Below are 72,089 nucleotides of genomic sequence, written 5' to 3'. Positions count from 1 at the left end.
AGGCCATTAAGATATGGACATGATTAAAATACTTTATATATGTGTATGAAATTTTCACAAAGTGAATAAATTTTTGAAAAGAATTGGGAAATGATGAAAGAACATGTTAGATGAACATAGGATACACGTTGTGGAAATTATGCAGTTAGGGCATTAGAATAGAACAAAGCTAAATATCCAGTGGAAAACTTACTTTTATCTTGAAGCTTTAAATAAGCCTGTTCCACAAATAAATTTTAAGTGAAAGTAGTAATTTGAGTTTTAAGTATCTTTTTGCATTTATTTTATTGTGTGTGTATGTCAGGGAAGGTATTCATGCCATGAAGTGTGGAGGTCAGAGGACAACTTTTAGAAGTTGATTCTCACCTTCTATCATGTAGATTCTAGGAATTCAATTCTCAGGCTTAGCAGGAGTACTTTGTTGTACCATCTTGCTGGCTTCCCAACCTACTTCTTCAACTTTACTGGTGCCTGTACATTGGAAGAATGTACCTGTCCCCTGTTTACTAGTTGATTCATTCATCTGTTGAGACAGATGTCTCACTGTGTAGCCCTGGCTGCTCTGAAACTCACTAAGACCAGGCTGGCCTTTAAATCATAGATATCTGCTTGCTTCTGTTTTCTGAGTGCTGGGTGTAAAAGTGTGTACCACCATGCCCAGCTCTTATTTAATATTAAAGACAGTCTTTCACAAAATACTTCCAAATTAATTGAAACCTAAAATATTCCACATTCACAGGGGATACAGAAACCATTTACGTTTTGCTTTAACAGAGATTTATACAATTTTTATTTCATCTACTAGTTTTTTAAAATCACTTATTTCATACTCTGGGATAAAGTTAAAAATTTTAATTAAACTTACACATCTTTTTTACATGCATAAAATGTATTTTTCTCTATGTTTTGGGGTTCTTTTCTTTCCATACTTTTTTTTTTTGAGAGATGATACAATTCTGTAGCATAAGCTAGCCTGGAACTCACTTTATAGTTCAGGCTGATCTCAAATTCATGGTGATTTTCCTGTCTCAACCACTTGAATGCTGGGATTACTTGCATGAGCTACCACATCTGCTAACAGATACATTTTATAGCTCCACATTTTGCTTTATATTGCCTGTTGTTGTTATTTTGTTTTTCACCAGGATTAGGGTTAGGCCCAGTGAGATGTTTAATCATTGCACATAATTTAAGGAATGGTCTTCAAACTGGTTTATCGAGATAAATGTTATTTTAATACAGTATTATAAAATAAAATTGGTGAAAAAATTCCAGGAGTATCAAAAATTAAAAAAGTGTGTGTGTGTGTGTGTGTGTGTGTGTGTGTGTGTGTGTGTGTGTGTGTGTGTTCATGAGGCTAAAAGAGGGCATTGGATCCCCTGGGGTTTGAGTTACAGGCAGATGTGAGCTACCATGTAGGTGTTGGGAACCAAACTATGATTCTCTAGAAGGGCTGCAAGCATTCTTAACTGCTGAGCCATTTCTCCAGCACCGTATCACACACATTGTAAAGATGGATCTAAACCTGCACTTACCCTAATCCCAGCCATACGTCTCCAGTCTGCAGGGTATTTTTACTATAACAAGTAAAGGTGCAGGGTTCAATGACTCAGCTCGGTGTTTCTAAATAGGCTTATGGCTCTCAGACACGTAGGAATCTTTCCAGGTCATCTGGCCCAGAGCACTGCTCTTGATTCTCAGCAAGAATGCCTGCTGCAGATTTCTCTCTTGGCTCTCCAGAGTTGAGTACTTGCTGATGTTCTAATTTCCTCTCTTATATCTGATTGTCTTGTTCCCAGTGTCTTGCTAGCACCGTTAGCCTGAAAATAGCAGTACCTCAACCCTGTAAATTCGAAGTTTTGCCTTAATTACTTTACTGCCATTGCAGCCTTACGGCTCTCTACTGCCGCCCTCTGGTCCTCAGTTGACACTGCAATGTTTTATAGACTTTTAGGCTTTTAATAGATTTTTCTTGTTTGCTTGTTTGTTTGAGACAAGGTTTTGCTAAGTAACCCTGGTTTTTCTAGAACTTGCTATGTACTACCACTCTAGGCTGACTGTATTTGTTTGAAAACAGGGTCTCATTATGTAGTACATGTTGACTTTGAACACACCCACATGTAGCCCAGGGTGGTCTCTAACTTTCAATTCTCTTCCCACAGATTCGTTAGTATTATATTATAGGCATGAGCCACCACATCTAGCTTCTGGATTCAAATTAATTAAAAAATATATGTGCACCTTATACAACATTCCAGTCACATAGTCATTTCCAGTTTGCTATATCCCTTGTGTTCACCTGACTTCTTGAAAATTTCTTTAATTATGTTTTAATGTCAGTCTTCTAGATGCCAGAAATCTTCATTATTATTTTTCATTGCATTTTAAAATTCCTTAAGATATATATTGATCTATTCTTTTTCTGGAAAAATGCAAAAGCATAGTAATAATAAAATGTATAGATTCATTTCCACCCCAGTATTACTCCGCTCTATTCTCATTCTAGAGAGAGTAATTCATAAGATTCATGTACGTCACTCACATCACAAGTTTCCTATTTTGATTTAAATTAGAAACAAGCTTGTTTTACATCGAAATCCCAGTTCCCTCTCCCTCCCCTCCTCCCCTGGCCCCCACCAACCCCCTATCCCATATTCTTTCTGCTCCCCAGAGAAGATGAGGCCTTCCACGAGGGATCTTCAAAAATCTGTCATAGCATTTGGAGCAGGGCCTAGGCCCTCCCCCATGTGTCTAGGCTGAGAGAGCATCCCTCTATGTGGAGTGGGCTCCCAAAGTCCATTTGTATACTAAGGATAAATGCTGATCCACTGCCAGAGGCCCCATAGATTGCTCAGGCCTCCTAACTATCTCATGTTCAAGGGGTCTGGGTTAGTACTATGCTGTTTTCCCATCTATCACTTGCGGTTCATGAGCTCCCCCTTGTTCAGGTCATCTGTTTCTGTAGGTTTCTCCAGCCTGGTCATGACCTCTTTGCTCATCACTCCTCCCTCTCTGCAACTGGATTCCAGAGTTCAGCTCAGAGTTTAGCTGTGGGTGTCTTCATCTGCTTCCATCAGCTACTGGATGAAGACTCTAGGATGCATACAAGGTAGTCATCAATCTCATTATTGGAGAAGGGCATTTAAGGTAGCCTCTCGACTATTGCTTAGATTGTTAGTTGGGGGGTCATCTTTGTAGATCTCTGGACATTTCCCTGGTGTCATATTTCTCTTTAAACCTATAATGGCTCTTGATATTATGGTATATCTGTTCTTGCTTTCCTCTATTCTTCTATGGACTCAAACTTCCTGCTCCCTCATTTCCTCCTTTCCCCTCCTCTTCTCCCCTTATCCTTCTCCTAGCTCCCTCTCCCCTCCCCCACGCTCCCAATTAGCTCAGGAGATCTTATCCCTTTCCCCTTTTCTGGGGGACCATGTATGTCTCTCTTAGGGTCCTCCTTGTTTCCTAGCTTCTCTGGCAGTGTGGATTGTAGGCTGGTAATATTTGCTCTATGTCTAAAATCCATTTATGAGTGAGTATATACCATGTTTGTCTTTTGTGACTGGGTTACTTCACTCAGAATGGTTTCTTTTAGTTCCATCCATTTGCCTGCAAATTTCAAGATTCCATTGTTATTTTTCTTTACCCATTCTTCAGTTGAGGGGCATCTAGGTTTCTTCCAGTTCCTGGCTATTACAAATAGTGCTGCTATGAATGTAGTTGAACAGATGTCCTTGTTGTATGAATGTTCATCTTTTGGGTATACTCTTAAGAGTGGAATTGCTGGATCTTGTGATAGAATGATTCCCATTTTCCTGAGTAACCGCCATACTGATTTCCAAAGTCTCTGTATGAGTTGGCACTCCCACCAGCAGTGGAAGAGTGTTCCTCTTTCTCTACATCCTCTCCAGCATAAACTGTCTTTGGTGTTTTTTTATTTTAGCCATTGTGACAGGAGTAAGATGGTTATCTCAGAGTTATTTTGATTTGTATTTCCCTGATGGCTAAGCACTTTCTTAAGTGTCTTTCAGCCATTTTAGATTCCTCTATTGAGAATTCTCTATTTAGTTCTGCACCCCACTTTTTAATTGGATTAGTTGGTGTTTTGGTGACTAGCTTCTTGAGTTCTTTGAATATTTTGGAAACCATCCCTCTGTCAGATGTGGGGTTGGTGAAGATCTTTTCCTATGCTGTAGGGAGCTGTTTTGTCTTGTTGACTGTGTCCTTTGCCTTACAGAAGCTTCTCACCTTCAGGAGGCCCCATTAGTTGTCAGGTCTCCGTGTCTGTGCCACTGGTGTTATGTCCAGGAAGTAGTCCCCTGTGCCAATGCATTCAAGGGTACTTTCCACTTTCTCTTCTAAGAGGTTCAGGGTGGCTGGATTTATGTTGAGGTCTTTGATCCATTTGGACTTAAGTTTTGTGTATGCCTAGAGTCCAGTTGTAGAGAGGGAGGAGTGATGAGCAAAGGGGAAACCCACAGAAACAGCTGACCTGAGCAAGTTGGAGCTCACACTGCAGACTGACAGATAAGGAACTTGAATAAGACTGAACCAGGCCCCCTAAACGTGGGTGTCAGTTGTGGGGCTTGGGCAGTCTATGGGGCCTCTGGTAGTGGAACCAGTATTTATCCCTAGTGCATGAACTGGCTTTTAGAGCCCATTCCCAATGGAGGGATACTCGCTCAGCCTAGATACATCTGAGAGGGTCTAGGCCCTGCTCCAAATAATGTCACAGACTTTAATGATCCCCCATGGGAGGCCTCACCATCTCTGGGGAGTGGATGGGTGGGATGGGGAGATGATGGGGGGAATGGAAGGATGGGAACGAGAGGGAACTGGGGCTGGAATGTAAAACAAGACTGTTTCTAATTTAAATAAAAATTAATTTAACAAAGAATTGAAGGTGAAGGAGAAGGCTTGTAGATTCAAAATACCTTTATTCAGATAAATACCAGCCAAGCACAAGCCAGAGCGTGCTCAGAGGCAGCAAGGCAGGGAGGCCAGAGAGAAGGGAAGGGAGAAGGGGCTATCCACGTGTCCACCGTCCCTTAAGAATCCTCCCCGAGTCACCTTTAGACCTCCCCTCATCACGCCCTCACGGACACGTCCCAACACACCTGTCCTGGCTACTAGGAGGCGGGGCTACAGTGTCTCCCTACAAAGAATGAATGTGGAACTGTGAGTGAAATAAACTCTTTCCTCCCCATGTTAATTTTGACCATAGTTTTTCATTACTGCAATAATAACCCTAACTAAGATACATATGGCATTAAGCAAAACTGGAATGGCTTTGTAGAAATTATTAGAAAAGGCCAGAAGGGCCTGGCATGGTGGCAGATGCATTTAGTCCCATAAAAGGCAGGAGGGATCTCTTTGAGTTCCCAAGGACAGCCTGGTCTTCATAGTGAGTTCCAGGACAGCCAGACTTACATAGAGAGACCCTGTCTCAAAAGTACAACAACCAAAAATAAAAAAAGAAGAAAAGACAAAGAAAGGAAAGAAGGAAGAAAGGAAGGAAAAAAGGAAGGAAGGAAGGGAGGGAGGAAGGAAAAAAGTTTAGAGGGGCATGTTCACTTACTCACTTTGGGGGACTGTTTTCTACCATCTAAGACCTCCTGATAGGGAGTGGTCTTGAAGTATAATGATCAGGAGAAAGGCTCAGCCTTCTCACCATCCCATGTAGGCCTCTAGATGACTCAACCCAGTTGCTATCTTTTAATCTAATGACAATTTCCTAAACTATCCAAGGTAAGATGAGCTTTGGAGCTTTTTGAGATAAGGTCAGTCACAGAACATGTGAGATATTGAAATAGTTGCTGTCTAAGCTGTTAAAAATAGGCCAGTGTTAGTTATCCAGAACATAAACAGAAGCAAACTCTTTTTACTTCATTCCGTCATTATTCATAAACTCCTGTACACAAAATGGCTTCCTGCTGCCCTGTTCAGATTCGACAACTTGGGGTATAGAGATCCATCAAAATAGACTTTCACTTTGCTATGTCACAGATGGTCATTGAAGTCTTGACTTTGTAATCCCATGGCTCTCAGGTCAAATTCCTGCTCTTTTGTTTGTTACCAATATAAACCTGGTAAGTAATTTAAGCATTTGAAACTTTAATCTACTAAACTGGTCAAATGGCACTTATTTCCTTCCAAAGCTTGATGTGGGGATAAACATATTCAATACCTCAAAGCTACAAATCCTGTTGTAGAGCACAGACTTCTGAGTAAAACAGCCACTATCTTTGTAAGATCAGCTGTGCCTGCTTACAAGAGTCTGTCATGATAGAGTCAATGGACTGCTGACATTGCTTCATAGAAGGAGGGCATAGGGACTGACACTGGACTCTCAGCTGATGTTCTAGTCATTCCTACTAGCCATTTTGTGTAATTCTAATGTAATTGTGGCTTAGGGGGTCTTAGAAGGTACCAGGGAAGGTGAACAGAAGAAGGCTTCATCTATGCAGCTACAGGGAAACCACCATGCATGCTGTATGAAGACTGCAGTGTGGCAGCTTTGGGGTCATCCACACTAATATAGACAACTGCTATATCTAAGCTCTATAAGAATGCTCTATTGGCTGTGACAGCATTGGGTAACTTAAGATCAAGTGATTTTATAACTTTACCTACATGGCTAAGTATAAAATTGTTTTTAATACCTGGAAACTATCTTTAACTTTTCTGATGTTTTAATTTCTAAGACTTTTACCAATGCTAGTAGAAATTTTTTTCAAACAATAAAACTGAATTTTGAGCATGAAAAAAAAGAATGCTCAATAAACCCTTTGGTTATCTCACATGGACTTTGGAGGAATCATACTTTGGTTTGTTGTTGGGACCTTATAAGGCACCGGTAGACATTATTTATGTCTTCTGAAGGAAAGAATTCTTACAACAAGCACACAGTTGCTTTATTATTTAATCAAATAATCAGGTACTAGCCCACTGACATCCACAAGTTATTCAAAACACTCTCTCCCACTGATTCCCAGTTTTACACCTACAAAAATGCTGGCTGACCAATGTCCTATCTACAACAAGCAGCCTATGGTCTGAAGAATAACCCCTCACTTGGGCTACTGTTCTAAATCTGTTGTACTTCAATCCTTGGTCACTGTCGCTCAGATACTATATGCCATTTGGGAAAGTTCCAAATTATTTCATACAATCTTGGCTGACTCACTGATCATTAGCTCATTCCCCCATGCCAACCCAGACATTTGACAAACATCAGGGAACAGTCCAATTGTAGCTTTGTTCTAAAACAAAGCCAGCTCCCAAAATAAAATCTAAAAGCCTATCTATCCTAAGTCCAAAGAATTCATATACAGTATAAAGTTTCACAGTAGGACTGAGAGTGTGATTCAGTGGGGTTGTGGTGACTGCTTAGCTTGAGTGAGGGATCCACACCCAACATACTATGTGCAAACATACACATGCTTTCTTCTGGACTTTGGCTTCTAAGTAAGGTGAAGTGAAATCATATACATTTACTATTTTATGTTAAATGATGTAAAATAGCAGACAAAATGTTGGAAATAGCAGTTTCAAGATGCAAGACATCAAGAAGTCAGGGGCAGTGATCTTGAAGATAAACAATAAAGTGAATACTACACTATGTATGATTACTATTGAGGGCAAGTTTTGAAAACACTGCATGTGAAGGAGTAACCCAGATAAAGACAGGCAGATTTTCTATGGGTTTATAATCCATGTAAAAGAATGATGTATGGTAGTAAGAGCAAGGACAAGAGATGGAAAAACAAAAGATTGTTATTACATAGATCTTTTACTATATGTAAAATGACATAACAATTGGAGATGTACTTTGATAAGATGACAATGTGACCAATAAGCTCAACTAATTGCTAAAACACAGATAGGGCAAGTAAGTTAGCAAAGGAAGTAAAATGACATCATAAATGGATACTCCAAAATAAGGCAGAACATTGATGAAAACTGTATTTTCTTTTGGGGGTTTGTTTTTTATTTTATTTTTATAAATTTGTATTTAAATTAGAAACAATCTTATTTAAAATACCAATCCCAGTTGCCTCTCCCTTCAATCCTTCCATGTCCCCAACCAAGACCCCCATTCCACTACCCATCCTCTCCCCAAGGAGGGTAAGGCCTCCCATGTGGGATCATCAAAGTCTGTGATATCATTTGGAGCAGGGCCTAGGCCCTCCCCCATGTATCTAGGCTAAAAGAGTCTCCCTCCATAGGGAATGGGCTCCCAAAGTCCATCTGTGCACTAGGGATAAACACTGGTTCCACTACCAGAGGCCCCGTAGACTGACTGCCCAGGCCTCCTAACTGACACCCATGTTCAGAGGACCTGGTTCTGTCCTATGCTGGTTCCCCAGCTGTCAGACTGTGGTCCGTAAGCTCCCACTTGCTCAGGTCAACTGTTTCTATGGGTTTCCCTAGCATGGTCTTGACTCCTTTGCTCATCACTCCTCTCTCTCTACAACTGGATTCCAGGAGTTGGGCTCAGTGCTTCGCTGTGAATCTCTGCTTCTGAAAACTAGAAGTTTTAGCTGAAAATTGCTTCATACAAAAACTGAGTGGCACTTCCCCACAATTCCTCAAAGGAGAAGTAATTTGTACTACTTTGGATTCATAGGGGAAAAGTGAATTCACTGCACAGGGTATGTGGTGGTTTGAATAAGAATGGCCCCATGGGCTCATATATTTGAATGCTTAGTTATTAGGGAGTGGCACTACTTAAGGATTGGGAAGTGTAGCCTTGTTGGGGTATGTGTGACATTGTTGGAGGGAGTGTGTCACTGGGGGTAGACTTTGAGGTTTCAAGAGCCCAAACCATACCCAGTGTCTCTCTCTCTTACTGCTACCCACCAATCCAGATGTAGAACTCTCAGCTTCTACTCCAGTACCGTGTCTGACTGCATGCCAACAGGCTTCTGGCCATAATGATAATGGACTAAATCTCTGAACTCAAGCCAGCCCCAATTAAGTATTTTCCTTTAGTTGCCTTGATCATGGTGTCTCTTTACAGCAGTAGAACACTAAGACAGGGTCCATGCCTTTAGGCATCAGGGCTTAATCCCTTTGGAGAGCTCAGGTGGAAAAAGATGCTTATGCAAAGAAATAAGATACCATCCACCCGCCTCCCAGGGATGCTTCAGGGCTTATCAAGATAATGGCTGTTAAATTCTTAGAAGAAACATTCAATGCAGCATCCTAAGAAAATGCCACCTTTCTGATTTATTATGATTAGATTGAAATTTTATAAAATGTTTATTTTTTCAAAATAAACTGATATCACTTTAAAAATCTGAAGTGCAAATGAAACTTCAGAAATATGTCACATAGAGTCAAACTAACATTTAGGACACATATTCATTCTTTGTCTTTTAATAACACAGTTTCGAAAACAAGCAATATCTAGAAGTTTAAACCTCTATTTTTTCCAAGGTAAGATCTTGCTATGTAGTCAAGAGTGGTCTGCTTTGTGCTATGTATCCCAAGCTGGCCTTAAACTCACAAAAATTCTTCTTCAGCCTCCTGAATGCTGGGATTACAGTCACACGCCATCATACCCAGCTAGAATTTTAAAACTTAACAAATAGCTTTCTCTCTGACATTGGTGAACACATAAGCCTTTGAAGTTGAAAGGGATTTGTAGGTACATACTGAGACCCAAAAACCAGAAATGATTTGATGGGTGTGAGGCAGAACCAAGGATTGCACACATCTGTATAGTTAGATATCGTTGTTTTCCCTGCACCTGTGCTGTCCATCTTGAAAATAAGCTATTGTCACATTTAATAAACTGTCCTTTCCTTTAAGCCATCTTTTCTTAAGAAAACTTGGCTATAATACTGAGGGAACCAGGAACCTGGCTACACATTTTTAGTTAAATCGTGATGTTATTAATTCATTCAATAAACAACTTCTGAGAACCTGGTTCGATATGTTATCAGGCTAAACTGCTCTTAATTTCTTTTCTTTTCTTTTTTTTTTAGAAAATTGGATCTGCAAATCAGGCATAGTCACCATAGTGCTTTTTAACATGCTTTTAATTTAATGTTACACAAAGCCTGTTTATTACATGTGCAAGTCAGTAAACAAAGATGATTGTTGGGCAACAGAAAACTTGCAAGTTAATTGCTGCCTGATGTCCTAAGCATATTCTCCTGGAATTTGAGATGCCCTTGAAATTCTACACAAGCTTTACTGGAAGAGCTGTTTTGAAATAGTTTGAAGTGATCTGGAAACGGTTTTAGACAGCTTGTAGAGTATGACCAACATCTCAAAGCACATCTCTGAATTCTGGCCATATTCAACAGGTGCAAAAGATCAGGCTCAAAAAATTAATGTAATAACAAAGAAAGTAGGGCAGAGCAGAAAGGTGCAATTTAAGGAGTACCTGGAAGGCTTTCTTGCTCAACATCCTCTTTTCTCATCACATCACATCACATGTGTGGAATTCTTACATTATACATTGGAGCCATACAACTGAACAACTGTCACAGTGGAGATTCATTTGGGGAGTTGAATAGCGGTGACCATGGAGGAAGCAATTGCTATGAAACACAGGTGGCTTTATCAGGTGGTCAGTCTAGGTCTTTTCCATCTCTTTAGAGACAAAGGTATGGAGGCTTTTGTCTAAAGCTTATTTCCTTTAAATGCAGTTAACTTTTCTAAAACAAGGTATTGTTTTTTCCAATAGAAGTATGCTTTGTTTAACCTATGGTTCTCATGAAGCTTGTAAAACTTTTGTGCTTTGCAACTCAAAATTGGTCAAATGCAGTTTTGTAGATTTAACTTTATTTGTTTACTTAAACTAACAACTATTTAGCTGTTTTAAACAAGTGAATTTTAATAAAACTATTTTGTTCCTATCCCAGTGGTATATATCCAAAGTCTTAATTTGTCTTCCTTAATCTTTGAATTATATGAACAAATTTTTAAGAGGGAGGAAGAGACCAACATCACTGTCTAGAGGATTATGATTTGACCTGCGGTCTATTATAGAGTTTTTTCTTAATAAAATGTCCTTTTCTATCAGTTGTCATCCAGCTGCAATAGTTTCTAAAAATATTGAGGCATGTATTTCAATAACTCATTAGAAATATATTGAGTTACAGTACAGATATGTTACCTAAAGTAGGCATGAAGATAGGCAGAATGAACCACTTTAAAGAATAGAGCAAACCTAAGAATAGTGATTCCAGGCATACGTAGGACATTGGCTTACAGTATGTTTGGCATATTTTGCCATACTAGTCATTATTATATTTCTGAATCATATTGTCCAACTGGGTAAGACTGTTGGTAACTTTTTGTGCCATCAGCCTGTGTACTACCATCCAGTACTATGGAAGCTAGCCAGGAAAGAGGTCATGTTCTGTAACCTGTGTGTGGTGTTTGATTTTATATACATACATACACACACACACACACACACACACACACACACACACACACACACATACATACATACGCCCATCTAGATGAATATGAAATATTTGTGGTTTGAAGTTGCATTTACCTAATGGCCTGTGATATTGAACATTGTTTCATATGTTTTTTGGCCATTTAGATATCTTTGTCAGAGAATATCTATTTATATCCTTTGTCCATTCTTTTGAGACAGGATCTGTCTATGTAGTACTGCCAGGTATACATAGAACACATACTTACAATCTATTTTTGCATATCTTGGCTGTAATAGGAAGCTCCTGGAGCTTGCTAGGTAGATCAGGTTACCTTGAACTCACAGAAATCTTCCTGCCTCTGTTTTCTGAGTGCTGGGATTAAAGGTGTGTGCTACCACACCCAGCTCCTATGTCCATTTTAAATTGGATTGCACTTTTGAAAAATTATAAGGATATTTTATATTCTACATGCAAATTTATCAGATCTATAAGTTGTTGTCTCATTCTGTGAGTAATCTTTCTATTATCTTTTAAATGACAATATTTATTGTAGCTGGATATGGTAGCACATGCCTATAATCCCACTACTTGGGGGGCAGAAGAGGCAGATCTCTGAGCTCAAGGCCAGTCTGGTCAGCAAAAACAGGACAGCCATGGCGACAGAGAGAAACCCTGTCTCAACCCCCCTCCCAAATATTTATTATATGTGTATGGTGTGTGTGTGTGTGTTTGTGTGTGTGTGTGTGTGTGTGTGTGTGTGTGCGTGTGCGCGCGCATATGTGCATACCTACATGTCGCAACACACATATAGAGTCGGTTCTTCCCTTCCATCTGTATATCTGTTCTGTAAATTGAACTCAGATGGCAAGCACTTTACATGCTCAACCATTTTACCAGCCTTCTATCCCCTATCTTGATAGTGGATGTTGAAATATAAAGGCTTTTCATTTTGATGAAATCCAATGTACATATTTTATTATTTGTTGCTTGTGATTTTGTCAGCATTTCCAAGAAGTTGCCAAATTTAATGTCATAAATATTTCTGACTAGGTTTTCTTTTAAGTATTATTCACTGTTAACTTTTATATTTAGGTTTCTGGTCCATTTTCACTTAATTTCATATATGTTAAAAAGTTAAATGCCATCATCTTTATTTTTTTGGAGACAGTGTCTTGTTATAAAAATCCATAAACTTCCTGGATCCTGGGGCTATAGGTATGTGTCATCATGCCCAGTATTTAACTACATTCTTCTGTTTTAAAATTTGGTTGTTGTTATTTTGTTTGTTTATTTTGAGACAGGGTCTTAGCTGTAATTGGCCAGGAACTTGTTAAGTAAACCAGGTTGGCTTCAAACTCATAGAGATTTCCCCATTTCTGCCTGCTAGTACTGGCAATCTATGTACCACCACACCCAGCCTTCTGACTACATTCTTGCACATACAGATACATGTTCAGGATTTCTGGCCCTATTTGTTGAAAAGACTCCTGTTTCTCCATTGAATGGAGTCATATAAATTTTTCTGGGTAGACATAAAGAAACATGTATTCACTCCAAGCATGGAAGGCATTGGTAAAACAAAGAAAGACATCCATCTAAGTTCAGATCAGTGAAATAATGACTTTGTTGGAATTACTTACCGGAGCATTTTTTACTCATCTAAAAGCTTATACCACTGGGAAGTCGTACTCTAGCACAGATGACTAATGAAAAGCTAAAGCATTGATGAGTCCTAAACCAGTCAATTGTTTACTGATTGTATTGATTACATTGCTATGATAAAATACGATGACCAAAACAACTTACAGAAGGAAGAGTTTATTTTGGTTTATGATTGCAGAAGAGTCTATAATGGCAGGGAGGCATGATGGTAGGCAGCTAGGGCAGGAATCTAAGTGATCACAACTTTACCATCCTCATGCTCAAAGAGTGTGAACTAGAAGAGGGGCAATGTTATAAACTTTCAAAGCCCAATCCCAGATATACTTTCTAAAGCAAGAGTCCATCCCCTAAAGTTCCATAGTCTCCCCAGCAGTGCCACAAACTGGGGACCACATATTCAAATACCTGAGCCCATGAGGGACAGTTCTCATTTAAACCACCACATTTCACTGCCTGGATCCTGTAGTTTTCTGGACATACCATTATGAAGTCTCGGTGGTCTTTAACAGTCTTAACACTATCTAAAAGTTAAAAGTCACTTCTGCAACTCAAAACAATATCTTTATTATGAATCCCTGTGAAATCAAAATCAAGTTACTTCCAACATACAGTGGCAGAGAATGTATGCATTTCCTTTGCAAAGTAAAGGAATGGGGGCATAGTGAGCATTGACAATCTTACTTTTTCCTTTATAATCTTGGAACTTTTATTTGTTTTTCTTGTCTGATTGTTTGGCTCTGATGTCTAATAAAATGGGGCACATAGAGTTAGAGTCCATGATGATGTAACAAAGGCATGATGGTAACAAGAGCTGAGAACTCACACCTAGATCTATCAGCAGGAGGCAGAGGGAAGACAGTGGGAAATGATGTGAGCCTTTTGAAACTGAAATGCTTGCCCCAAGTGACATTCCTCTTCCAACAAGGCCATGCCTCCTAATATTCCCCAAATATCTGGGGGAAAAGTATTCAAACATATGAGCCTTTGGGAGTCATTCTCATTCAAACCACCACAAAAATCTTCATACTTTAACCAAAGTTGTGATTTTAATTTAACATACTCTCAAGAGGCTTAATTTTGCATGCTCAGTTCTCAGTGCTGTTTGGGGGTTGGGGAAGGCTTTAGGAGGTGGGGCCTGACTTGTGGAAATAAGTACTAGAAGCAGGTTCTTGAAAGTCATATTCCTCTTGGTTCCAGCTGTATCTCCTGCTTGCGGTATGCTAGGATGGTTGATCTGCCACGTCTTCCTCACCGTCATGGACTGAAATCTCTCAGAACCCATGAGCCCAAATAAGCCTTTCCTCTCTTACATTGCTCTGTCGTAGGCATGCATTGCATTATAGTAATGAGAAAAGCAATGAACACACAACCAGAGAATATGGTATTAGGTGGAAATTTCCACATGAGTACTTTGTCATATATAACCCATATGCTGTGTTCCTTTCTATTTCTATTTTGTATTATTATGAAAGGATGAATGTTTACTCATATCTTTTTGACATAAATTAGAATGATTATATATTTCTCCTTAATTGTTATATTGCATTGATTCATATATTGAGATATTGCTACATTCCAGGAGTAAAACTCAGTTGGTTATGATGTAAAAATCCCCCAGCACCGCACCCCCCAGCCTGAGACAGGGTTTCCCGGTGTACCCCTGGCTGTCCTAAAACTTTCTCTGTAGATCAGGCTGTCCTCGAACATTGCCTAACTCTGCCTCCTGAGTGCTAGGATTAAAGGCACATGCCACCACCACCCAGCCGGTAGAATACTTTTAATGTTATTGAATTCAGTTTGCTACTGTTTTACTGTCAACTTATTTTCAGTGTTCGAGTTCTAACCCAGGGTCTCACTCTTGTTAGGCAAGTGCTGAGCCACTCAATTTAATTCTAACAGTTTATATTTACATCTAACAAAATATACGCAAAACTGGCAGAATTCACAGCTCTTTCTCCACTTTGTGTCTCGCCACTCATATCCCCACCCTGATATTCTAGTAGCCCTGCCCACTTAGGTCAGTATTTGCATCCCCATCTGACTCTTCCCATAACCATGCCTTTCCAGAGTTCCAGCATTCAGCCCTGCTCGCCATCCCTCGTCCACCACTACAGCCACGCCTTCTTCCTCCAACTGTATCACAGGGTCAGGCTCCAAAGCTCTGCCCACATTACAAACGTCACAACTCAGTTGCACTCTAGAACTCCTGGGTCCACACCTGCACCCACCTGGCCAGGATTCGTGACCTTGGCCCCAACTCTTCCTCAGTGCTCACGCCCACACTGGTATTTCAGTGGCCCAACCACTGAGGTAAGTCCTTATAGTCCTTCCTTATGGCCCAATAGACTCTGTATTGTGCCAGTTCACATCCCTAACTCCTACTAGGTACTCACAGCCCAACTAGGCTCTTCCTCAGTCCCGCCCCATCAGTGCTTAATCTCAAGATTTGCAGCTCTGCCCAGGACCTTTTCCAGACCAGCCACCAACAAGCTTCCAGACTCAAATAGCAGCCACCCACAACATTAAGATTCAAAGCTATGTCCACATTTTCTGTGTCACTACTCCATACTACTACTGTGCCCCACTCCATTTTACTACTTCCTTGCTTTCTCATAGACCTCCCTCTGCCCCTCTAAGCTCCCTTTCCTCCCTCCAGTTCCATCCCAACACTCATTCAGGACCCCTGGTTCCTTTTCTCACTTGTTTCCCTTTCTGCTCACCTACTTACAGACCCTGTTTCTGCCCTGATCTGTCAGAGCTCTTAAAGGCGCAATGAGTTCAACAGTATCTCTTAGCATCAGTCCTGCCTAGTGAATAATTACAGAAATTGAGTGGCTTTGTATCCACGTTTGGTTTTGTCTGTGGGCTTGATTGGCTGCTTAATTGTAGGTTATACATCTTTAATGCAGGTACATGTACGTACATTCATGACTTCATATCTGTAAAAGTTCCTTGAAAAAGTGGTGTTAGAGGTTTGGGGAAAGCATAAGAGTTAATCCTTACAAATGCTTCAGCAGTGTCCCATGGGCACATAAAACATGCCCAACAAACTGTTTTCCATGACATTCTCTAGCCCCTAAGGTCAGTATGGATGCCATTCATCCTGGACCTTAGGGCCTGGCCAGGACATGGGGAGGTAGACGACTCTGCTGCCTGATGGCCACAGGCTTCCACCACCAAGTGATCCTGAGTCTTAAGGTCTTGGGACAACAGCAGAAGTGTGCACAGAAATTTTAGCAATGTACTCCTTCTTACCCATAGGCTGGGAACTCATTGAGATCCCAGACTGTGAAGGGCAACAGGTGTGTGTGTGTGTGTGTGTGTGTGTGTGTGTGTGTGTGTGTGTGTGTGTGTGTTATAAATGTTGAGCTATTATTATTTATATTAATACTACCATGATAAAAGCAACTTATAGGGAAGGAAGTGCGAAGATCATGCTTAAGATCTATGCATACAAATGATTATACATATATATATATGCAACTTGACATAAATGATATGTAATTTATATTACATAATATACATAATACATACAAGTGAGTCATCTCTCTAGTCCTCATTAATTCTTATCTTTTAAACTACATAGTACTGTTTATATGCTCTCTTTTGAAAAACATTTTTGTAGTGTACCTGTTCATATGTGTGTGTTCTAGGGATCAGAACTCAAGTCTTCATGATTGTGTATCAAACATTTTACTGACTGAGCCATCTCCCTAGCTCCTTTTTATCTTTTAAAATTTGTTTCTTTTTATTAGCTTGCAAAATAATGTCTTTCATTATTGCATTTTTGTGTCTCTGTCTTTATGTCTCTCTCTTTCTGTTGTGTGCAGGTGAAACCAGAACTTTATGCATGTTAGACAAGAGTTCTTGACTGAGTTACATCCTCAGCTATCCCTTCAACATATTATTAAAGAAAAAAAGAAAGTTGAAGCAAATGACTAAAATATTAACAAGCAGTTGACTGCGTGCTGTGATTATAGGTAATTATTTTTAGTCATTTTCTGTATGTCTGAAATGTAATTAACTTGCATATTTAACACATATAGAATGTGGTTTCTGAACTAGGTAACACTGTAAAAATGTTAGGCTATTACCATTATTTATATTAATGCTGCTATTATAAAGGCAGCATGTGGCCATGTAGTGAGAAGATCGCATTTAAGTTGGGAAATAGTCAAGATGAAATTGCAGAAGATAATTCTAACATTCTAGATTGCAGCTAGATTTTTTTAAATTTACACATGAATAATGCAGGGGATTGGTTAAAATATACCCAGTCTGGAAAAAAAAAACACTTAATGCTAAATATAATAATGGAGAAAGTTGAAGACCAAATATCAAAACAATTTCCCATCCTCAAAGACTGTCTATACTGTCTGTGCTGTGAAGCCTTTGATCTACCCCCTTCTATCCCACCTGCTTCCCTGTGCTCCTGTAGAATTTAGTCATATATGGTGTTCTCATATTTTTTTCTGATTTGTTCTTCCCACTGAACTGTGGGACAAGGAGGAGAACTCTCTATTTTACCTGCCATATCCCATGTTTCAAATAGCTCCAGATTAAACTTTGTTATTAATTTTTTTCTTTATATGGTTCTGGGGGACCAAAGTTAGGGCTTTGTGCCTGCTAGGTAAACACTCTATCACTGAGTGAATCAATAACCCCTCATTTCTTGAATTACTTTGAAATTATTGTGTCTATATGGGTGCGTTGCCTGCATGTATGTCTCTGCACCCTGTGTGTATTGATGCCCACAGAAGCTGGAAGAGGGGAATACAACTGGGCCAGTACTCTTAACTGCTGAGCAGTATTTTTGCCCCACCAACCCTTCTTTTCTCACCCACCCTTTAAACCTTAAGTCCGGAAAGCCTTTCCTAATGCACCTAATTTGAGTTGAGTCCCTTCTTCTGTATTATGTAGTCCACTGTGCCAGTTTCTGGCACAATGGGTGACATTGTATTACTATCACCCTATGTTTAAATTCCCTGTAGAGCCGGTCAGCCACTTGTGGTCAGGGACTTTGTCCTCCTGTTGTTAAGAAAAGGGACTGGAGCATAGAAGAATCTTAATAACCATAGGTAAGGCATGAAAATGTATCAATTCTGTGATTAAATGTCTTAATTTATATGTATGTAGCAGATGCCAGGACTGGATTAGAACTGAAATGCAGCTGGTGTATGTAGGTGAATTACAATTGCCATTATTACTTTGATTCTTACCAGACAAGCAGCTAAAAGACATAAAGACCTAGCTGAGAGTATATACAGATGGGACACATTGCAAAGGTCATAATTCACATGGGACAGTATCAATTTTGTGATGGTACTTTGTTTATGTTCATTTTTCTCCAACCCATCTGATTACCTATTTAGCAGTAACACATTAGCTGGGCAAATTAAACACTTCTTTTAGTTTTCAAGTATCAAGGTAGTATTTATTAAACACTCACTAGTTTCAAAACAAGAAAGATAGATATTCATATTTAATCCTTCCCCAAATGTATTGCAAGTGCTATTCATACTCTGTTAGAGGTGAAAAAACGAGACTCAGAGGATTGAGGAATTATCCATTCAAGCTCACTTGCTATTTAAACCCAGATGAGTTGTTTAGAAAAACCAGCATTTTAAAGTATCTATTATATTTCATTTCTTTTTTAAGATGTGATGGACAGAGACTAAGATGGCTGCTAGTGATGATTGAATCCAGATGGCTACTCCCCTAGAGGGTGGGGTAATTTAGTGGCTTATTTATAATTAATATGTGGTTCAGATGATAGACTGTAATGTCTTTGGTTAGATTATAAGATATGGCAACGTCTGTCTGTTTAGTCCAGTGCCTACCGTATTGGCTTAAGATACCATGTTGAAGAAACTTGGGAAAGGATCTTACCGAGGCCTATAATCAACTATATAGAAACCAAGGCCCTTGGTTTCACAGACTACAAGGAACTGAATCTTACCAAAAATCATGTGAGTCTGCATATGAATCTTTCCACAGCCAACCTTCAGGAATATAGAACCAAGCTCTGGTAAGCACTTTGATTTTCATCTCATGAGAGACTCAAGTGCTGCAGCACCTAGATCTTTGACCCATAGAAATAGTGATATAAGAAATACATGTTCTTTTAGACTGTGAAATTGTGACAGTTTTTATGCAGCAATAGATAACTACTATAGGCATTAAAGATGTTGCTAAAACTATGTTATAGAAACTCCAAACATGGTGGCTCACACTTTTAATTTAAGTCATTGGGAGTCAGAAGGAAGAGGATAGTGAGGTCAAGGCCAGCCCACTTTATTTTCAAAGCCCCCTTTTAAAACAGAACAAAATAAAACAAAATATTACATAGTTTCCAGTAGTTCTTTGTTCAGGGTCAGAAGCCCATGAGAAACCTTCCATGTAACCCTGTCTGTTGGTGTCCTACAACTAACATTATACAAACTAAGCAGATATATATATATATATATATATATATATATATACTCTCTCACACAGTAACAACAATTAAAGACAAAGAAATGAGAAACCATGAATTTGAGAGACACCAACATGGGTTGTACATGGGAGGGACTGGAGGGAGAAAAGAGCAAGGAAAAAGGACATAATTATACTTAATTTACAAAGATACAAATATTTCAAAAGGTATACAAAACAAGCTAAGCTATACAGCAAATAGTACAAACACAGATGTTTACTATGTCACATACTAGGGCTTTACATATATTAATTCACATGTATCACCTTTCCTATGAGGAATAAATATTTTTCTTAGCCCTATTTTCTTTTCTCACAACATGTGTGTGAGAGATATTTAAAAGCACATGTAATTTGAAGGTGCCATATTTGAAATAGTTTATGAGAAAGAAAAAGTAAAATCAAGGGAGAAGAATTTTGGCAAATGAATGTTGGTTGTGGGGAGCCCAAGTTTGTGTCCAAATAGAGAAAAGAGAACCATATGGTTTGGGGATGTGGCTGAGTGACACAGCGGGTGCCTAGCATGTGTGAATCTACATTAAACACTCAGTGATTTGGGGAGAGAGGGAAGGAAAGAGGAGCATAGTACAAAAGAACACAGAAACTTAAGAAGAGCAAACATAAGTGCAGTGCACACAGATGAAAGGAAGTGATCAGGAGCAGAAATAACATTTCAGATAATAAAACAATGGATAAAATGAAACAAACTTAGTTATTTTGTTGAAAATATTAATAAAATTCGTTAGCTTCTTTCAAAAAAAATAAGAGACTAGGTATCAGAACTTGCCAGTGCTGACAGAAGAGGGCGCCATTAATGTAGGAATCTTGAAGAATAACATTACAAAATGAACAACTATCAGACTTATACAGAAGTATTGCTGAGAGGGAACTGCTGTAGCACCAGTAACTTAAAATAGAAAAGAGGAAAGAACTCAAGTCAATGGTTTGATCACCTCAGAAAACCAAATACTGTCTTTTAACAAAAAGGAGCATAGCAACAAAATGATTCCTAATAGTATTCTCCTATACTCATAGCCCAGTGTCTTGCTTAGCCAGCATTGGAGAAGCTTCTTCCTACAGTAGATGTGAATGAAAACAGAGACCCACAGCTGGACAGGGTGCAGAGTGAGAGACTTTGGAACAACTGGTCCTAAATGGGGTGTGTCTATCAATTTACTCACCACAGGATTCAGGGAACCCTACAGAAAAGGATGCAGAAAGATTGTAGGAGCCAGAGGGGATGGAGGGCACCAAGGAAACCAGGCCTTTTAAACACAGCAGGATCAATGCACATGTGAACTCAGCGACTGAAAGAATGACAGGATCTGCATAGGTAGGTCCTCACCTGTGGTTTGCAGCTCCGAGAAAGGAAATGAACACGTGCCCCCATCCCTAGCCTAGAAGCTCTCTCCAACCAATAATTCACAAATGAAAATTTAGTTTTCTCCAAGGGGAAACAAACCACTGTTAAGGGGAGGGCCCTTGTCCAACGTAGATGACCAATACAAAATGAACTTACTTGTATTTTTTGAGTATTTTTTCTTACTCTATAGGTGTTTTCCTTTTGTATCATTGTTTCTGGTTTTGTGTTTTTAGGGGATTTCTGTGTGTGCCAATGTATGTGTCTCCATGTCTGTCTGTGTTTCTGGTGCTTTTTGTCTTTGGCTCTTTTTCTGTTCATTTGTTTGTTTTGTCCTGTTCGGGTTTATTTGTTTGTATTTACTCCCTTCCTTTTGTCGCGTGCCTGTTTCTTTTCTAACGAGACAGAGCAAGAAAGGATCTAGATTTGGAGAGGTGGGGAGGAGCAGGAAAGAGCTGGGAGAGGGGCGACCTCTCTACATACATAATCACAATGTAGTGTATGAAAGAAAGTCTGCTTGTACTTAAAAAATAAAATTTAAAAAGCAGCCACATGAAGGCACAAAATTTAATTTAATTTCAATAAATCATACCAAAGACCCCCCCCAAACAATGAAGGAACACATTCTTCCATATAACACCAAAGACAATGCTGTTTAGCATTTGCCTACTGAATGAGATGGTTTGCTGAATAATGGAATGAGTCTCATCACAGTCAATACCTTATACAAGCTTGTGAAAGGAATGCTAAAATGCCCCCAACAGTTTAAACCCAAGTTGAAGACCACACCATCATATGATCACATTCCTCAGTTACAGTTATTTACAGTTTCCACAGCCATGCAAAGAACAAAATTGCTGATATAAGCCACAGCGATTTAAGGCTTTGTTATATAATGTAGAACTCAGAACTAATGGATAAATATATCAACTACTTGTAATACTAGTAGCTATAATTTGATTGTGTCACAGGTATTACAATTTGGTTCTTAGCATGTAAACCCTTTCAAAGCAAAATTCACCTCATTTGAGTTTTGATCCAGTAGCTCAACAATCAGGAAGTCCACAGTCTTATTGGCATAGCTGATGTGCAGTATCTTGAAGCCACTATGCTCAAGGCTAAGAGTGGTGTATATTCCATTTTTATATTTTACTGGAATTTCACATGCTCAATTCATGGTTGAAAATCTCTAGATTTTCAGTCTTTCAAACAGTCTGGAAACGCAGTGTACCATACATTTAAGACTTCTGTTTCTCTCTCTATTTTCTTCAGAAATATTTTTTGAGTGTCTACTTAGAAGGGAATTTTTCAGAGGTGGACTATTCTTCATCTGAAACAAGGGGAAGAGAAAGAAGCTGAAACACAAGGTTCATCTGGTAAGTTTCACATTAGTCATTATAAGATGGGTAGTGTGAGAATGTGGCTTTTGTGGCTTCAAAAGTATGAGTCTTCGCGTGGAAACGAATACTTAGCTATCCTACCACAGCTTTCTCAATTGGAAATTTCAAGAAAGTCTGGACTGGGGAGTAGGATTTGCTTACCTATCAGGTGTAATCAAACTTTCAGGCACCCAGGTCATTTTGGGCTTCTTCTAGTTTGTCTTTAGTCTTTTCCAGTTCACCTTTCATTTTTAGGAAAAACAAGTTGATCAATGGGCACACCATTGTTGATCTCAGTTGGGTCACACTTGGCTACTGGATTTGCATGGGGTACTAGATTTGAGAGGTACACTCTTACACCTCCTCTTCTTTGGATTCTAGTCATGCAAGAATGTTTTCCCTATGTACAGACTCCTGCTGTTGCTGTTTTGCTTTTTCTTCAGATTCCTTGAAGCCAGTCACATTACTTGAGTGGACATGATTTCATGATGTTTCCATATTAGAATTAACTTACCTTGTGCTATAACTTTGAACTCTGTTTTCTTAGATAGACCTTTTTTGGGAAGATGGTCTTCATTTGTTATCTTGGACTCTTTCCAGTCCAAGATTGCTTGGGGACTGTCAGTCAAATAGGTGGAGGATACTCCGCCACTGGCCCTCCCTCGTTCCTGCCACAGCAGCCCCAGTATTAGCCTTTACTTGCAGGTCTCATAGCCATACCTAGAGTAACACTGTGGTGATATATTGTCTTTGATATAATAAAGCTTTCCTACAACTCAGGGAAGCAAAGCAGCCAGCCATTAGCTCTTACCTCTACCTCGGACGGAAAGGGTGATCCTGTCTTCCTGAATCCTCAGTGCAGCTAGAGACTAAATTGCCGAAGACTGAATACTGAATGGCCAAATGAGGCCCTGATCTCTTGTCATATATGACTCTCAAGTGCTAGGACTAAAGGCGTAGGCCACAACCACTGCTCAGCCTCTATGGCTAACTAGTGTGGCTGCTGGAATTAAAGGTGTGTGCCACCATTGCCTGGCCTTTATGGCTGTGGTTAACTTCGCATTCTGATCTTCAGGAAAGCTTTATTAGATCATAAACTTTTATCACCACATAATACAATTTTAAGGATGAGTTTTTTTTTAATTTGTTTGTTTTCTGTAATTGGCTCTCTACCCTTATTAGATTTAAAGATTCTGGGAACAGAGGAAGGACTTAGTGCTAAAATGCCAGCTTGCTAGATATGAGACTCTTCACCATCTTGTAACACCATCACCAAAGACCAAACAACAAAACACCAAAAAGATCTGTTTGTAAAAAAAACAAAGATCGCTTCACATGGTGGTGCACACCTGTAATCCTAGTAGTCAGGAAACTGAAGCAGGAAGGACAGAGTTTAGCTAAATGCCAGCAGGGACTACATGGTAAATTCCAGGCCATATAGGTCTACATATGTTCTCTATGTAGATACGGGATCCCACCCAATCTCAAAAGTCAAAAGCCAATTGAAAAGGAAGAAGTTAGTTAATTAGGTAAGAAAATGTTTTTGAACATTTTTGAAAATTTAATGATGATATTGAGGCTGGTTATTTGTTCTCAATGTTCCTGGACAAAATGGTAAAAGGTAACAAAACCTCAGGGGTTTGGATTCTTAGCTGAACTGTCAATAACGACCTAAAAGCTTCTGTATGCCCCAAACAAGAGCCTTATTTCCTATACCCACAAGGATGAGATTACTGAAAATTAAATGTGGAATCTCATCTTGTAACTAGAGAAATTACAGCATAAATTGAACTCGTGTCCTCATAAAGTATCTACTGTTGCCAGGAGGTGGTGGCGTACGCCTTTAATCCCAGCACTCGGGAGGCAGAGGCAGGCGGATCTCTGTGAGTTCAAGGCCAGCCTGGTCTCCAGAGCAAGTTCCAGGACAGCCAGGGCTACACTGAGAAACCATGTCTTGAAAAAAAAGTATCTACCATTAAAATGACTGCACTGCCTGGGGGAAAAAGATCATATGTTTTAATTTGGAATGGGGACATGTGTCACTACTCCAACAAAGTTGAGGACACTGAATCTGCTATCTAAGTACTAACCAGGCTGGACCCTGTTTAGTTTCTGAGATCACATGAGATTAGATAAGGACACTGAGCCTCTAAATTTGGGTAAGCATTTTCCCCCTTTCTTTTTCCTATTTTTGACCAGATGAAGTCACCTCCCTATCCCTACTATTACTGATTCCCATGACTTCTCTACTCCAACCTGAGGGAATTAACCCTGCAGCACAAGAGAAACTATAATGTCCTGCTCTGGGGAAGTTGCTATGGAGGGTAATACTAATTCTCCAGCACAGTGTGTTAATGAAAACTGAGGATGTGTTGCGAAGCCTTATGAAAATGCAGTAGTTAGTAAGGTAATCTCAAAATATACCTTAAAAAGAGAATCTCTGCATCTTGTTCCACCAATTACTTTATGAAGGCTGTCTGATAACAGTTCAGCAATCTGACTACAGGGGAAGGCCAGTTCGGGCACTCTCTCCACTATGGCTAGGAGTCTTAGCTGGAGTCATCCTTGTGGATTCCTGGGAGTTTTCTTAGCACCAGATTTCTCCCTAACCCCACAATGACTCCCTCCATCAGATAGCTCTTTCCTTGCTCTCATTCTCCACCCCTCTCCTAACTTGACCATCCTGTTCCCTCATGTTCTCTTCCCCCTTCCCCTGAAAACCTCCCACCTCAAGTTTATTCAAGAGACCTCATCTAATTCCCCTTCCCAGGGCTATCCATGTGTCCTTCTCAGGGTCCTCCTTGTTACCTAGCTTCTCTGGAGCTGTGGATTGTAGTATGGCCAACTCCAGGAATCCAGTTGAAGAGAGGAAAGAGGGAATACATGAACAAGGGAGATCAAGATCATGATGGAGAAATCGACAGAGACAGCTGCACCAAACTCATGGAAACTCAAAAACTACAGGCTGACAGCCATGGAGCCTCCATGGGACCAAACTAGGCCCTCTGCATGTGGGAGACAATTATTAGCTGGGTCTATCTGAGGGACTCCTGACAACAGGACCAGGACCTATCCCCAGTGCATGAGCTATCTTGTTGGAGCCTACTCCCTATGGTGGGATGCCATGCTCAGCCTTAATGCAGTGGGGAGAGGCTTTGTCCTGCCTCAACTTGATAAGCCAGTCTTTGTCGACTTCCCCACCCCCATGGGAGCCCTTATGCTGTGGGAGGAGTGGATGAGAGGTGGACTGGAGGGGGGAGGCAAGGGGGCTGGGAGAAGGGGTAGGAGGAAGAATTGTGGTTGGAATGCAAAATGAAATTTTAAAAAATCAACTAAAAAAGAGAAACTAACCTTCATTGGTAGACAGTGCTTCTCCTAGAAGACATGAATTATTAAATGAAAATTATGATGCAAGGCATGGGATTTATTCCTATGAGTTATTGGTCAGGGAGGTCCCAAAGGCCTACAAAGCAACACAAGCTACTGCCATTGTCCCTGGTTACCCATCCTACATCCATGGTAATACTTTATAACTAAAGATGCTATACTCTTTAGATGTAGCACCTGAAGAAATCTGTTTTCAACGGACTACGAGACTTTCTACCTGCTGGATAGCTGTCACAGTGCTAGAAGGTGCTATGCAGACTGCTACAGAGAAAAGACATCAGTGGTCTTACTAAGAACCAGACTGCATGCTACTTGCTAAGTAAGAGGTACAAGTATTGTAATCCTGGTCCTAATAGGGCAAACCTGGCTACCAACTATTATGATATAGGGATTTTTGCGGTAGACAAGAATTTCACTTTTTTATGCTTCTTTCCACTGCATCACCAGACCTCTTTGTCTATCACAATTCTTGGTTAAGTCAGTAGACATGAGGCAATACCTAAAATTTTAAGGCAAATATATCTTTGTGCATATTTTTAGATACGTAATGTAGAAATCAGAAGACACAGCTAGAGTTATAGAAGAACAACTACTTCTTAGGTAATGAGCAGTGGTGTGGCAGAGAACTATTGTCATTTTCTAGAAGTCACACTTTGGTATTATATTATGTTTGCATGTATGATAGTGTAGGTATTTGTCATTCTCTAACTGCCAAAGGAACAAGAACCACAAAAGACCATCAACTCATAGCTTCGTGCATCTTCAAACTTAGATGTCATCTTTGGTTATCTGAACTTGGCCCCCATGTGGATGAAGTATGTGACAGAGATCCTTCTAGATGCCAACCTCTGATGATGCCAATTAATATGTGCAGGTGGCTTTCAACTGGCCAGCTAATTTCTGCAATATAGGAAATGACTGTAATTTCTGTTTCTGCATCTGGCCTCAAAAGAGAAAGTGGCCCCAATTGCCTATTGAATTTATGGAGATGAGATCTCAAGTATCTCAGGATAATTGTTGGATGAAGGGACAGGCTTTGCCAGAAAAGCAATTTCACTACATCTTTTTCTCACAAGGTACTTTGAAACAATTTTTCTATTTGATTTTTCAAAGTACCATATCTTTCAATATCTCCGTTCTCACTGTGACTCACTTTTCCTTGTTAATGCAGTTTAGCTCCAATTCTAGTTTTCTAGCTTACCAAAATAGGTTCTACATAGCTAGCATCCTGTCTTTTTAGCTGTGGTTTAGTTATGTGTTTATCTGGCTACTTAGGTTCCAAGTATATCTCCTGTTCTTGATTATTATATGTTTCAATGTCTCTTTTTCTGTTACTCATTTATCTCTTTCATCACTCCCCTGAACCTTTTTTTGATTGTTTTGCTTTGCACTCCTACATTTTTCTCTGTATTGTCCTTTCATTTAAGAAGTATTCACAGAGAAGCTATAATATGCATTAAAACATGACACTCCCTGAGACACAGGCTCTTAACAGTCTAATTGAGGTGACATACAAATGATGAATAGAAATAGTAATTAACTACCGTTAATGATGTAATGACAAAATTATTTCTATACACAGTTAATGCTACAGGATTAAAAAATAAAGGTAAAATGTGTGCATTGTAGGAAATTTGTAAGGTACAGAAAGTATTTAAAAAAGAATATGAAAATTCAGTTAGATTGTCTGGGTTGGAATCCTAGCTCTCTTTAGCTCTATAGCCTTGGACAAATTAATCACCTCTTTGAGACCCAGTTTCTTTAGCCATTAAATGAGGATAATAATATTACTTTCCCACCCAAGAGGGTTAATAAGCTTACTGCTATGCCTGGTAAAACACAAGTAGTACTAGTCACAATTATTACTTAACCACCAGCATTTTGGCACATTGCCTTCAATTTTTTGACAATTATATCATGATACATGTGACTTACTGCTTTTTCTCCCCCCATTTTCATAGTTTATGCAACTTTATTTGCATGCTTCTTAATGGCATTGCATCTTTCTGTAATAGTTTCTCTAATTTCTCACTTTTTCTACTACCTGCAGTTGTTCTTTTCCCCTATTGTTTTGGAAGTAGTCAGACAGGCAAAAAATAGAGTGCTGTTTATAAAGTTCATGAAATTATGTTAAAGTATGAGGAAAACAAGAAATGGAAGGAATAAGAATTCATTATTTTGTGGAAAATTTGCATACATAGGGAGCTTGTTCTGGCATAGGTAACAACAGAATTAGTTTCTGCTACTCTTGGGGTAACCAACCCCTTCCCTCATTTGTACAAATAAATGACTGTATTTCATTAGGCTCTGGATCTCAGATATCAATGAGCTTTGTAAACTAGATAAAAAGAAGAAAACTGACAAATTCTAAGTTGATAGAGATAATGGGTAGTACAGGACAGACTATTTTTATTTCTTCTTCATTCCTTCTTGAAGAAGATAATTTTAACTATTATTCTTGCTTTTGCTTTGTCAGGAATAACTTATTCTGTGTTTAGAACTACCCCGAAGCCAAATTTGTTTAGTGTACCAAAACACTTTAGCATTTGATGTTATAAATGCTATCATTGTAAAAATGAAAACATTGCCTTCTGGTCTGTGTAGCTGGAATCAATCATTGTACCAGTATATCCTCCACAGACAATTGGAATTCCAGCCTTTGGTCTTGAGTAACAAACTGATGTATTACTTAGATTTCAGAAATATCTTTGGAAGATATTATAATAAAGAAATACCCTGCAAAGTATTGAAATGTATTTATATATTTCTAGGTTTTATTTCATTTTCAAGACAGGATTTCTCTATATAGCCCTGACTGTCTTGGAACTCTCTCCATAGACCAGACTGTACTTGAACTCACAGAGATCCATCTGCCTCTGCCTCCCAAGAGCTGGGATTAAAGGCATGAGCTACCAATGCCCAGCTATTTGCAGGTTTTAAGGTTCAGTCTTTCCTCACAATTTGACAAATAAAATTTCTCCATTATTTTTCTCACCAGATGAAAGAACCATATTCATATAATATCTTGTTCTTTTTCAAATAGAACTAGAAATGTTGAAGGGTATTAAACACAAGATATGCTAGAGCTGGTAATAACTAAACCTAGGTAATTAGTTATAAGGGTTATAATTCTTCACTTTTGTTCATATTTAACTTTTGAGATAATGAAAATAAAAATAAGTTAAAACAGAGCATTCTCTGTTGTAGTATGTTTCTTTTATTCTTTCACTTACTTAAAAAAGATGTGTGTGTGTGTGTGTGTGTGTGTGTGTGTGTGTGTGTGTGTGTGTGAGTGTGTGTGTGTGTGTGATTACCCTTGTAGGCCAGAAGAGGGGTTGAGATCACCTGGAGCTAGAGTTACAGATAGTTGTGAGATGCTTGACATAGGTGCTGGGAACTGAACTTAGATCCTCTGGGAAGAGCAGCAAGCGTTCTGCTCTTAACTTTGAAGTGATATCTTCAGCCCCTGATGGTTATTTTAGTAGATAAATTTTTATGTCACCCCAGATAGCCATAAACTCACTATGTAACTAACACTGTTTCACCTTCTGAGAGCTCCAGAGAGATGTGACATACATTTCTGTTTCATGACTTGCTAAAATACATATGCTTCACTAAGCATTTTCCTGGCCTAAGAATTTTAATGTTTTAGCTGGGAAATCTATAAAATTATGTAGAATTTTGAGCTTTTCTAATCATTTTAGATGTGCTTCAATTTTATTGAAAACCCTATGAAGAGAAATATCAACACTTTTGTTATAAAGATAAGAAAGGAAATCTTGTGGTGAAATGACTTGTCTAGGAACACAGAACTACCTAGTACTGGCAGGTAGAACAGATATCAGTTTTCTGGATGATTATGGCAGAACTCTGGTGACATAAAGACCAGAAGGACGGACTGGAGAGATGGCTCAGTGGCTGTTCTTTCAGAGGTCCTGAGTTCAGTTCCCAGCAACCACATGGTGGCTCATAGCCATCTATACTGGGATCTGATGCCCTCTTCTGGTATAAAGTTGTACATACAGACATATATATATATATTATATATATATAATATATATATATATATATATATTTTACTAACCTGTAAACAAACAAACAAACAAAAGCAAAAAACCCCAGAAGGACAAAATATTTCAAAATAAGGGGTGAGTAGTCTTCCTATTATTACTGGAATACTTTGTTAAATGATGGCCACATACTTTTTGGTGTACAAAAATTTAGGTTTATGAGTCCTACTGACAGGTAAGGGATGGGGTACTTCCATTTGTCACTCTTCTGGGTGTGTTACCTTTATTACTTAGTTCTCATATTCCTTGGTTTGAATTTTGTCTCTTCAAACTCACTAGCTGTGGGATCTTGAACAAATTATCTGACACCTCTTGGCCCCAGTTTCCTTACATGCAATGAGGTGATTTATGCAATAATATCTACCTAATTAGGATTTTGACAGATTTAATTACATACAGGTACACACACACACACTCACACACACACACACACACACACACACACACACACACACACACAATGCATAGGTATATATGCAAGCAAAATGATCATCATATATGTAATATACAAATAAATATTTTTAAAACATATACTATTGAAAGGGTGTAACTGAAGAGGAAGGGAAGGCAGGGAGTAAGGTGCCTAGAAGATTCAAGAGATAGTGAGAATCATTTGAATCACTGTTACCTCCAAATTTTCTCTCTTCTCTATCTTTATTATAAATTATGTAAGAGTATCTGTTTTAATAACATAGGCATGATCATGTTACTTCCTCATTTAGACCTCTCAAGTAGCTTCCTGTGATTTCTTAACATTCTGTAATCTTTCAGTTATCAAAAAATCAGAGCATTTCAATCCTTCTGGCAAATTTTGAAGTCCTTTAACTTACTGGAGACTATAAATGGCATCGCTATGTGAAAGAGAGGCTGACATTAAATTAAGAATTTAGTTACATAGGGAAGAGCAAGTTAATAGCTAGAAATATTTAAAAGCATATCCTGATATCTTATATTTTCATAAAATAATCCTAATTGGATAAGAATATAAATGAAACTTGAATTCAATTAAGAACATAAAGTATAAGTGTTTGCTGCATCTCTATGCAATTAAAAGCAGTAGGAGAGGGATGGGGGATTTGATTCAGTGCTAGAGTCCTGCCTAGCTTGTGACAGGCCACAAGTTTAACCACAGTATTGAAAAAAAGCAATAGAAGAAAACTAGTAATAAATGAAACTTAAAACACCCCACTATATAAAAGAAAATGCTTCTATATGTTACATATAACACATGACAAAGAATAAACATTGAAAATATTCTCTTAAATACGAGGGTAAAATAGTGCCTTTAATATCTAAAGGACACAATATAATGAGAAAATACAAAGACTCTAAATGGGAAAATGAGAGTAGGAGAATAAGTCACAAAAGGAACTATGAATGGCTAATGAACAAACGAATAAATGTTCACCTGCACTAGTAATCAAAAACAGTAATGGAAACAAGAGCCTAATTTTCACCTATTAATTAGCAAAGATGAAAAAGAACAATACTCCCTCTTAGCCAGGGTGCCATAAGAAGGCCATTCATCCACTGATAATAGAGTAAACCAGTGCAGTCTTCTGGGAAAACAATTCAGCAATATGCTTCACTAGCTAAAATATAATATTATCCGTTGACCCATAGTGTTCCATTTTTACTAATATTTACTACCTGGGAACTAAACTGACTTCCAGACAATATTTATGCAAAGATGATGCTTATTTATAATAGCCAAATTGTGTTTATAATAACCAAATTGTTAAATAACATAAATGCTCAGTAATAGGGAAGTTAGCAAATAAATTATTATATGTAAAATTATGTCTATGATGATTATAAAATGGCTCAGAAAAATCTTTTTATATAGTGTTTACGAATATAAATATGACATATCACTGGACACATACATACATACATACATACATACATACATACAACATACATACATTCTCACCTGGGTAAAAAGAGACATATACTCGTAGAAACAGGAAAACATTAATACAAGATAGATATCTGAGGGAGGCAAACTGCATGTGTTATTATAGTATTTATCATAATTTTTATTTGTTTTACAAATGTTTGTCAATGGCTATATATTTTTATTACTTTTTAAAAAGTGGACACTTAGAATGGACCATGAAAACTGTTGCAGACTAAACAACAGTTATCAGTAATCCACAATTGTCATTAGTATGTTTAATGCCCAGCAGATGGAGCTGCCTCCCTTAACATTTAGTTTGAATTTTGGAAATTTAAAAAGTGTAGACAATTTTTTATTTTTTAAATTTCATTTGAAGGAAATCCCTTCTGTCCCCTTAAAAGCTGTCCAAAACATACTTTCTTTAAAAAGAACATGTTTGAAATTTGTTGAGAATTTTTTGAAATTCCTCCGAGATAACTGGAGACATCTGGGGTGTTTCAAAAAGCAGGCCTATGCAGTGAGGTTGGGAAAAGATGGAATTCCAGAGATTGATTGTGTTAGGCCACACAGGGAGTCAGAGCAAAGCCAGGAAAAACAAGCCGAGGGGCCAGTTCACTGGGCTTCACTTGTTGAGGAAGGGCAGAGTAGAAACTGTATTTCGATATATAAGTCACAAGTTTAGCATTTCAGCATGCTTTCAGAATTGATGATTTTGTTGGTCCTCACCATATAATGAGAATAATGGTTATAAACACTGACTTTGAAGTTATTTGGGAAGTTAGTCAAAGCCTAATCCCACAACTTTGTAGCCACATGGCTTCAGGCTAGTTAATTTAGCTGTTTTTGTTTTCTCATTTGTAAAATAAAAAATGTAATAAAACATATTCATAAAGTTGTTATGAGAGTCAAATTAGATAATAATGCTTATAAAAGTGTTTGACATAGTGACGGGTATGTTTTTTTGTTGTTGGTTTGGTTTGGTTTTTCAAAATTGGTTTCTCTGTGTAGCCCTGGCTATCCTGGAACTTGCTCTGTAGTCCAGGCTGGCCTTGAACTCAGAGATCTGTCTGTCTCTGCCTCCTCAGTGCTGGGATTAAAGACATGTACACCGTGTCTGGCATTGATATGCATTAAACAGGAAGTGCGTGTTTGTCATGGTTATCCTTTATTCATTTATTAAACACATGTTTTTAGTGCTATGAAGAAGCCAGTGGAGTATGCACTAATGTACTTCTGGGGAAGTAAATTCCTGCCAGGTAGGCATGCGGTGGAGGAACAACATTATTTATAAGCACATTGGCATGAGAGAGCTTGGCACCAGAATTTCTGGGTCTCTCTCTGGCTTTCATTAGTTATGTTTTGAGACAGTATGCAACCCAGGCTGGCTTTGAACTTAGGACTCCTCTACCTCAGCCTCTGAAATGCTGGGATTATAGTTATGTTGCAACCATACATGGTGTGGTTCTGAATTATTTTAGCACCTCAGACAAAATTTTAATCTCCATTTTCCTCTGAGCAAACAAGAGACTTGGATGAGATAGTCTTTAAAACATCAATCTCGAAAGCATTCTATTATTGTATTTCAAAGAACATTGAATGAGATCAAATCAAAGTTATTATCTTTCAAATATATTCATATTATGTAGTCTCTTCTCCCGAGGTATAAAATTCTCATAATTAGGTAAAGTTCAAGTACAAACAGAATGATTACAGCAAATGCAGGATAAGACACCCGTCTTTGTGAGGCTGGAGGAGAGAAAAATCAGTCATGTATATATGTATATATATATGGGCTCGGGAGATGGCTCAGTGTTTAAGAGCACTGGCTGCTCTGCCTGAGGACCTGGGTTCAATTGCCAATACCCACAACTGTCTGTAACTCGAGTTCTAAGGGATTCGACACCCTTATACAGATGTACATGCAGGCAAAAAAAAAACAATGTACAAGAAAAAAAATTAAATAATTTTGGGAACTGGAGAGTTGGCTCAGAGGTTAAAAGCACTGGCTGTTCTTCCAGAGGAACTGAATTCAATTCCCAGCAACCACGTGGTGGCTCACAACTATCTATAGTGATATCTGCTGACCTCCTCTAGCATGCAGGCATACATGTAGGAAAAGCACTGTATGCATAATAAATAAATCTTAAATATATATGCATATATATTTGAAATAGTGCCTTTCAAAAATTGTCCTTACTAGTTTACTCTGGTTAGTTTGATAGATAATATGGTTTAATTTTTTTCAAACTTCATGGAGTATCAACATTTCTTTGCTGTTTTCCAATTATAAAATATTATTCCATTTATGGTGTGTTTGAGTATGTGTATATAAGGTGTAACTATACCTCTGCTTGTGGTTGCTTTTGTTCTATTTTATTCATTTCATTCTTGGTCAGTGATTTTTTTTCTGCAAAAGAACAGAGAGAAAATATTTTAGACTTTCTGGACTACACCTTCTATAGCATATTTTTCTCAGGTGGTTACAATGATGTAAACACATTCTTAGATCTCAGGTTGTGCAAAAATACAGATTTAGGATTAGTTTTGGTTTGTGCTCCAGTTCATTGACCTTCATTTTAAATCACATTTTCAGCCTCCTATTTATTGGTTTGCTTTCGTGGACTGCCCCATGTCCACTCCAGTCCTCACACTGAGTCCAGGTCTTTTCTTACCCTAGCCTCCATCTTCTTGTTCTCAAATGATTTTACACTTTCTGTTCACCACATAGTGTCTTCACTAATTGCAGTGATCATGTGTGTACAGTGCAAATCTAAATCAAAATGAACCTTGTCAGCCTTGTATAAGACACGGACTGCTTTTTGGCAACATGTCCATCCCATGAAACAACTAGTCAGGCTTCAGCCCAGCTCCTTCAACTAAGACAACAGCAGCAACTTCATAGCCACCAAACTTGTAATTATTTTGCAAATATTTATTGAGCATCAGTTATAAGTTTGACATTGTTCTTAAATGTAGACCTTTTATGCTACAGTGAAAGAGAAAATATGGACAGATTCTAAAGTCATAATGCTGAAATGTTTTAATATTATAACGCAAAAGAAAACACCTAATCTAGCTGTAGAAATCAGGGAAAGTGACTCCCAGAAGAAGTGACATTTAGGTCTTGCTTCTGGTAAGAAAACAATAATGAAACCCTATACTGGTGCTAATTAGAGAAGGAACCCTAATTTCCTTAGTAAATAAGGCCTGAACTCTGCCTAGACCCTAGCCCAGTCTCAACTTTTTCCATTAGAACTGTGTTTCCACTCTTAAATCTGGATCCCTAGAAACACCATCGGAACACACCCTCGCCATGCTTCCATGTGTACAACACTCATCCTAACTTAATCTCAAAGATCCACCTTTTCCAGGCAAAACATTATTCCTGAAGTGACCCAGATAGATTAGCCAGTTAGAAAGAATTGTGATTACCAACTTTATTAACTTTTAGCTACTAGTATTAATACTAACAATTATTCTTTTTAGATATTAGACATTTTCCTTTTTTAGTGGGCTGGGTTGATTATGAAGGAGAATCAAGGTATAGAAAGGATATTTTCTGCACTCGAATTTTAAGTTCAAATGCTGACCCCCCCAAGAAAAGTGTTCAGAAAATGTCCTCTTACTCTTCATTAACTACAAAATGAAAGGATCACCTCCTTTTGTGACACACCCCCATGCAGTGGCTTCTTGGGAGGTATGGTAGCATATTCATATGGTAATTTTGTAGAATCCTCAGTCTTTTCCTGGAGGCCCTATACAAAAGGTGGGGTCCTGCATATTTCAGAAGAGCAGCATATATTCTTTAAGGTGCACATGTAATAATGCTGCAAGGGAAACAGAGTGGATTAGTTTTTGCCCCTTTGCTAAGAGTTTACAAGAAATATTTGGAAATGGACAGCATTTTCTTTTTTAGTAAAGAGATTGCATTTGACAATTAATTATGAGAGGCTTGAGTCTTCTAAACCACTTCCTTTTTATGTAACTAAATGAAATAAAAGATCAGGACATATCAATTTCTGGAAAGCACAAGTGTTCTTTTGAGAATTAATGCCTCTCTGAAAAAATTCTGAGCTGGCAGGGAAGTGGACAACATATATAACTTAATATCTGAAATTTCTCTCTCTTTCCATTCTTAAACCTAACGCATCCTATTACAAGAGTGCTTAATGTTTAGGTTATAATTTCAGATATGCAAATGATTCATTATTCTAGTATCATATCTAGTATCATTTGATAATCCTATTTCATTAAACTTCTGATAGACATTAATTCCTTCTTCTGGAATTTTATGCTAGTACTCAGTAATGACAAACATTATGTATTAATTGCACATGTATTAGAAATAATGATTAAAATAAAACCTATTTGATATAATGGCTATTAGTTCAGAGCTGTTGAACAATGTTTCATTGCTTAAGATGAACAATAATGTCACGTTTTTCATCACACAGATGTTCCTTCTTATTGTATAAAAAAGTTACACCATTGAAATATGAAGTAGAAAGGAATTAGAATATACAATATCACAAAGCTTGATTAGCAAAACTGAACAATTAATATCTAAAAAAGAACCAGCATTTACAATGAACTATATGCTTTCTGTAAAGTCATGCTTTCTATGGAATCAATTTTGGATAATTTTTTGCACAAGAAATTTTTTAAAAATTAGAGGAGAAACCCATAACATGGGTCAGATGTGTGTGCATGGTGAAATATTACCAAATCAAACCACAATTTTATACAAGTTTTTTTTAATAAGAATGATCAATTGTTAGCCACAGTTATCCTTGGGCAAATTATTGGTGACTGAGGGACAGGAGTGGAGAGGGAGAGAGACCAGTACTTTTGATTTGTTTTTCACTATGTTTCCTTTGGCATTATGTACTATAAGTCAGGCATGGTAGCACATACCTGTACTCATAGCACTTTCGAGACTGAGGCAAGAGAATAGAGAGTCCAAATCCATCTTGGGTTAGAAAGCGAGAACCCGACTTTGGGATACTACTCAAAAATGGAGTGCTTGCCCAACGTGTGTATTAAGGCCCTGGGTTGCATCTTCAGCACACACACACACACACACACACACACACACACACACACACACACACACACACACCACCCCACCCCACACCACCCCACAGTGGGAGGGGTGTGAGGGAGAGAGAGAAAGAGCTGGGGAAAAATGTACTTTCATTATAAACATTAACTTGTAACTAAAACTATGTAAGACAACATTAGAGATTACAAGCGTGGGTTTTAGATCTCCTGTCCTTCTGCATTCCTGTTCAACAGGTTGTAACCTTTTCTAAACAGAGTCTCATGAGCTTGCATTTTGTGGTTCTGGGGAGAGAAGCCAGTACTCCATGAATGTCTTCTCTCTCCAGCACCACAAAATAACAACAACATAAAACCACCAGCACAACAATTATACAAAAATACAAAAACAAAATCCTGACAAAAAGTAAAATAATTTCTTCTTTTGTCTTTCCTAACACAGTGTTCTGGCTGGCTGGCTGGCTACTATTTGCTAAGGCAGTCTTCCAGGTGTCCAGGGCTGAGTCACTACAAAAACTTAGAAATTACCTTTCTCCACTTCCAGACTGCTATGAGATGAGCAGCCTCTAAAACAAACTCCTGTTGCTATGATGCTACCTCCTGAAGGGGTCAGAAACAACAGGTTAGCCCAGGACTATGAACAAATGATAACGATAATAAACTAATAACAATTATAATAAAAAGTAAGAGTCAGAGGAGGGAGTGGAGTGTTGTGCAATGTTGTCTTCCTGACATGACATGGCCATTGTCCTTCTAAATTTTCAGTAAGTAGGACCTGAACAACACTTGCAGAGAATTGGAACCCTCAACTTTGCATCATGGAGGGGAGAAGGGGATCATGAGGCCTCACCCCTCCCTGAGTATTTAGTTGCAATTAATGACCGTTGGGGAGGGAAGAGGAGTGAGAGACAGTTTCTTCAGTGGTTGTCCTAGTCTACTTTTTGTTGTTATGATAAAAATCCTGAACAAAAGCTACTTATGGAGAAGAGTTTATTTCCACTTAACATGTCCAGGCCACAGTCCATCACTGAGAAAAGTCAGGGCAGGAACCAGAGACAGGGATCATAGAGGAACATTGCTTACTGGCTTTCTGGCCCTGGATCATGTTCAGTTAGCTTTCTTCTACAACCCAAGACTACCTGCCCTGAGATGGCACCCTCCCAAAAAAGTAAGCTATGCCTTCCTGAATCTATCAATTCATAATTAAGGTATTTTCCCTACAGACATGACTACAGGTCAGTCTGATCTGAGCAGTCCCTGAATTGAGACTCCCTCTTCCCAGGTTGGGTCAAGATGATAATAAAAGCTAACCGGGACAGTGGGTAGCTACTGGTATGTTGCCCATGCTCCTATAAGCAATCCTCATTAAGCTCACTGAGTCTTACACATGCACACACAGACATGAAAGCAGAAGAAGCAGACTAGTTGGGAAGATGAAACTGATTGGCAGATGTGGGGGCGGGGACAAGAGAGGGTAATGCAGGATCAATATGATGAAAATAATTATATATATATATATATATATATATATATGAAAACATCACAATAAAACCTATTATGGAGTAGAATTAGGATGTGCTAATAAATAATAATGCTTGCTTTACATTATTCTCTCAGTATTTTGGTCATAACTATTCTATGTTAAGCTAAGTAACTTCCTGAGCAATACCTGGCATACTGCTTTAGTTTGATTTGTGTTGCTGTGATAAAGCACTGACAAGAACCAGCCTGGGGAAGAAAGGATTAATTTGGCTTACATTTCCCAGTCATACTCCATCAACCAGGGAAGTCAGAGCAGGAACTCAATCAAGCACCTGGAGGTAGGAACTGATGTAGAGACCATGGAGGAACAATGCTTACTTGCTTGCTCAACCTATTTTTTTTGAGAGGGGGTTGTTTGTTTGTTTGTTTGTTTGTTTGGTATTTAGCCCAGACCTACCTGCCCAGGGGTGGCACTACCCACAGTAGGCTGAATCTCCCCACATCAATCAAGACAACATCCCACAGATTTGCCTATTGGGCAAACTGCCATAGGTAAGACCTTAATTGATGTTTGTTCCCAATTGATTCTTGTTTGTGTCAAGCTGACAAAAAAGCCAAAGCTACATCCTAGTGAAGTCTCCTGCAATCCTAGCATTTGCTGTTGTGCTAAGGATAAGAATCTGTCGAAAGCCATTGTCAAAGTTAAGTAGGTGTACTTGTCAAAAATTCTTTCCCTCATGGAGTCCCACTCAGCATGGAATGGAGTCCCTAAACAAGTGTCCTTTATATTCTCTTCAGTTTTTCATTCAGTCTTGAGTTTGATAACAAAATAATTTGCATTGTTCAGTACTTTCCGTGTCCAAATATCCTATTTACTTTGTCACCTTGCCATTTAATTTTCCATGGGGGGAAAATGCAGAAAATGGCTTATTTCGAGACATCGTGTTTAAATGTGTAATGTCTGAAATAGGTATCAGCCTCAGTGTCTGAGAAACCTATGTGAAGGTCAAATGTAAGATAAGTCCTTTTGGTCAGTGCCACCACCGTTTTAATGCCACGGACACTGGGGCATGTGCTATGTTACACCAGGAGGTGGCAGCAGAGAGCTAGCCTTCTGGTGACCCTTGTGAACTCTTGTATGCTGGGGAGGATATTGGAGACTCCTGAAGAGAGTGGGAGTTCTAAGTCGAAAAGATAAGAGAAGCCCTGATATGAGGGCTGCCATGTCAGAAGCAGATAAACCGACAGAAGACACCGTTGTGAAGGCAAATGTACCAGTGACTGTAGTCGGGTCATCTAGTTTAATTGAGAACCTATTGATCTGGCTTTGAAGCCAAACAAACCTTGACATAAAAGTCGTCTGTGGCTTGGACAGGCTGAGATACCCTTCAGTCTCACTTTCCTCTGCACAAAGGGGAATAATATAACTCACCTCCTCTATTTTTATAGAGTACTTCTGGCATATATTGAACAAGTGAAAACTAGTTAGTAAAAAAAAATAACTAGAGTGTTGGGGTTTTTGTCAAGTTGACACAAACTAGAGTCTCTTGGGAACCTTAGTTGAGGAACTGCCTCCATGAGATTGATGAGTGAGCAACTCTGTGGGGCCTTTTCTTGATTGATGATTGATGTGGGGGACCCAGGTTTTTGTGGATAGTGCCACCCCTGGGCAGATGGGCCTGGGCTGTATAAGAAAGCAAGCTGAGCAAGTCAGCAAGCATTATTCCTCCATGGTCTGTGCTCCAGTTCCTGCTTCAGGGTTCTTGCCCTGACTTCCCTCAGTGAGAGACTATAAAATGGAAGATGAAATGAACTCCTTTCTTGCTGGGCGTTGATGGCGCACGCCTTTAATCCCAGCACTCAGGAGGCAGAGGCAGGTGGATCTCTGTGAGTTCGAGGCCAGCATGGTCTCCAGAGTGAGTGCCAGGACAAACTCCAAAGCTACACAGAGAAACCCTGTCTTGAAAAACCGAAAAAAAAAAGACATAAACATAAGCCTAATGTGGTGACACAAACCTGTAATTGTAACACTTTGAGAGAAGAACCCAGAGGGTTATGAGTTACAAGTTATCTTTGGCTACAGAGTAAGAGTATGCCTCAAACGTGAAAAGAAAAAAAAAAGATACATTTGAGAAACTGACATTCCGGAAAAAGTACCAGCTAGAGTTTTTGGTGAAGAAGGCCAGTGGTCTTTGTCCTGGCCCACTTTGGAGCCTCATGTTACAGCAATGAACTTGTCCTCCTAATTTGCATTCATTCCTGCACAGAGGATTGGACCCAGGATTAATCCAAGAATTTTCCCCTGAACCTTGTACCGGAATTCATGATTTGGGAAACAGACTCAGTCTTTGAGGAGAGTGATTATTCTTCGATGGGCTTTGTGGGGAACCAGGATGGGAAACTATGTTGCCTCTCAGATCAGATCACAGCAAGGTCATCCTTGAGTTTTCTCTATGTACTGCTCTCCAGAACTTGTTTCAGAGTGCAAACATTTCTGAAATGGATAATGAAATCACACATTTACACACGGGTGGAAACATTGGGCACAATGGAGAAAGAGGCATTTCTATAGAGCAAGAAGGGAAGCTAGGAGAGGGAAGCTGGGATCACTAAAGCAAACCTGGCTCAATGAACAGCCTTCCTTGAGCCTGGCTCAAATCCAGAGCTCCACATTCATATTCAGCAGCTCTCTTTCCAAGTTTCTAAATTAGGAAATGTTCACAGTGGTTACTTACGCTTCAGTGCTTTTTTAAAGGAGAACCTTGGTGGAAGAAAAAGAAATGTCTCTAGAATCAGAGCAGCCTTGAGAACAAGTTCTAGAAAAGACCACTCGAGGGATTTGAATGGGAACTCCCGAGCATGACCATCCTAGGGAATCTATGTTTGAAGAATCATTAGAAATATTTTTCTTGCAAGTACATAGATGAAAAGTTATAGGACATTTTTACAGAGTTGGGTTTCTGTAGAAACAATATAAGTGTGGACCACTACTAGAAATTTCCAGTACTTTCTTTCTAAGAAAGTAAACAATTTCTTAGTATACAAGTCCAATTGCAGTTTACTTTTGAAGTATGCTAGGTATATAGCTAACAATTAGGACATTGAATTGGCTTCATGTTAATAAAGAATTTCCTATTTATTTTTATTGAACATTTGTAATAGGAATCAGAAACCTGTTAAATACTTAAATATGTCTACATTTTTTCTTGCACCTTAAACTTTCTCTAATGTAGAGAGATAGATATGGAGATAGGACATCATGTTTTAAAATTCCTTTTAGGCTAAGAGCCTGTTGGACCTTGAATAAACCTTTTGTTTGTTTGTTTCTTTTTTTCTTTCTTTCTGAAACTATGATAACCTGTTAAGGACTCTCAAAACATTGCTCTATTGTATTTAATGGACTGAGATCCTTGGAGATCTCCATAAGAAATGGGGTTTCTTTCAACTTCCTGTCCTAACAGCCCAGACTGGAAGTAGCAGACCCCACAGGATGTTAAATGAAAGCGTACATTAAGTAATAATATGAGATGATCCTGGTTCTCCAGGGGAAAATAAATTATCCATCTACAAAAAATAGTTGTATATCTTATTCATTGGCAGGTAAACAAAATTTTACTAAAAATAATCAAGTCTCACAAAAAGTACAAACTAGACATGAAATTTTTATTAAAGGACAGCTGGGGGTAATACTGTGAAGTAGCTTGTGTTAATTACTTTTCTTTTTGCTGTGACAAAGTACTGACAAAAACAAATTAAGGACCCAGGTGGTAGTGGCACACAACTTTAATCCCAGCACTTGGGAGGCAGAGGCAGGTGGATCTCTGTGAGGTCAGCTTGGTCTACAGATCAAGTTCCAGGACAGCCAAGGATACACAGAGAAACCCTATCTTGAAAAACCAATCCAACCAAACAACCAAACAACAACAAAAATGGTTTAAGGGAGGATTGAGGGGATATAGTCTATCATGACAGGGAAGACTTTGTAGCATTATTGTGTGGCAGTTAGTCATATTACATCTGCAGTAAGGAAGGAGAGAGAGGGGGAATAGAGAGACATACAGAGAGACACAAAGAGAGAGTCAGGGGAGAAGTGCTGGTGGCTCATTCACTTTCTCTCCCCTTTAAATTCAGTTGATGCAATAATGATGACTGCATTCAGTATGGGTCTTCCATTTTCAGTTAAATGTCTATGGAAACACTCTCACATGCCTCCTAGTTGAAATTCTAAAGCCACTCAAGTTGATAATAAGGTTAACCACCACATGGATGAAGGTGTCTCTCAGCATCAGTAAGTTCCCCTTTCTGTAGCCTTCAAATATGCTTACCCATGAACAAAAATAATAATTAATATAAGTCTCTGCATCTTTATTTGGGGGTGAGAAGGGCTGCTGGAACTGGCTGGACAAGAAAACACAGCAACAACAGTTAATTCTATACCTAGTATTTTACAAGAACCTACTATAAGATACAGAAAGTTAAAGAGGTCAAGGATATGGGTAAGACCAATAAAAAACAATTAGGGAGAGATACTTGGCAAACTATTATCAGCAAATACTGAATTGTTTGGCTGTAGATTCTGGGTTTTCTAGATGGTCAGAGAGAGGAGAATGAAGGGAGATGAATGTTTTCGTTAGGTTCTTAAGAGATGGAGAAATGGTAGAGTCTTAAAGGCAAGGAGATTTCACCAAGGTATAGAACCAGAGGAGCTTTTCCTAAGAAATGAGTTAAGTGATGAAGGTGCAGGAGTGAGTTTTCAACATGTTGTGTACCTTATAAACGTATAAGCTGGTGACATCATTATCAGGCGTTCTTTTTACTTGTTCAAAGTAAAAGCCTGCTCATGTTGCAGGAAGGTTATGCGAAGCACAGTAAACAATCTGCCTAAGTCATATGGGGTTGCTCAACGTTTCTAACTTGCAAGGGTTAGTTTTAAAAGTCAGTTTGACATCATCTAGAACGACGTAGGAAGAGGCTGTCAGTGAGGGATTATCTCCATCAGCTGGTTTGCTGGTGTACATGTGGGGTATTACCTTGATAATGGTAATTGAGGTGGGAAGACCTTCCCACCCGGGTTGGCACCATTCTCTAAGCAGGAGGTTCTGAACTGTATGCTAGTGGAGAAAAGTGGCTGAACAGAAGCAAGCATGCTTGCATTCCTTGACCTCTACCCATAACTGTGGATACAGTGTGTCCAGATTTCCGGAGATCCACTTCTGTCACTGTCTGCAGTGATAGCCTATGACCTAGAACTTTGAGATAAAATAAACACTTTTCTTCTCTCAGTTGTTTTTGTCAGTGGGTTTTATCATAGCAAAAGAAATAAAAGTAAGATACTACTCCTGTTTTCAATTTTACCCTTTTCTCTTTTTTAGAACAAGTTGCCTCCCTAAATGAGATACCACATGAAATGCCACAGTGAGCTTGCTGCATTTGTCAGAAATGTACTGGTTTGAGTTTGCCCTGGGAGAGGTGATTAGAGGCTAGATCACAAAGAACTCAAGACCTTTTTAGTAGAGTTTAAGTGAAAATCCAATTTTGTAGTATAAAGCAATGCTTGCCTACAACTGCAATTCATAATGCTAGAACAGCCAAGTTAAGGATTAACGTTCTAGGGAGATGCCAACTCAACACCAACCAGTGAGTCATTAGTCTAGACAGCTAGTCAGAAAGGAAGACTCTACATATGTGTGAGTGACATCAACATCAGAGAGACCAGATAAGGAAAGAAAAAAATGGCAGACAGAACATAGAGCTGTGTGTTTAAGCTGTGTGGAGAGTGGCTAAAATAGTCATTGAAACAATTTTTATGGTTTGGGTTGTTTATGGTGAAATAGCATTAAAACTTCTATTGGCTGTGATCTCAGCAATTGGAAGGTTGAGATGGGAATTTTGCGAGTTAGAAATTAGGCTGAGCAACACAGCAAAATTATGGTTCAAAAACTGTTGAACCTAAACACCAATACCTCCTAGGATCCCACTTCTGCTTTTCTGAAGTAGCCAGTGTTAGGTTACATTTGCCTGACTGCAGGCCTTGTTTTCTACTAGAGAATTCTGAGGTCAAAGGTAGGAACCATTCTCTTAGTCTGTATCTTTCAGTTTTCGATCCCAGTTAACAAGATTAATTCTCATGCCTACCTTAATATTTAGGTGACGAGATGTCCCATAGTAGCCTTCATGTGTAATGAATTGCACCCTAGCTTGATGTACAAAAGCAAGCCATAACTGAAATACCCCCTCATCTAAACAAATCAGTCTTAGCCAATCATGGTAGCAAATTTGTCATCTAATCCATGCTTATAAGTCTGCCAAATGTATATAAGCAAGGGAAATGCCCACCTGCACCAATTAGCTAACATTTACATGATAGTTCTGAAAGGTTCAGGCTTTAGTGCTGATATCGGCTCTACGTCTTTAAGAGACAGACCCCCCCCCCCGACAACCGTGCATGCCCACCACGCATTTAGAGCCTGTGTGAGGACTCTGGGCATGCATGGAACCTCAGTGTGCATGTGCAGTCTTCCCTTTAAAAGTTCCAACTTCCCTGCTTTGCTCTCTCTCTCTCTGCTGCTTCTTCACTCTCTGTTTGCTTCTGCTTTTCCTCTCTCTCTCTCTATGGTGACCGGCCATGGTGGTCAGGCATGGTGGTCAGCCATTAACTCTGTTTCTCTTCTCTCTTAGTCTCCCTACTCTGCTGGGCCTATAATAAACTAGTTAATATGTCTCATCTTGCTGCCTCCTCTTTTTCTTTATATCTAATTTAAACAAAAACATAACAGGTTCCTATTTTTTTAGTGATAAAAATCCACATTTGAAATGAGAGTATTCTGAACCATCTTAAGTCTGTAGTATTGCATTTTAGAGCCTGTGTCTTGCTCTAAAACTTTGTCAGATTTAATTCATCTCCGTTGCTTTTCTTTAACAAATATGACTTATTATATCTGAAATGCCAGGGACAAAAGTAATATCCATTAAAGGAAAACTTGCTAAATTAAAACTCATTAACACTGGAACTATTGCTTGGTAAGTGTTTATTCAAAAAGCAATGGTCTATAGCTTTGGTGGAATTATTTATGGACATGAGCATATGAAAAAAAACTGGAATATAGAATATATAAAGAAATCACAGAACTCCATAGTAGAAACAATTTAATCAGAGATTCGACGTAAGATCTCCAAAGTCATTTCAGTAAAGAGGTTATGTGTGTGGCAAATACGCAATCAAATGATATTCCACATAATTATCTCAACATAAAGTGTGAATTAAAATGATAGTGAGATGTTATTATTCACTTATCAATTACAATTTCAGTTGATGCCACCAAATGCTGGTGAGGACATGGAGAAATTTTATTACTCATATACTGTTGTGGGAATGTGAAGTGGCAGAGCCACACCACAAAATTCAGTTTATTTTTAAAGTGTAGCACTCAGGAGATAGAGGTATTAGTATTAAGAGTTCAAGTCCATCTTCATTTACAAAGAAAGTTCAAGGTTCTGAGATTTCCCAGAGTGGGCAGGCAGAAGTTGGGCCCAAGGCAGGAGCCGAAGCAGGTCACCTCTGCACTCTGTGGGGGCTGGAATAGCCCAGTGATCTCAACAGAGTCAGGGTCCCTGGGTCCTCAGGACACTCCTCCACTGCTGTTGGGAGTGCCATTTTGGAAATCTGTATGGTGATTCCTCAGGAAAATGGGAATCAGTCTTCCACAAGATCCAGCAATTCCACTCTTAGGCATATACCCAAAAGAAGCACATTCCTATAACAAAGACATCTGTTCAACCATGTTCATAGCAGCATTATTTGTAATAGCCAGAACCTGGAAGCAACATAGATGTCCCTCAACAGAAGAATGGATAGAGAAAATGTGGTACATTTACACAATGGAGTACTACTCAGAGGGGAAAAAAAGCAATGGAATCTTGAAATTTGCAGGCAAATGGATGGAACTAGAAGAAACCATTCTGAGTGAGGTAACCCAGTCACAAAAAGACAGGCATTGTATGTACTCACTCATATGTGCATTTTAGACATAGAGTAAAGGATTGCCAGCCTGCAGCCCAGGCTGCCGGAGAGGCTGGTAAACAAGGAGGACCCTAAGAGAGACATACATGGTCCCCCGGAGAAGGGGAAAGGGACAAGATCTCCTGAGAAAATTGGAAGCATGGGGGGGGATGGGTGAGGGAACTAGGAGAATGAGAAGAGGAGAAGAGGAGGGGTGAGGAAGACATGATGGGACAGGGAGGTTGATTTGGGGGAAGAACAGAAGAGAGCAAGATAAGAGATAATATAACAGAGGGAGACATTGTAAGTTTAAATTGAAATCAGGCACTAGGGAAATGTCTGGAGAGCTACAAAGATGACATCAACTAACAATCTAAGCAACAGTGAAGAGGCTACCTTAAATGCCCTCTCCTGATAATGAGATTGATGACTAATTCATATGCCGTCGTATAGCCTTCATCCAGCAGCTGGTGGAAGTAGAAGCAGACACTCACAGCTAAACCTTGAACTCAACTGAAATCCAGATGAAGAGAAGGAGGACTGATGAGCAAAGGGGTCCATACCATGCTGAGGAAACCCACAGAAACAACTGACCTGAACAAGGGAAAACACTTAGTTCCCAGACTAACCAGCATGGGACTGATCCAAACCCTATGAATGTGGGTGTCAGTGAGGAGACCTTGGAAGTCTGTGGGGCCTCTTATAGCAGATCAGTACTTATCCCTAGCATAGGAATGAACTTTGGGAGCCCATTTCACATAGAGGGGTACTCCCTCAGCTTAGACACCTAGGCCCTATCCCAAAGGATATGGCACACTCTGAAGACCCCCCTATGTAAGGCCTCACCCTCCCTGGGGAGCAGAAAGAGTATGGGATAGGTAGGGCATTAGTTGGGGGGGCAGGGGAAGAGGGGAGGGAGAGGGACCTGGGATTGACATGTAAAATAATTTTCTTTCTAATAAAAAAGGAAAAATTACTAAAATGAAGAGACCAAGATCCTACATACTACTCCATATTCCATGAATCACGCCTTCACTATCATCAGTTCTAGTCCTTTAATCTGGATTAATCTTTACCTGTCTGCTTCCTACTTTAGAGCAATGAACAGTAAATAAATTTGATTGTCAAAATTGTCTGTCCATGTGTATATAGGTGCATATGTGGATGCATTAGTGTGTGTGTAATGCCTTCTTTTTGTTAGTTGGTTACTTATTAAAGTTAGACATTTATTGAAAAAATACAACTTCCCCTTATATAAACTTTATTTTGAGAGCATATTTAGTATAATGGCAAAATTGAGCAGAAGGTATAGAGGTTTCCCACTTTCTACCCTTCCACAGATCTCCCCTAACAACACCCCCAACAGAGACGTGTCTTGGTTATGATGGACAAATGTATAGAATATCTATGTTTTCTATCAGGCCCCTCTTAGTATTGCACTTTCCATTAGTTTAGACAATGTAGAAAGTCAAGAATTCCTCAATGCAGTACCGCATACAGCACCTTCATGTGTTCATTTGTCCTTGCCATGAGATTATGAGCTTTTCCCATCCACAGTACTACGTTGGCAGACAGCTGCGGTTCTTGAAAGTGCTGTGGGAAACAGTTGCCACTTCTGTAGAATTTTTGGGTACCATGCTCTCTGCTCATATTTTCACCATACTTCTCTCATTTAGTTTTCCCCAAATATCATGAAGGTAGTTGGATTTCTATTCCTTAATTACTGTCTAGGAGATGAGGCATTCTAGAGTGAATTTGCCTGGAGGCATCTAGCTGACCAGTAGGACAATAAACCCATGATTAAGTTCAAGACTTTGGTCAGAGACGAGATAAGGATTCAATAAATGTGGGGGAATAAAGAAGGTATTCATTACATAAGGCTTTCCTGGGGCCAGTTCTAGTATGTATTAGAGAATATGTTCTGAACTAAGGTACCAAACTATCAAAAAGATAACACACTTAGCTTTGTAAGGAGATCCTACTTCTTCCCAAGACAAGAACTGTCTATACTTGCTGAGTACCTTTTGTGGATCCAGCACTGGGCTACTGGATAGTGTTACTGAGGCGACAAATGCCATTTGTGAACTTCATGGTGGTTGTTATTTCCATCTTGTAAGTCCATCCCCTTCTTTCCTTCTGTCTTTTGAGCACCACTCGGACTGTGCTCAGTGGGCATTTATTTATATGATGAGTTTTAGTTATAGGTACCAGATGCTTTTGTAATTAGGTGTCTGGCCCATGTCACATGGTGGCTTAATACATCCCTCACTCATTGTGTGTGTATGTGTGTAAGAAATGAAACTATACGATTTTGAGAAGTTAGACTCTTTTTATTAAGGGAAGAAAGGTTTATTTGGGCTCACAGTTTGATGATATAGTCTGTCGTGGTGGGAAAGCTGTGACAGAGACTAGTTCTGTGACAGTTGGAGGGTGTGACAGCTACTTGTTTATATCTTAGTGGAAAAGAGAGAGCAGGTGAGGGAGAGGAAGAGAGGGAGAGGAAGGGAGAGACAGAGACAGACAGACAGACACACAGACACAGAGAGAGAGAGAGACAGAGACAGAGAGACAGAGACAGAGACAGAGAGACAGAGAGAGAATATGAATAGAGAAGCAGGCCAGGCAATAAACCTGAAGGCCTTCCCCATAGCAACCCACTTCCTCTAGATAGGCCCCATACCTTCAACGCTCTGTAATTTCCTCAAACAGTGCCACAACCTGTGGATTAAGTGTTCAAAAGCTTACGAGATATTTTGCATTCAAACCATGACATACATCCCTTGGTCTCCTGCAGGCTGAGTTTTTCTTCTAGACTGCTCTCCCTAAATAACCACACAGAGACTTAGTATTAATTATAAATGCTTGGCTGATAACTTAGGCTTGTGATCTCTTACAAGTTAAAGTAACCCATATTTCTTATCTATGCTCTACCACGTAGTGGTACCTTTTTTTTTTCAGCACAGCATGTTCATTTTCTGCTTCTGGCTGGCAACTCTGCCCTCCTTATACCCAAAGTTCTCTCAGTTTGGCTCTCCCAACTAACATTTTCCTGCCTAGCTCTAGGCCAGTCAGTTCTTTATTAACAATCAGAGCAACACATCTTCACAGTGTGCAGAAGGATTATTTCACAGCAGCCCCTATGGATTTATAGATATCCCATAAGATAAAAGTTCCCATAGTCTAACACAGTCTAAAGACTGTCAAATTCCAAAGTCCAAACTGCCTTCTGAGACTCATGACAATCTTGTAACTGAAAATAATAAAAAGAAAACAAATTACGTTCTTCCATCGTGCAATAGCACAGAGGACACATTCCCATTTCAAAAGGGGGAATGAGACAACAGCAAGGTAAGTAGGCCAAAGCAGCATCATTTCGAGTTAGAGAGTCACTGCTTTACATATTGGGCCTGGCAAGTGGCTGATATTTCATAAATGATAAAATTACTTACTTAGAATAAATCTCTTGTTTTGTAGTAGTAAGTGGTTCTTTAAGGACGTCTGTAGGCCTCATGCATTCTTGTTTGCCCAGGATCTTCCTGGGTTTCATATTGAAAGTCCCACATACTGATAACTCAGTCCCAAATATTTGGTCACCTTAATGGTAAATGACAGTGTGCTATAGGACATATTCATTATATCGTTGTGAGGGTGCCATTGTTTGCCCTAAAATTAGAGATAAGTAAACTCATATAAGGAGATCATAGTTAGGACAGGTGTGATGATATCCAGACTTTTTAAAATATCTCATTTAAAAATTTATTTAAATTAGAAACAAGCTTCTTTTGCATGTCAATCTCAGTTCCCTCTCTCTCTTCACTGCCCCCCCCACTGACCCCCTATTCCAACCCCTTTCTGCTCCCCAGGGAGGGTGAGGCCTTTCATAGGGTAATCTTCAAAGTCTGTCATATCATTTGGAGCAGGGCCTAGACCCTCCCCAGTGTATATGGGCTGAGAGAGTATCCCTCTATGTGGATAGAGCTCCCAGAGTTCATTTTTGTACTGGGGGTAAATACTGATCCACTACCAGTGGCCCCATAGATTGTCCAGACCTCCAAACTGACATCCTCGTTCAGGGGATCTGGAACAGTCCTATGCTGGTTTCCCAGCTATCAGTCTGGGGTCCGTGAGCAACCCCTTGTTCAGGTCAGCTGTTTCTGTGGGTTTCTCCAGCCTGGTATTGACCTCTTTGCTCATCACTCCTCCTTCTGTGCAACTGGATTCCAGTGGGTGTCTGCTTCTGCTTCCATCAGCTACTGGATGAAGGCTCTAGGATTTGTCATATAAGGTAGTCATCAATCTCATTATCAGAGAAGGGCTTTTAAGGTAGCCTCTCCACTATTGCTCAGATTGTTAGTTGGGTATCAACCTTGTAGATCTCTGGACATTTCCCTAGTGCCAGAATTCTCTTTAAGCCTATAATGGCTCCCTCTATTATGGTATCTCTTTTCTTGCTCTCCTCCATTCCTCCCTTGACTAGATCTTCCTGCTCCCTCATGTCCTTCTCTCCCCTCCCCTTCTCCCCTTCTCTTTCTTCTAGCTCCCTCTCCCCTCCCACCATGATCCCCATTAGCTTAGGAGATCTTGTCCCGTTTCCCTACTCTGGGGGACCATGTGTGTCTCTCTTAGGGTCCTCCTTGTTTCCTACCTTCTCTGTCAGTGTGGATTGTAGGCTGGCAATTCCATGATCCATGTCTAAAATCCTCATATGAGTGAGTACATACCATTTTTGTCTTTTTGTGACTGGGTTACCTCACTCAGGATGGTTTCTTCTAGTTCCATCCATTTGCCTGTGAATTTCATTGTTTTTTTTTTTTTCTGCTGAGTAGTACTCCGTTGTGTAAATGTACCACATTTTCTCCATCCATTCCTCAGTTGAGGGGCATCTAGGCTGCTTCCAGTTTCTGGCTATTACAAATAATGCTGCTATGAACATGGTTGAACAGATGTCCTTGTATGAATGTGCATCTTATATGCATTAGGTATATGCCTAAGAGTGGAATTGCTGGATCTTGTGTTTGCTTTTGGAAATGGGTTCTTGCTATATAACCTGGGCTGGTCTTGAATTTGCCCAGGCTTATCTCAAAAAGTCCATTTACCTCAGTTTCCCTAGTGCTGGGATTATAATAGCACACTAACACATTCAGCTTCTGTTCTTATTAAATTTCTAGTTGTAGAATTGGTTTGCAAAAAAGTATATATATGAAAATTCACTGTTGTTGTTCAAGAGGCCCAATATATTTTCTCTTACTTCATAGATGTAGTAACACATATTTTATGACTCTCTCTCTCTCTGTGGTTCATATATGATAAGATTAGGCTTTGCAGGAGCCTTTTGAATTTTTCCAATCTGATAAACAGACTCAATGTTATTCTCTGCACATCTTTTGACCTTTGTCTAGTATGCACAGATAGGCAGCAGAGCTAAGTGTAATTTGAGACAGGAGATAGAATAGGGCATAACTCTCTTGGCTTAGTGTGAAATTCACTGATGCCTAGTTATAATGCACTATGTAGGCGCAGTCAGAAGATAAATAATGCTAAAATAATTTTTTGTTTTCTTTTTTCCTTTGTTTAAAAAAAAATTGAAATTGGCCGGGCGGTCGTGGCACATGCCTTTAATCCCAGCACTCGGGAGGCAGAGGCAGGCGGATCTCTATGAGTTTGAGACCAGCCTGGTCTACAAGAGCTACTTCCAGGATAGCCTCCAAAGCCACAGAGAAACCCTGTCTCGAAAAAACCAAAAAATAAAAAATAAAAATAAAATTTAAATTGAAACAAGGTTATTTTACATGTCAATCCCAGTTCCTTCTCCCTCCTCTCTTCCCCTGCTCCCCACTGACCCCCTAACCCATCCTGTTTCTGCTCCCCAGGGAGCAGGTGAGGCCTTTCCATTGGGGATCTTCAAAATCTGTCATATCATTTGGAGCAGGGCCTAGACCCTCTCCCATGTGTCTGGGCTGAGAGAGTATCCCTCTATATGGAGTGTGCTCCCAAAGTCCATTCATACACTAGGGATAAATACTGATCTACTACCAGAGGTCCCATAGATTAACCAGACCTCCAAACTGACATCCACATTCAGTGGATGTGGAACTGTCCTATGCTGGTTTTCCAGCTACCAGTCTGGGGTCCATGAGCTCCCCCTTTTTCAGGTCAGCTGTTTCTGTGGATTTCTCCAGTCTGGTCTTGACCCCCAAATGCTAAAATCTTATGAGAATAAACATAAGCTTGGAGAGGCCACTTTGCAAAGAAGCTTGCTGAATCTCCATAAGCTTCCAGTGGCATCCTCCTTCTAGTTGCTTCTGTGGATGAGGCCAGGCCATGTAACCCATTAGATTCTTTGACAGACAAACACTAAAGATGTTGTGACACTATTCATTAAGTGAATTTATCACTATCCCTGTACCTTCTTAAAGAGGTAGACTGGTGATACAATTGAACTGTCAACGAAATAGGAACAAGATCAGGCATTGAAAAGTTTCACATTCAAAGAGACACATAAATATAAAGAACCATGTTAGATGTAATAGAGAATCTTATTCCTGGGGAGAGCCCACAGATAGTTTCTTACTGAGATGTCAAAGAAAAATTCAAGGAAAAGGAAACTAAGTAGTTTAGATATTAAAGAAAATTAAATGTAATTTTATATTTTAAAAAGTAGTTTGTGTGTGTGCTCATGTGTGTCTCTGTGTATGTCTCAGACTCTCAAGGGAGGAAGGAGACCTCAAAAAAGGCCTAAAAAAGGGAGGAAGAAATATCAGAGATGGCTAATATTTATGGCAATCTCCAAGAAGGCAGTCTGAATGAATATATTGTGAATTCCAGTGTGCTCCAATGAAGGTAGATTTCTAATGGGATTGTCCACATGAAACCACTAGAAGCTGGGTGTGGTGACATACATCTTGAATCCCAGGTAGAGGTAAGCAGATCTCTGTGAGTATGAGGCCAGCCTGGTCTACAGAGCTAGTTTCAGGACAGCCATGGATACATATAGAAACCCTGTCTTGAAAAACAAAACCAAGCAAAAAAAAGTGTTCATAACAGATATCCTCTAGACAATTAGTGTGGATTGGCATGTGGGACAAAACACAATTAATGTTCCCTCATTTGAAAAAATTTCAGCTTTGCTGAATTGTAGTTTGCACAACATCCACTCATTTAAAATATGTAGTTCGGTGGATATCAATGATTATTATATACATTTATCTGACTACTACCAAAGTCAAGTTGGGGTTCAGTCCTATAACCTGAAATGTTTCCTTGTTGCTATTAATATTCTTTTAAGAATCCTATGTTTAATGATTTAAATTTTTCTGTTAATGTATTGTTTTCTGTTTGATCTCTTATACTTAGCATACTTTTTTGTTTGTTTGTTTTTCAAGACAGGGTTTCTCTGTGTAGCTTTGGAGCCTCTCCTGGCACTCGCTCTGGAGACCAGGCTGGCCTCGAACTCACAGAGATCCGCCTGCCTCTGCCTCCTGAGTGCTGGGATTAAAGGTGTGTGCCACCAACACCCGGCCAGCATACTATTTTTGAGAACCATTCATATTGTGCGTATCAGTGGCTTAGTATTTTAATTTTATTGTTTGTTCATTCACATATAGGTTTATGACTATTTAGATGCCAATTTGGAGCTGTTATGGATCATATGACTATAAACTTTTTCTTTTCTTTTTTTGGGGGGTATGAGTGCTCTGTGCATCTATGTTTGCATGCCAGAAGAGGGCATCAGATCTCATTATAGATGGTTGTGAGCCACCATGGTTGCTGGGAATTGAACTCAGGACCTCTGGAAAATCAGCCAGTGCTCTTAACCACTGAGTCATCTCTCCAGCCCTGGTTATAAACTTTTGTGCATAGGTATTTTCATTATATATTAATTTCTTTGGGATGGATATCTGAAACTGGAGTTACTAGCACATGTTTAATTTAATGTGATCTATGTCATTCTGCGATACTGTCTTACAAATCGGTTGTACTTACTTTGCTTTCAAACCAATAATTTTTCTGAGATGCCTTTTGGCTCATATTCTCACTATAATTTCATATTGTCAGTGTTTTTAGTTTTAGTTATTTGAGTGTGTACGTGGTAGTATATTATGGTTCTAATTTCCGTTTCTCTTGAGCGTGTTCATGTTTAGTACCTTCAAAATATTTTATTAGTTAATTGAGAATTTCATACATGTTTTGATCATATTCACCCTTGCTCTCCCAAGTCTTCCCAGATCCACCCCCTTCCCACCCAGCTTTGTACCCTTTTGTTCCTTCCAAGGTGAGATTGTGCAGCCTAAACGTACTTGGCCGTATAGTCTTCCACTGGAGTATTCTTGATTCATCAGACATTACATTCCTATAAAACTGACCCTCTTTCAGCAGCTAACAATTGCCCTTGCTTTTTGGCTAGGGTATGAACTTCATTCCTGAACCCTGTCTCCATGCTGGGATTTGGTCTGGTTTTGGCTAGCACAGGTTGTATGCATGCTATTACAGGTGCTTAGTATTGGGGAAAAGTCTATTAAAAAACATTGTGGCCCATTTTGATTGAGTTATTGCCTTTATCTTACTGATAGGAGATATTTCTATATTCTGGATATACATTTGATAAGAAAACCATGTATTTTGTACATTTCCTCTAATGCAATAAAAGATAGGTTTTTGAAAGTATTATAGGGTTCACTTTTCTCAAAGATGGTAAATTTGGTACATTTTCAAAGACTACCACTGTAAATGGACAGAATACAATTAATATTGATTTGGTTTCTAAATCATTTAGTGACTCCTGATTTTAAATATACTTATATGAGAAGATACATATGTGCACACATGTGCACTCGTGTGTGCATGTGCATGCATGCAAACACACACACACACACACACACACACACACACACACACACACACACACACACTTGATTAATTTTTGACTGGGCCATGATGCCCAGACCTTTCCTTTTCTCCCTCAACCCCCATTTTTTTTGAGACAGAGTCTTAAGTAGGTCAGGCTGGACTCAAATGTACTGTATAGTTGAAGATGACCTTGAACTCCTTCTCTTCCTATTTCTACCTCCTGATTATAGGGATTGTAGCCATTCCCACCACAGCTTGTTTGTGTAGTGCTGGGGATCAACCTAAAATGATATCAACTGAACTATATCTTAGCCCCTTATTTTCTGAATCATATCTTTTGTTATTTTGGTTTTAGTTTTTTTTTTTTTACTTGTATAGGTGAGAGAGAAAGAGATGGACAGACAGACAGAAAGAAACAGAGACAGACATAGACAGACAGGCAGGCAGGCAGACAGAGACAGGGAGAAAATGCTCATAAGTGTGTTAGGTGCTTGTGATTATGCACATGAAGGCCAGAAGAGACAATCAGATTCCTTGGAGCAGTCATTTGGGATAGCTGATGTGAAAAGGGGGGAGTAGTTTTCTTCATAATGTGTAGTCAACTGATCCAGCACTGTTTATCTCAAATAACAGTTAATGTTAATATTTTTTCTTAGTTTTTGTTTTCTTATTTTTAATTTATATATATTTTAATGATTTGGGTGTTTTGTCTGCATATATGTTTGTACATACCGCACCAGAAGGATGTCAGATTCCTTGTGACTAGGGTTACAGATGGTTGTGAGCTCCCATGTGGTTGCTGGGAATTGACTCTAGATCCTCTGCAAGAACAGTCGGTGCTCTTAACTGCTGACCCATGTCTCCGGCCCCCTTGTATTTTTTCTTATTAAAAACGTATCTGAGTTTTCTTTAACTAGGGGTCTACTTCCATCAAGTAATGATCATGTGGACCTACATTGTAAGTAGAAATGCTATTATTGCTCCAGAAATTGTGCTTAGGTTTTTAAGGAATATCTGCTACTGCAGTTGACTATGGCATTCATAAAGGTGCAAAACATAGGCTACTGTATTATATGTGATTTACAAGCTCCTGGAAACTCTGGAATATGGGAAAATCTGAGGTTGAGATATTAGCATTTCGGGGCTACTGAAGACTATATTAATTCTAGTTTGTGGAGGTTCTAGATGCCAGTCAAACATGTGAGTTAGGCCAAATAGAGAACAACAAAAATAAGACTTTGTATACAGTGCAGGTACAAATTCAGTTGGTTGGCTCTCGGTGCCCAGATAGCTGATCAAACTGTGTTCTGTAGGTTACTATGAGGGATGTTCTGGAATGAGGTTAACATTTAAATTGGTCAATCTTAAGTAAACTAGGGTGCATGCTCTCCATATCGTGATGGCACTTATCCAGCCATTTGAAGGTCTTAATAAAACAAACCTGATCAAGAAGGAATTCTGCCATCAGACAGCCCTTGCCTTTGTGCTTTGAGTAACAATCAGATCTTTGGTTTGTAACCTCCTACAGGCCTTCAGACATGAACTAAAATCTGACTTCCCTTGGGGTTCCAGCTTGACTGCTTCTGAACTCAAACTATTTTATTGGCTCTTCTCTGAGGCTCTTGAGTGCTAGCTACTCATGGCTTCAATAATCATGTTAGCCAATTTAAAAATAAATCTTGTTTTCTGTCTGTCTGCTTCTTCCTGTTTCTGTCTCTCTTTCTCTATATATACACATGTAATTGGCTCTGGCATCTCTGGAAAATATTGACTCTCTCTTTCAGACACACACACTTGCTCACTCACAGGCACAGTTAAACTCATCTTCACTTCTGCAATTTTTACAACTAAAATTGTTATGTGATCATAGGAGATTAGTTCAGTAACAACACATTATATCTAATTATATATCTATTGTTATATCTATTATACAGACATCTCACAGATTGTGCTGATGAGGTCATGGTATCATAAGAAATAGTAATATAATAAGTAATCTTCCTATAGCAGTTATATAGAGATACATATATCCATGCAGAATCATATTAACAAAAGACACGCGGGGCTGGAGAGATACTTCAGCAGTTAAGAACACTTGCTGCTCTGGTAGAGGACCTGAGTTCAATAACCAGAAGCCACGTGATGGCTCACAACTGCCTGCCTGCAGCTCCAGCTCCCAGGAACCGACACCCTGCTCTGGTCTTCTCAGGCTCCTGTGTGTGTGTGTGTGTGTGTGTGTGTGTGTGTACGTGCGCGTGCCTGCGCACGAGAGTGTGTGCACTCGCGAGCGCACACGCAAGTCAAAAAGACATAATGTACAAGAGGAACTATTCAGGAAGAAGGGTGCATGCTATCAGTGGGAGGCAGGGAGGGGAAACGAGAGGTTAATAGTGGCGTAAATACGATCAAAGTAAATTATATACATACATGTCTTGAAATCTCTTAATGAGATTCATTACTTTGTATTAATATGCATGAATATAATATCTAAAAAAGAAAGATATGTATACATATATTGGATGCTTATCTGTATGTCTAAATCTATTTTACTGAAGCATAGCAGGTATGAAGCTTTTTATATTTAATCCCAGCACTCGGGAGGCAGAGGCAGGTGGATCTCTGTGAGTTCGAGGCCAGCCTGGTCTCTAGAGCGAGTGCCAGGACAGGCTCCAAAGCTACACAGAGAAACCCTGTCTCGAAAAACCAAAAAAATAAAGCTTTTTATAAAAGATATTCTTTATATCTTGATTATATCTACCTGTTATACTTCTAACTCATCCCAAGACTCCTAACACTATATCTCTTTCCCAATTTCATGTTTGTCTTTCCTTCTTTTTTAATGCAGTGAGTCCAAATACTGCTTTCCCCAACAAATATTCATTATGGTGTTGTTTGCAAAAATAAATATAATAAAAAGTTCACAAATTGGAGATCATTTAAATAAACATGGTATACCTATAAAAGAAGATTCAATGATTTTTTTCTAAATATTGAAGTATATAGCAAGGCATGATTTGATTCCGACACTTGAGATGGATAGGAAAGTGGATCTCTATGAAACAGAGGCCATCCCAGTCTCTACAGCAAGTTCCAGGCCACCCAGGACTACATAGTGAGACTGTGCCTCAAACAAGGAAACAAATAAACAAAATCTCTTCTTTTAAAATTTATTTTTTATTTGAATTAGAAACAAGATTGTTTTACATGTCAATCCCAGTTCCCACTCCCTCCACTCTCACCCCCCCCAACTAAAACCCTACCTATCACATATCCTTTCTGCTCCCCAGGGAGAGTGAGGCCTTCCATTCAGGGTCATCAGAGTCTATCATATCCTTTGGGATAGGGCCTAGGCCCACCCCCATGTGTCTTGGCTCAGGGAGTATTCCTCTATGTGGAATGGGCTCCCAAAGTCCACACCTATGCTAGGGATAAGTATTGAACTACTACAGGAGGTCCCGTAGATTTCTGAGGTATCCTCACTGAAACCCACGTTCCTGGGGTCTGGATCAGTCCCATGCTGGTTTCCCAGCTATCATTGTGGGGACAAAGAGCTCTCTGATGTTCAGGTCAGTTGTTTCTGTGGGTTTCACCAGCCTGGTCTGGACCCCTTTGCCCAACACTCCTCCTTCTCTGCATCTGGATTCCAGTTCAGTTCAGTGTTTAGCTGTGGGTGTCTGCTTCTACTTCCACCAGCTGCTGGATGAAGGCTCTAGGATGGCATATAAGTCAGTCATCAATCTCATTATCAGGGGAAGACATTTAAGGTAGCCTCTCCTCTGTTGCTTAGATTGTTAGCTGGTGTCATCTTTGTAGATCTCCAGACATTTCCCTAGTGCCTGATTTCTCTGTAAACCTAAAATGTCTCCTTCTATTATGGTATCTCCTTTCTTGTTGTCTTCTATTCTTCCCCTGACTCAACCTTTCTGCTCCCTCATGTCCTCTGCATCCCTCCTCTTCTCTCCTTCTCATTCTCCTAGCTTCCTCCCCCTTCCTCCCTTGCTCCCAATTTGCTCAGGGGATCTTGTCCCTTTCCCCTTCTCCACGGGACCATGTATGTCTTTCTTAGGGTCCTCCTTGTTTACTAGCTTCTCTGGAAGTGTGGATTGTAGGCTGGTAATCCTTTACTCTATGTCTAAAATCCACATATGAGTGAGTACATACCACGTTTGTCTTTTTGTGATTGGGTTATCTTGCTCAGAATAGTTTCTTCTAGTTCCATCCATTTTCCTGCAAATTTCAAGATTCCATTGTTTTTTTTTTCTGCTGAGTAGTATTCCATTGTGTAAATGTACCACATTTTCTCTGTCCATCCTTCAGTTGAGGGGCATCTAGGCGGCTTCCAGTTTCTGGCTATTACAAATAGTGCTGTTATGAACATCGTTGAACGTATGTCCTTGTTGTATGAATGTGCTTCTTTTGGGTATATGACTAAGAGTGGAATTGGTGCATCTTGTGGTAAATTGATTCCCTTTTTCCTGAGGAATCACCATACTGATTTCCAAAGTGGCTGTACAAGTTGGCACTCCCAGCGGCAGTGGAGGAGTGTTCCCCTTTCTCCACATCCTCTCCAGCATAAACTATCATTGGTGTTTTTGATTTTGGCCATTCTGACAGGTGTAAGGTGGTATCTCAGAGTTGTTTTGATTTGCATTTCCCTGATGGCTAAGGATGTTGAGCACTTTCTTATGTGTCTTTCAGCCATTTTAGATTCCTCTATTGAGAATTGCCTATTTAGTTCGGTACCCTACTTTTTAATTGGATTGTTTGGTGTTTTGGAGAATAGCTTCTTGAGTTCTGTGTATATTTAGGAGATCAGCCCTCTGTCAGATGTGGGGTTGGTGAATATCTTTTCCCAGTCTGTGGGCTGTTGTTTTGTCTTACTGACTATGTCCTTAGCCTTACAGAAGCTTCTCAGTTTCAGGAGGTCCCATTTATCAATTGTTGATCTCAGTGTCTGTGCTACCAGTGTAATGTTTAGGAAGCAGTCTCCTATACCAATTAATTCAAGGGTATTTCCCACTTTGTCTTCTAATAGATTCAGCATGACTGGATTTATGTTGAGGTCTTTGATTCAGTTGGACTTAAGTTTTGTGCATGTTGATAGACATGGATCTATCTACAGTCTTCTACATTCCAGCATCCAGTTATGCCAGCATCATTTGTTGAAGATGCTTTCTTTATTCCATCATATAAATTTAACTTCTTTGTCAAAAATCAAGAGATTGAAGGTGTGTGGGTTGATATCAGGGTTTTCAACTCTATTCCATTGGTCTACCTGTCTATTTTTGTGCCAATACCAAGGTTTTTTCAGGGATGGTGATGCCTTTGGGAGTTCCTTTATTGTACAGGGTTGTTTTGGCTGTCCTGGGTCTTTTGTTTCTCCATATAGTTTTGAATTGTTCTTTCAAGGTCTGTGAAGAACTGTGTTGGGATTCTGATGGGGATTGTCTTGAATCTGTAGATTGCTTTTGGCAAGATTGCCATTTTTGCTATAGGTGATCCTACCTATCCAAGAACATGGGAGATCCTTTCATTTTCTTGTATCTTCTTTTTCTTTTATTAAAAACTCAAAGTTCTTGCTATACAGGTCTTTCACTTGTTTGGTTAATGTTATACCAAGATATTTTATGTTCTTTTTGGCTATTAAAAGGGTGATATTTATCTGATTTCCTTCTCAGCCCTCTTATCGCCTGTATATAGTAGGGCTACTATTTTTTCTTGAGTTAATCTTGTGTCCTGCCACTTTGCTGAAGGTGGAAAAAAGACATCAAATCCTTGTGGAGCTGGATTTACAGGTAGTTGTGAGCTACCTGATGTGGGTGCTGAGAACTGAATTCACTTCCTCTATAAGAACAATATGTGCTCTTAACCTCTGAATCTTTCCAGCCCCGAACTTCCCCCATTTTATTCCAGTCATGTCCATTGGTATTGTACTCTCTTAGCAAGGGCTGGTTTTATCCCCTGCCTCTTAGTTAATCCTCTTTGGAAATGAGCTAGAGCCTTACTATGAGTTGTGATTTGGTAATATTTTAGGTGTTTTCCAACTCAATTATTGGGACAATCAAGATTAACCATCACAAATCCAAATCCATGTTAAATTTATACCCAAATGTATCTCCTTAAATCATAGCATTCTACCTCTGGTCTCCAAATGGGTTGTATCCATTTCATAAGAGGAAATACAATAAATCCATCTTCAAGTGTTCCTGTTGTTTAACAGGTATAACACTGATCAAAATTTCAAACACAAAGTCTCCTTTGAGACTAAGGGCAACATTTGAAGTGTCAGCCTATATAGAATAAAATGTAGGTCACATACTTCTAAAGTAAAACCATTTCCATTTCAAAGGGGAGGACTAGGAAGATGGCAAGAATTCATTAGGAGGATAGCAGGGAAATCATTAAATCCTGTGCTGCCATATCCAGTATTCAGGGCTCCTTATGTCATGAGAAGTGAGGGGTTGGACTACCACATTACTCTAACTTGCATTTACAGTCCATGTGGACTCTTTCTAGGGCTGGCCCTACTTGTTGCCTTTGGATTTTTTTAGCAGATGTTCCATGCTTCTGGCTGCCACTTTTATCTTTAGCTTCATTTATATTTCTTCATACTGTGACTTCTCAAGGGTTACTTTAGGTCACCTGATCATGGTGCACATTGCCTGGCCTCCCGGGTTTTGCTTTAAAGTTTAGGTAAAAAGCTCCATAATGGCATAGCTCTTGTGTTTTCAATGTCTGAAAAAACACTATTACATGTACATTGCCAAAGTTTGGCAGAAGGTCTACCAGTGTTTGAGCTCCCTTTGACTGTGTGTGCATCAGCTTCTGAGTTTCTGGTACATGAGAATGCTGAAACAAATCCTGAAGAACCAATTTCTTAGGCATCTCTGTGCACATGTCCCAAGATCAGGCAAGAGTCAGAGATACATACATTCCTACTGTTAGGAGTCCCACAAGAAGAGCAAGCTATACAACCATAACATATTTTCAGGGGACTTAGCTTAGACTAGGTCCTCATTCATACAGACTCTGTAATTGCTGCTTCAGTCTCTGTGAGTCCCTGTGAGCCCTGCTTAGTTGATTCTGTGGGGTGTTTTCTTGTGGTGTCCTGGACCCCTCTCCTACAATTTATCCTCCCCATCTTCTTTTGGGTTCCTCAAGCTCCATCTAATGTTTGGCTGTGGATATCTGACTCTGCTCCCATCATTTTCTGGATGAAGCCTCTCTGATAACAGTTGGGCTAAGACCTGATGTATGAATATAGCAGATTATAATTAGGGATCATTTTATTGACTTTTTTTTCTTTTGACCAGTTGTGTTTAGTTCTATTCTAGGTCCCAGGCTATCCAGCCTCTGGTTCCTGGCCCTCCAGGCAGTGTCAAGAGTGGACTCCCTTTTGTGGTATGGGTCTCACGTTGTACCAGTCACTGGCTCGCCACTCCTTCAAGTTCTGTGCCACCTTTAGCTGAGCACATCTTGCAATCAGCACAAATTAAGGTTGAAGGTTTTGTGGCTGGGCTGATGTCCTACTCTCACCACCGAAAGCCTTACCTGGTTACTAAAGATGGCTGGTACAGACTCCGTATTCCCCACTACTATGATGAGTCTTTTCTAGTGTCACCCCCATAGATTCCAGGGAGTTTCCACTGCACTAGGTTTCCACAAACCCTCCCCTGCAAATGCCCCTCAATTCCAGTCATAGTCTCTCCCTCCATGCCTCCCCTCACATTAGTTTTAAGTTCAGCTTTCTACAAAGATTCACAAGAACTTTTCAACAATGTTTTAATGATTAAACTATTAGAAATGGTTTTAACACATTTTTATTATGATAAAAACATGAGACCTTTGGAGACCAAGGGTGGAATATGATGGCATTTTAAGAGATTTATTATTATTATTATTATTATTATTATTATTATTATTATTATTATTATTGTGTGTGTGTGTGTGTGTGTGTCTCATGTGCATGCACACACACGCATGCACATGCAGAGCTCATGGAGTCCAGAAGAGGAAGGATATCAGATAACTTAGATTTGAAGTTAGGGTTAGGCTTAGGCTTAGGCTTAGGCTTAGGCTTAGGCTTAGGGTTCCATGAGTTTGTAGGTTTTCTGCATTTTGTGTTGTTGTTGAATTCTAACTTTAAAGCATCGTGGTCTGATAAGATGTAGGGGGTTATTCCAATTTTTTTGTACCTGTTGAGGTTTGCTATGTTGCCAAGTATGTAGTCGGTTTTAGAGAAGGTTCCATGTGTCGCTGAGAAGAAGGTACATGCTTTTGTGTTTGGATGGGATGTACTCTAGATGTGTGTTAAATTCAATTGGGTCATAATTTCTATAAGTTCCCTTGTTTCTTTGTTAGGTTTCTGTCTTGTTGTCCTGTCTAGTGGTGAGAGCGAGGTGTTGAAGTCTCGAACTATAACTCTGTGAGGTTTTATAGGTGATTTGACTTTTAGTAATTTTTTTTTTTTACAAATGTGAATGCCTTTGTATTTGGGGCATAGATGTTCACAATTGAGATTTCATCTTGATGGATTTTTCCTGTGATGAATATGAAATGACCTCCTTCATCTCTTCTGATTGATTTTAGTTTAAAGTCTAATTTGTTAGATATTAATATTCCAACCCCCCACTTGTTTCTTGGGTCCATTTGATTGGAAAATCCTTTCCCAACCCTTAACGATGAGGTAACATCTGTCTTTGAAGTTAAGGTGTGTTTCTTGTGTGTAGCAGAAGGATGGATTCTGTCTTTGAATACATTCTGTTAGCCTGTGCTTTTTATAGGTGAGTTAAGACCATTAATATTGAGGGATATTAATGACCACTGATTATTCCATTCTTGTTTGTTTTTAATTTGTTGTTGGTGGAGGAATTGTGTTTGGATTCTCTCTCCTTTTTTCTTTGCTTTTGGTAATGTGGGATTATCTATTGCCTATATTTTTCTGGTTGTGGTTAACTTCCATGGGTTGGAGTTTTCCTTCCAGAACTTTCTGTAGGGCTGGATTGGTGGATGTGTATTGTTTATATATGTTTTTATGGAATATCTCATTTTCTTCATCTATAGTGATCTAAAGCTTTGCTGGGTATAGTAGTCTGGGCTGGCATCTGTGATCTCTGAGTGTAGTTAGAATATCCAGGACCTTCTGACTTTCAGAGTTTCCATGGAGAAGTAAGGTGCAATTCTGATAGGTTTGCCTTTATATATTACTTGACCTTTTTGTTAGGTGCTCTTAATATTCTTTCTTTATTCTGTATGTTTGGGGTTTTGATTATTATGTGGTGAGGGGACTTTTTGTGGCCCACTCTACATGGTATTCTGTAAGCTTCTTGTACTTTCATTGGCATGTCTTTCTTAGTTTGGGAAAGTTTTCTTCTATGATTTTGGTGAATGTTTTTTTCTGCTCCTTTGAAGTGGGTTTCTTCACCTTCTTCTCTACCTATTATTCTTAGGTTTGGTCTTTTCACGATATCCCACATTTCCTGGATATTTTGTGTTAGGGATTTGTTGGACTTAAGATTTTCTTTGCTTGATTAATCTGAAAGACCCCTGGAGGCTCAGGCCCCCAGGATTTCTGCCCAGGACCGTGATGACCCCAATCACCAGACAGAGTCGAAAACTTGATGCAAACAGCAAGATTTGTGTGTGTGTGTGCTATAGTGTTTTATTTTTATCTTTTTTATTTGAATTAGAAACAAGATTGATTTACATGACAATCTCAGTTCCCTTCTCCCTCCCTTCCTCCCCTACCACCCCCCCAACTAAAACCCTACCTATCACATATCCTTTCTTCTAATCTTCACCTGACTCAACCTTTCTGCTTCCTCAAGACCTCATTTTTTAAAAAGGTACAAATTAGTAAGGATCGATTGCAGACTCTTTTTTAAAAAGATTTTATTTATTTATTATGTATACAACATTCTGGTTCCATGTATATCTGCACACCAGAAGAGGGCATCAGATCTCATAACAGATGATTGTGAGCCACCATGTGGTTGCTGGGAATTGAACTCAGGACCTCTAGAAGAGCAGCTGGTGCTCTGAACCTCTGAACCATCTCTCCAGCCCCAGCAAGAGGTTTTATTGCAGTTGTTTAACGAGCTAACCCCATGTTAGCTCGGGCCTTTCATCCATCCACCATGGCGGATGGCTGGGAAAGACGCCGAGAAACCACGGGACCAAGATCTTATAGGGCAGCATAAGGGGAGTGTCTAGGGGTACGAACAGGTTCAGGATTGGTGTGCCTCCAGGCCAGGAGGACTTGCCCTGTGTTGATTGGGCAGCTGGTTGTTATGGCCCATAGGCCCTGCCAGGGTGATTGCTATGCTCTGCATTTCATTGCTGTGTAATTGCCTGTAAAGCACACCCAGAGCCGTAAAGCATAGCACTATCAGCTAACTTCTGATTGGTTCCTTGACATGAGGCAGGCATCTGACCTCCTAGTGACTAAGGCAAAGTCAGGCAAGCACGTGTTAGGCTGTTATGGCTGCCGAAATGGGCAGCTGGTCCCTTCAAGTCTATTTCTCCTAGTGCATCTTCAACACTGGAGATTCTCTGTTCCGTCTCTTGTATTCCGTTGGTTATGCTTGCATCTGTAGTTCCTGATTGTTTACTCATCTTTTCTATTTCCAGCATTCCCTCAGTTGTGTTTTCTTTATTGTGTCTATTTCAGTTTTCATGTCTTGAACTGTTTGAATTGTTTTCTTCATCTGTTTGATTGTTTTTTCTTGGCTTTCCTTAAGAGATTTGTTGATTTTTTGTATTTTTTTTTTTTACATTTCTTTAAGAGATTTTCTCATATCCTCTTTGAGGCCCTCTATCATTTTCATCAAGTTGTTTTTAAGGTCATTCTCTTCTGCTCCATCTGTTTTGGTATGTTCAGGTCTTCCTGGTTTAGAGTCCCTAGACTCTGGTGGTATCATATTGGTTTTCCTATTTTTGAATGTGATTTTATATTGTCTGCTTCCCATCCCTTCTTCCAGTGAGTGCAGGAGGAGTCTTTTCCTCTCCTGGTGGGTACGTGACCAAGGTTCCCTTCTGGAGGGTACAAGCAGGTCCGATATTCTGATGGCTCTCATATTCCTCGACCCGTGGGCAGAGAAATGGACTAGGATGCTGGTTGGCAGTCTCTGAGTGGGCTGGCCCGCCAGGATGGGATCTGCAGTGTGCGGTCCCCAGGCCTCAGGCAGCTCTGGGCAGGGCACTGGAAGGTGGGCCAAAACAGGCCCAAGCCTATCTAGTCCGGTGGGTGGAGAAAAGGGACTAGGACACTGGCTAGCAGTCTCTGGATGGGCTGGGCTCCACTGGGATGGGATCTGTAGTGCATAGTCCCCAGGCCTCAGGCGGTTCCGAACATGGCACCCTCCCCAGTCTTTTCATTTACTTTCTAGAATTATTTATTTCTTGAGGTTTGTTTGTTTGGTGTAGTTAACCTCTTCAGACTGAAATTTTCCATCTAATGCCTTCCTGAGAGGCAGATTGCTAGATAGAAATTGCTTAAATTTGGTTTTATCTTGGAATGTTTTTCTTTCTCCACTAATTATGGTTGATAGTTTTGTTGGGTACAGTAGTATGGGCTGGTATCTGTAATCCCTTAGTCTAGGCCTTCTTGGCTTTCAGTGTCTCCACTGAAAATTCAGGTGTTATTCTAATGAGCCTGCCATTCTATGTTACTTGGCTTTTCCCCTTGAAACTTTTAATATCCTTTCTTTGTTCTGTACATTTAGTATTTTTATTATTATGTGTCATGGGGACTGTCTTTACTGTTTGGTGTTTAGTATGTTTCTTATACCTTGATAGGATTCTCTGTCATTATATTGGGGACATTTTGTTCTATTATTTTGTTGAAAACATTTTCTGTATCTTTAACCTGGGTTTCTTCTTCTCATTCTATACCTACTATACATAGGATTGGTCTTTTCCCAGTGTTCAAATTACTTTCTGGATGTTTTGTGCCTGGATTATTTTTTTCTTTTTTGTAATTAATTTTTTTACTAGTTCAAAATAGGAACAAGCTTGCTTCACATGCCAATCTCTTCTTCTTCTTCTCCCTCCCCTCCCCCCAACCCTCCCCCTAATCCCTCACCTATCCCCCACCCCATCCAGCCTCCACTCCCCAGGCAGAGTAGGGCCCTCGACGGGGGCTCCGCATAGTCTACCACATCATCCTGGGCCAGGCCTAGGCCCTCCCCCATGTATCCTGGATTATTTTTAAATTGACATTTTCTTGAATGAGGTATCCATTTCTTCTGCTTTGTCTTCAAGACATGAAATTCTCTCTTCCATGTCTTATAATCTAATGCTGAGTCCTACTTCTAATATTTCATTAATATCCTTAGTTTTTTATTTCTAGTTTTAGTTCAATTTGGGTTTTATTTAGTGATTCTAGTTATTTGTTAAATTCTATTTTCATGCTTTGAAATGTTTTAATCATTTTGTCTAACTCTTTGATTTCAGTCTTCATTAAGACATTTGCAAATAGTCCCTGCTTGCTTCTGAAAGAGGCATGTTTTCTAGAGGATCTTCATGCTTGTGTTATTTACTGGGGTCTAGACATCTGGATTTATTATGTTGAATGTGTTTCTTAGTATATCTAGTCTTGTCTTTGTTGGGTGGGTGTTCTGTCCTTTGATTGAAAATGCCCATTATGTGTCCTTAGCAACTATGGCGACTGCAGTCTCCTTTATAGAGTGTTTTTCTGTGGGTTGTAGGATTACACAAAGGAACAGAAATGTGCCAGAAGAGAAGTCTGAGCGGGACATTGGGAAAGATCTCAGTGACCTTGAGGCAGGACCAAGAGGTAGAGTCCCCAAGGAATGGATGTAGGGTGGACAAAAGGCTTCTGAAGACAGGCTGCAGTAGGACTAAGAAGTCCGGTGTGCTGTAGTTTTATAAGGTGTTATGACTGAGGTAAAAGGTCCATAAGATTTCTCAAAATGTCCTATTATTTCCTATACCTGATCATGACTCCATAATTCTAAATGAAAAGCTTAATTTCAAATTGAATAATTAAATAGCACTTTCAAAAATAGGTTCCTTATAAATATAATTTACACAAGACCAAATAATGCGATTAGACACAGAAAAAAGTACCATGTAGTTATAAGACAGTCAAGGAATGCTGCTGGGAGGGTATTTCTTGCATCAAAATAAAATGGATTTTCTTTTTCTGTAATTGTTTGAGAATTTCATGCATGCATATAATTTGTCTTGATCAAATCTATTCTCTTTTCTGCCCTTGCAATTCCCCTACAGCCTCCATTATTCCCTATCAATTTCATGTACTCTTTTTTTTAGATCTATTGAGTCTACTTATTATTACCAGTATGTGCATGGGTGGAGGACCATCTAACTGGAGCACAGCTGGGCTTTCAAGTAGCACATCCCTTCAAAAACTGTTTCTCCCTCACTTGACAGCCACCAATTGCCTATAGTTCCTTAGCTAGGTGGTGGATTTTGTCTGGCTTGAATTTGTATTTGTGTAAGTCTTGTGCACAAAGTCACAGCTGCAGTGAGTTCATTTGTAAAACAGCCCCATCCTCTAAAGAGCTCCACTGTAGTCGTCTCCTTCTTTTGGCTCTTACCGTCTTTCTTCTCTACCTTCCACGATGATTCCTACATCTTTGGAGGAGAGGGTTTGATTATAGATGTCTCATTTTGTGCTCAATTGTGTTTCCACAAGTTTTAGATTTTACATAGTGTATTTTGTTCATTTTGTGCTGACTTTGAACTAGGTGAGAGATAAGGTTGTACTTTCTGTACATGCATATCTAATTTTTCCATTATCTTTTGTTGAAGAGGCTGAATTATCCCCAACACACATTTTCTTTCCTTTCTCAGGATTTATATGACTATAGTTTTACTACTGGGCCCTCTATTCTATTCCATTTTTCTCTACATTTGTTTTTGTGTTGGTGCCACACTGAATATTGTCACTATGACTTTGTAGTATAGTTTGAAGTTAGAAATTTGAAACTTCCAGAAGAAAACACGGGAAAACATCTTAAGATATTGGATAGGTAAGGCCTCCCATGGGGATTCAAGACAGTCTGGTATATTAAGTTGAGGCAGTACCAAGCTGCTCCCTGCTGCATTAAGGCGGAGCAAGGTATCCCTCCATAGGGAATGGTGGATGAGGGGTTGGGTGGGAAGAAGGATAGCAGTATATATGTATAAAATGCCATAGCAAAACCCATTAGTTTGAATGCTAACCCACGGAAAGAAAGGAGAGACTGAGTATCACAGAAAATTTTCAAAAGTCAAAGAGCTTGGTGCTGGATCATAGGGTAAAAGGATTGTGTATTTTCATGTAATTTTACAGCTAAAACTTGGGTCTTTTAACCAGTTAAGTGAGTTAAACAGGTCATTTCTGTAAGATCTCAGAAATATGAATAATAGACCACAGCAAAATTGAAAAGCTTTAACAATTTCTTTTGAACTCTAGATATTTTTGATGCCATAGAAAGTTCATAAACTGTACCAAGAAGTAAATATCAAACTTTTTGATTTTTCTAGAAAAATTGTTTACAAGAAGGCACTTGCAACAAAGGGCATATCTGGGGGTTATCTGTGATTTTTTCCTTCATATTCTCTCTGATGCACATTTAAATGGATAATTAAAATTATATCTAATTTCTGAGTATTTGAATTAAAATTCCCGAGGCAACAATTATTAATAGAAAGCAGAGTAGCTTCCAAGTGTCTTGATCTTTTTAGCAGCTAAACAACAGAGTGGACAACCCAATTGTCTATTTTTCCATACTTGGACTTCAGTCCTAATTTTTATAAGTACTAACTCTGACTCAAAGTTAATCATATTTAAAAATTTTGCCTTACAATTTTTAATGTTCTGATATGGACTAATCTCCTACCAGGTTAAAAAAAATGATGTATACTGCCCTTTATACCAAGAAGAGGAAGGATTCATATATCAAGTTGGTGATAAATGCATAAATGTCTTTGAAAGGATACACAAGAAAAACGTGCCACAATAATATGTTTAAAATCTAAATTTAAATTGTTAATGAAATGTGAAAATAGCTACATATACATAAAAATAGTGAGTTTTGTGCTACTTTAGACCACTGTGTGCTTTCATAGCATATTGATTGTTTTCTCTGATGTACTTAAAAAAAAACTCAAACCAATTCTGCTAATTAAGCTCTCCTTGGCCAGGAGCTCACTTGGATCTCTGACAGTTCCTAGTTAAAGCCCAGTTTGTGGTTTTTGACAGCAAACCAAGACCCTCTTGTCTGCTTCAGGGAAACTGGCTGGTTTTCATCCCTGGCATTATTCTGTGGGTATCCTCATCCCAACAAGTCACCAATTGTCTTTACCATGACTTACAGTTGTGCCAGATTTCTTTGGGTCACTTTTGCTTAAGACAGTATTACCATTAATAAAATTTTTCTTAATTTGGCTTTGGTTTATGACAAATAATCTTAAGAATAAGAATAGGTTGTGTAGTAAAATGATCATATAAGGGCAAAAGCAAGTAAATCAAAATGTCTGGATGAATATGTATATGTGTTTTGATATGTGTTTTAATTTTTCTGTGTATTTCTTGTAATTAGTCCACCATATAGAAGATGAAAGTAACATAGAAAAGTAATATTTTACAAAAGGAAATGCCCAAGGTGTACTTTAAAAAATAATGGTACTTGATATGAATAAAATGTCACATTTCTTGCAGTTTTGTTCCCTTTCTAACATGCCCAAAAACAGGAAATGAGGGTGAGTGAAAGATGCTCAGTGCTTGGATTAGTAAATCTACCTCATTTTCCTTTTCCTATCTCTTTAGCAGAAAAGAAATGGTCCAAGGAGTTTACAATTGCTTCATACAGAATTTGAAAGACTTTTCATAGTATTTTGATTTTGAAGATGTATTACCCAAAGTAGCTACTTGCTATATATCCCTTACCTCTGTATAGAGCTTCAAACTAAGATTGAAAGGAAATGACAAGCCCTTGTAAAACTTGTTTCTCTGTGTATGGTCTCTAGTAGTGTCCCTGAACTAAAACTTTCAGTCTGTGACCTTGAGAAACCCTGAAAGTAAATAGAAACAGTAGAGAACTGAAGGGCATCCTCTCTACCACTATCCAAAAAGGGTGTCGAATATTCATCCTCACAGGTACACGTCTTCGTAATTAAGGCAGATGGGGACTAGAGCAAAACCAATGCTTAATGGGGGTGGGGGCACACGAAAGCAATAATTTTGAATGTTTGACATTTGTTTTGAAACTACCTTACTACCCTATACCCTTTACCATCTGTCTGTTATCCCTCCCAACACCCACCTCTGTCTTCCCACAGGGCTCCATTGTCTGCAGTTCCTGTTTCTCAGGGGCGGAGCTGTGGGAGGCAGCCATGGGTGCCATAATAGGCACCTGCGGCCAGCACAATGGGCTGTGGGTGCTTGTGGGAGAGACAGATTGATGTATTGTGCATGGGGGAGGAGGGCTGTCACTTGAATCCATGTGAACCCAGGCTTTAGGGGCAAGGGAGATTGACAGCTTTTGTAGGTTGCATTTCTTTTTCAAAGCTTGGCTTTAATAGACAGTAAGTTTGGGGCCCCAGGCTTTCACTCCCATAATTCTAACAGGGCAATCACGAGCATTCAGCATTTCTTTTTACCCCCCTTGTTCCGCATTAAATGATTTCAGTAAAGGAATGTGCAGCATTAATTAGAATTTGTTAGCAGATACCAAGGGGAAAAGTTTCTTCACAACAACTATAGGAGGTGTCATTTGTACAAAGACTTTTTTGTTTTCTTTCCCCCATTACATTATCACTGCAATATGTAAGGTAGTGATTCTTTTCATTGAAATTAAGTGGAAAGCTACTAAATCTTGTTTTATTCTCCAAAAAGAATAAGGTCCTTAACACTTATCTTTTAACTTCTTTCATTTCCTAAGGTTGGTGTTTACTTTTGCTTTCAGTCCAACCCATTTACTGGTCTGTGAGGTTGTGTATCCAGTTTTGTGTACCATTTAGCTCTTACAATTGCAGGCAAGCCACTGTACTGATATGTAAGGATTGTTACCAGGTAAAAGTAGCCACAAATAATA

The 72,089-nt window shown here is 39.2% G+C and overlaps 1 pseudogene; it reads right to left on the bottom strand.

The window, feature by feature from the left end:
• Nucleotides 1-15,083: 15,083 nt before the first annotated feature.
• LOC103163912 lies at nucleotides 15,084-71,390 on the bottom strand (annotated as a pseudogene).
• Nucleotides 71,391-72,089: the final 699 nt, after the last annotated feature.

The sequence above is a fragment of the Cricetulus griseus genome, chromosome X, assembly GCF_003668045.3.
Source record: "Cricetulus griseus strain 17A/GY chromosome X, alternate assembly CriGri-PICRH-1.0, whole genome shotgun sequence".
Taxonomy (NCBI): Eukaryota; Metazoa; Chordata; class Mammalia; order Rodentia; family Cricetidae; genus Cricetulus; species Cricetulus griseus.
The sequence above is the reverse complement of the archived record's forward strand: the minus strand, read 5'-3'. Positions and strand labels throughout refer to the sequence as shown.